This window comes from Ambystoma mexicanum, chromosome 3q (assembly GCF_040938575.1).
Source record: "Ambystoma mexicanum isolate Mex_15411 chromosome 3q, UKY_AmexF1_1, whole genome shotgun sequence".
NCBI lineage: Eukaryota > Metazoa > Chordata > Amphibia > Caudata > Ambystomatidae > Ambystoma > Ambystoma mexicanum.
In genome coordinates, this window is record NC_090926.1 from 84,416,953 (window position 1) to 84,489,041 (window position 72,089).

Consider the following 72,089-nt stretch of genomic DNA (forward strand, 5'->3'; position numbering starts at 1 on the left):
CAGCGGCCCTGACTTCCAGAGTGGCCTCCCTGGAAGTGCAAATGAAAGCGGTAAACGCAAAGAATGAAGACTTGGAGGGCCGCTCTCGACGCAACAACATCAGGATAGTTGGAGCTAGGGAACAACAACTCAACATAAAGATGGAGGACTACATTGAGAAGTTATGCGTGGACCTTTTCGGCACAGACATCCTGTCCAAACTGTTTGTTGTGGAGAGAGCCCACCGAATTCCCAACACCAGACCGATCCCGGGGGCTAATCCTCGCCCAATCATAGCGAGAGTACTCAACTACAAAGACCGGGACGCCATCCTACGGGCGGCCAGGGAGAAAGGCGATCTTCAGTACGACGGTGATAAAATCCAATTTTTCCCGGATTTCTCCCAGGCGGTCCAAGCACAAAGAAGATCGTACACGGCAGTAAAGCGCAGGCTTCAAGAGAACCAGATACAATACGCCATGCTCTACCCTGCCAAACTCCGAATCCAACATGAGGGGACGACCCGGTTTTTCAACTCTCCGGAAGAGACGAGCGATTATCTGGACCGCTCGGGCTGCAGATCCGCCTCCTCCAACGGAAGGCCTCAAAGGGGAGAGAGACCGAGAAGAAATCCACCATAAAATTTGCCTACAAGGTACCTAATGGGAGGGCGAGTGTCTGCATGGCTGACAAGGAGAGACCACCGCAGACCACTATTGTATCCGGGGAAGGGAGCTAGCCCTCTCTTGGAGGGCCACTTGCGCCCCGAGCACAGCAATGCAAGTTGTTTCGTTACTATGGGACTGTTTACCACGGGCCTGTTGGGGGTTGCCCGTGCATGGGAGGGAAGTTAATTCAGTAATACCGCCTCAACCCACATACCCCCGATCCACGACAGCCACGCGAGGAACTATGTACCTACCAATCGCCAAGTCTTCCTGGCTCCTTCTCCGAAAGCGACTCCAGCTAACTCCGCGGGCCCCGGCCCGACAGGATTACACTGATCCGTTCAGATGGCAGCGATAACGTTGAGAATCGCCACCTGGAATATACGCGGCGGCAACCAGCCTACGAAAATGAGGAGAATCCTTCAATATCTGCGGAGACACAAAATCAACATAGCGATACTCCAGGAGACTCACCTACTACCCTCGTCGGAACAGCGCTGGGCCAGATCATGGGGATGCCACCGGTACTTCTCGTCCTACTCATCGTTCGCCAGAGGCGTGGCGATCCTGATCGATAAGAGGACCAATTTCAGCCTCATCGAATCAAAGAAGGACACCGAAGGAAGGGCCCTACTGGTGAAAGGAATAATCGCTGGAAGGGAAGTGGTGGTGGTCAACTCTTACGCTCCAAACACAGATGGACACGATAACTTTAACTGGATAATGTCCCATCTAGCCACGACCGACGCGTCGACTGTGGTGTGGGGGGGCGACCTCAACACCGCACTCGACCCCAGGCTCGACAGGTCCCACAACACTTCAGGAAACCCGTCCAAAGCAAGTACTCAGGTTCGAGAGATTTGTCAGGCCTTCAATCTTTCCGACATGTGGAGAAGACACAACCGAGACAAGAGAGACTATACCTTCCGATCTGCTGTGCACAACACCAGTTCTAGAATCGATTATATCCTGGCGTCCTCCCACAGCCCTTTCAGGTGGGACGCGTGTCAGATCCTACCAAGGTCCTATTCCGACCATTCGATGGTGGTATTGGAGGCCACCCTAGCGGGCACAGCAGTGCCAGGCCTCAACTGGAGGTTTAAACCCGGTTCACTCACAGACGCAGTGTTTGCAGCAGAACTGCGGCAAGAAATACTCTCCTTCATAGACACCAACCAAAACTCGGTTGACTCCGCAGGCACCATTTGGGAAACATTCAAGTGCTTTGTCAGAGGAATCTGCCTGACCAAAGAAAACGGGACACTAAAAATGATCCGAAGGGAACTGTCCAACATAGAGGACCGTTTAAAGGAATTGGAACAGAATCTCCTCAACACCCCCGATCCATGCACGCAAGCCAAACTCAAGCAGGAACTCTTGAAATTTAAGGAGACAGCGGACCGCGAACTGAAGTTCATGGGTCGTAGACAGCAGATCAGGCAGTACGGTGAGGGGCAAAAACCTGGTGCACTACTGGCCCGACTACTATCGATAGACAGAGTCCCACCTCATATTGAATGTGTCACAGATGCGCAGGGACAGATAGTCTACACGGAGGAGGGGATCTCCAACACCTTCCGGGAATTCTATCAAGACCTGTACAGCTCAAAAGGAACATCAGACCCCGAAGCGATACAAGAATACCTGAATGACACAGAACTGTATTGGGTAAGCCAAGACTTGCGCGAACCCCTGAATGCGCCCATCTCACTGGAAGAAATCCGGATGGCAATCAAATCCCTACCTAATATCAAAGCACCCGGCCCCGATGGGCTCAACGGCGAGTTCTACAAGGCGCACATGGACATAGTGGCCCCCCTCCTTTTGCAGGTCTACGAAGAGGCAGTGGGTCGAGGAGCACTTCCCCCCACGATGCGTGAAGCCAACGTGATGATGCTGCATAAACCCGGAAAACCTACAGAGAGCTGCGCCTCGTATAGACCGATCTCTCTGATCAACCTGGACAACAAAATCCTGGCCAAAATCCTGGCGGCCAGACTGCTCCCTCTGATGCCAGCACTAGTGCTGGGTGACCAGGCCGGGTTCATCCCGGGGCGTAGCACAACGTTCGGCATAAGGAGGCTGTTTGGCGTCATCGAGGCACTAGACTCGACACAGCAGGCGATAGCAGTACTGCTGGACGCCGAGAAGGCGTTTGACTCTGTTGAGTGGCCTTTCATGTTCGCGACACTGAAGCAGATGGGTCTGGGCAACTTCTTCCTGAAACTAGTAGCTCTGCTTTACAATAAACCACGCTCGTACATCACACTCGGGAACACTAAATCATCGGGGATCACATTGGAACGCGGGACGAGACAGGGTTGCCCTCTTTCGGCCCTTATCTTCGCCCTGGTGATGGAACCCCTGGCCTCGAGGCTACGGGCCGAGCAGTTAGAGCGAGGGTTAAAACTGGGTCCTCACAGGCTAATCGTCTCCCTCTACGCGGACGATATCATGCTGTTCATTAGCGACCCCCAAGTCAACCTCAACCCCGTAATGCGAGAGGTGATAAAATTCGGGTTAATGTCAGGGCTCAAAACCAACCACTCCAAATCGATAGTATTCCCCCTGACTCCGTGTACCTCAGAGTTCGCCGACGACCATGGGTTTCAATGGGAAAGCTCGAAAGTGCGTTACTTGGGGATCAAGATGTCACGTAACCATCACGAGATATTTAGAGATAATTACGGAACCGCACTGCAGCTATTACTTGAACGTATTCAGAGATGGAAATCACTCCCATTGACGCTGTGGGGCAGGACCTCGCTGACGAAAATGGTTATTCTCCCCAAACTCTTATATCTCTTCACAAATATCCCGCTACTTCTCCCCAAGTCCTTTCTGTCAAAGATCAAGAGCACGATCCTAGAGTTAATATGGGCGGGGAAACCGGCTCGGGTGGCTTACGACACACTCACTTTACCCATAGCGAAGGGAGGTCTGGCGCTCCCAGATATAGAGAAATATTACTGGGCGGCTCAGGCCCAATTCCTGAGCCACTGGTACTCAATCCACTATGTAAGACCACATGTGCAAGTGGAGAGAGCCCTGGCCTCCCCCGATTTACTATCCGCAGTCATAATCAGCCACATCCCCGTGCCGCATAAGACACTGAACACGGTCCTGTCTACATATGCGATATGGAAGAAGATCGCCAGTGCATGTGGAGTGGCTGTACGATTCTCCCCCATACTACCTATAAAATTTATCCCCGGTATCCCTCTCACGAACGAAAAGGTATTCCTGCTATGGGTAGACAAAATAGGAGTAAAAACGCTAGGAGACCTCTTCCCAGAGGGCTCCTTTCTGACCACCCAAATGGCCAAGGACAAGGGAGGGAACACATCCTTGGACATCTTTCTCTATTTTAGACTCCGTCACGCCCTGCAGGAGCTATTCCCCTCATTCCCTAAACAACCCCCCACGTGGGAGCTGCTGCACAACACAATATTAGCACAGGGAGAGGGCAGACTGGTGTCAACTCTGTACAAAACCCTGGTGAGTGACACGAGGAAGCTCCTACCTAAAGTGCAACACAGGTGGGAATCGGTTTTGCAGGAACCAATCAGTGAGGAAGACTGGGCCTACATTCTGCGACAAACTCAAAAAGTGGCGCTAAATTCTCGCTACAAACTGATTCATTTCAATTTCGTACACCAAACATATTACACACCCGCCAAAAAACACAGGCACCACCCAGAGGCGTCGGCCCAGTGTGAGAGATGCGTTTGTCCCAACGCCGACTTTTTTCATCTGGCATGGGTCTGCCCCGGTATCCAGCAATTCTGGTCCACCGTTATACAAACAACATCCGAGATTATAGGAGAGCAGATGACCCCCCTGCCGCTGGGCCCGCTTCTCGGCCTCACAAGACATCTGCAGCCATCGTCACGCAAGCTGGCGGCACTCCTCATGGTGCTAGCACGAAGGAGAATAGCCATGTCGTGGGGCAGGGGCCCACTCCCTAGGGTAGCTGACTGGGAAAAGGATATAACTTATTGCCAAGATATGGACACTGAATTTATTCGTACACTACCTTTACACGCACGCCCTCCTGATATCTGGGGACCATATATCACCTACCTGATGAACAAATCTGTAGCTTCGGACCCTGATAATCCAAACACCCAGAACTCAGGTCCGTAAGAGGGAGGAGCGGGAAGACAAGGAGAGAAAAAGTCCATGTGACTAAGGCAATGAGTAGGAACTCTCAAAGATACTGTGGAAACGGGGGATGGGGGGCGGTGGGGTGGGGGAATTGTTGTGGGATATTGCATTCAGAAGCTCCCTGTTGGAGCCATGCCGACCGGTTATTGTAAAATATAAATAAAGTTTGGAAAAAAAAAAAAGTTGCCAAAGAAGTTAAAACATTAGGTTTCTACTTAGATTCCTCCCTCTCCTTCACCAAACAGGTCAACTCCATGGCCTCCGCCACTGCTTACACTTGTAAGCTAATTAGAGCTGCTAAGCCTTTCCTCTCCACGTACGGCTGCACTACTTTGGCTAGAGCCCTTATTTTATCAAAACTGGACTATTTCAACGCCCTATACTTGGGGGCCAACAAGTATATCACCAATAAAATCCAGATTCTCCAAAATAACATCCTCAGAGCAGCACTGGGCATAGCAAAAAAAGTTCATATTTCAGAAATAAGGAGATCGAATAACTGGCTCACCACTAAGGACAAAATCTTGCTAATAACGGCCTCTCTTACACACAACAGTGTCTGAACAACGCCGCCCCACGTTATCTCATTGAAAGATTTAAGAAACAATCCTCCATCCACCCAGCAAGAATAGCCAATTCCAATCTCTTGATGGTACCTACGTTTAAACTCTCCAAAACTGGAGGATGTAGCTTCCCAGTTAAAGCCGCTCAGTTGTGGAACTCTCTAACCCTCGCTCTAAGGGCAGACACAACATCATCAATTGGATTAAAGAAAATGAACACTAAACACTGGGCTCTTCACGCCATCTCCACTCTAGTAGCATTCACCTCTTCTGAGCTCTTGTACATATTGCCTAGATCTGCCGCAACACGCCGCTACTTGTATCAGCCCTATCTTTGTTTGTATACTTTATCTAAATACTCCTCTCTCCTACTTTTGACCACTGTATAACCACTGAATAAACCTGTACAGCACTGTAACCTAAGCTGAAAATATTCTTGTTTCTCTCTGCGCCCTGATACCCTCGGGTCTGGCATACATTATAAATAAAATAACAAACAAACAAACAAACAGGGTCCTCGGGGACCCCTTCTCGACCTTCATACACTAAATAGGCTTACAATGTGTTGCCTCTGTGGTGGATTATAGGGGAAGATCTGTCAACTTCGAGGGATAGTCTGCACTTACACCACAACAGCATTTCACTGCTTGCACAATCAGGGTTTGATGGTAAACAGTTCTCCTAATAGTTACAGGCAGTTTATGTAATGCTTGATGTAGTGCGGGATGGTCCTAACGCACTTGATGGGAGACAAGTGTAGGTGGGCACATCAATGCACTTTTTCTTACTTCTAAATACTTAATTATCCTGCCTCTTACCTATTGTTGTATATGTAGTCACATGTATCGTGCTTTCAACAGAAGTTATATACACTAGGCGAGGCTATCAATAGGAAGTTCCAGCATCTATGCAATGGGTGGTGGAGGTGTGCATAGTTATGTAGGAAATATATTTTTAACTGTTAATGTAATGGTTTTGGCTCTGTGCTTGGATTTGCATGTGTGTTCTATAATGGATCCCAGCCACATGCATCACTCGGTTCTGGGTGGAATGTTAGGTTTTGAAATGGGAGAGTGAGCTGAGTTGTTTGAGAGATTTGGGGCTGCTGTGGCTCTACCCTAATAAAGACAGTTGAGGCCTTACCTCCGTGTATGGATGATCTGTGGACATAATACCTATCTTCAACAACCCACATTTACCTGAGCTTTGGATCACCCCGTGCGCTACCCATGTACCTGTGGGAAATGGACATGGTTACGAAAGACAAAGGTTAGGATTCTCCAAGCCCCCTAGGAAGGAAACACAAGGTTATGATAAATATCAAGAACTGACAGGGAAAGGCAAGCAAAGAAATGCTTGTGTACAGTCCCTTTTTTGCATTTATGATATACATAGATATTTTACTTATACCCCAGTACACCAGCAGTTTTTTTTTACTTTTTTATATAAAAAGGGGTAACCACGATGGAAATTATGTACAAAGTCTAGAACTATAACTAAGACCCTGGGCAGCTACTGGTAGACTCCGCCCAGGTTGAGAGAGTAACTGGGGTCCCCCATTGCTGTAATCATCAGCTGGCTGCACCTGACATAAACAGCCCGACTAAAACCTAACAAAGATGACCCCCACACTGCTGCGATTGTGTTGGGCTGCCCCTGACATACGTATCCCAGCCTAATAGAACGTTGGGGCACCGTCTCCCCTTCCCATAACTGCTGCTGCCCTGCCTGGTTGCTTACTACCATGGGGCAACAAAACCAAGGCCTTCAGCAGAAAGGACCCCGAAACAGGGTTGGCCAGGCTAATTTATGTTTGGCACTGAGCAGAGCACTGGCTCGACCCTCCATTGTGGCGACAAGCAAACAGCTGTTTAATGGTGCTCCTCTCGCACCTTCCTCACCATGCGCAGGGGGAACTTTTTTCCTTGTTCTTCCCCTGGGAGGAGGTCACCCTGAGCTCCTCTGGGCCCATGTGCTGCTGGGAGTAGTGGCCCCGCACCAGGCTCCCCATCCTATTCTGCTGGTGTCTGATTCTATTATTGCATCTGGAGAGATCCCAAAGATCGCTCTCCCAATTATGGTCAACATGCCAACACATCTCTGTTCTGACCTCACTAGAGATTGGAACTAACTGGCTGTACTCCAGTGCCCAGCATAGGTGTTTACAACCTTTGGAGGGCTTGATAATGAAAAGGATCTAGGAATATCACTTGAATACAGGAGGTCAACAAGTCTACTATCCTGGCGAGGTCCCTGGGAGGATTATCTTCTGCTATCATCAATGCTAAATCCCTAAAAATCGGTCTGCATCTTGTGCAGTGGTAGACTGAGGAAAGCTAAGATTGTAATTACAGACTACCCCTAGGAATTCCATATTGCAGACAGATTCTAGCTATGACTTTTCCCAATTTATCAAAAAAGCGAGGCTCTGCAGCAGCGCCACCACTGCCTATATTTGCACAGCGGACAAGGCTTTCTCTTGGGACTTGAAAACATGATGTCCAGATAAACATTAATTCATATTCCCTGTTCATAGAGCTTGGCCAATACAGGCTTCAGTAGCAGGGAGTTGACAATAGCCAGAATGGCAGAGCTGTGAACTCAGCATGTCTGCCCCACCCAGTCAAACCTTAGAAGGCGTAGTGAAGGGCAAATGTAGGGACTGCTGGATAGACATCCTTAAGATCTAGCAGGGCAGGCCATTCTCCTGGGTCTAGCAGATGTTTTAGAAGGTGAATGCCTTCCATTTTGAAATGCTCGTACACAGTTCAGTTTTATTACTGGCTTCACTTTTCTATTTTAATCCTAATAATCACCTAGGAGGAGTGTTGTATCCAATCAGGTTGCTATAAATACAGGTAATCATTGCAGGTTTTGATCTGGGCTTGTGCTTTATGGGCTCACCGCACCTCCCATCTATTTGCTGATTATTTCTGAAGGCTCTCCCTTTAACTTTCAGCGGTGGCCATCTTACTGATTAACTAATTGCTTTTCAATGAGGGAGACCTTTTTGTTGTTCAGAAGCAAAAAACGGTTCTTAAAACAATAAGAAGCACATTGTAGCAGGCTACACTTGAAGCTGGAAGCTGTGGCCCACCCTTGCTTGCACAGGATTTTACTTTGGTTGTGTGGCCTTTAGTGTATAATATGGCATGCTTTGAGAGCCTTCAGGGCTATGCTATTGGTGTTTGTCGGTCTTACAGATTCACCCAAATAATTAATATTTGGGGGTAATGCAATATATTGATGTCACTCTTTAGCTATGTACCCACACACGAGCTAAATAAAGGCTGCTTTCCAGTACATTGCATATATTTATTATAAGAGTGTGACAAGTGCTTTCTATTGCTGAGGCAAATGTCCAGTGACAGACATAGGGACAATGCAATCATGCAAGTTCGCCTTGGGTACAACTATGTAACTCACTAATGGAAACTCAAAGAAAACAGCCCGAGGTTATATTAATCCAATACTAAATCCTTGCTGTGGCACAAACGCGACCTTCAACCAGTCAAGAGTGAATTGACTTACCACGACCGCAAACAACGTGCTGTTCCTGTGGCTTGGTTTAATCATCAGGCTCTTATCTTTATTATTTCTTAGATTGCTTAACTCTGGCGGGACTCCAACAGGGGCAAATAACAAAATGAGGGTCAGCACCACAAGCCAGTAGTAACTAGCTTTATTTATTTTTAGCAAGAACAACTAGCCTTAGGCAGAGCCGGCCCTGCGATTTGTGGGGTCCTGAGTGGCAAAAGGTGTGTGGTCCCGCCTAATTTGCATATGTTGTGGCAGCCATGATATCACAGAGAATAACATCACAGATTGAGATCAAGGGGATAATGGGAAGTCACAGTAAAAGGAGTAGCCAGAAGTAAGAATAAACTTTGTGATGTCTAGTGGGAGCGATCAAATGCAGTGAGGCAGCCCAAAGCAACCAAACGGGGTTCAGGCAGTACTCCCACCCTCCCCTAACCGGCACCCAGTGAAAATCTTTAAAACAGTTGCTTAAAAGGGCACATGTTACAGCACACTTTCTGTGAAAAATTGGGTAAACACTATACAGCTACAATTTAGTTTGGAGGGTAAAAACAGATCCAATAGATGCCTGGTCACCAACAGTGTCCTGGAGCATTGTCCAACACTTTCTCTTTATGTCTTTGACCACAACATATGGCAGCACTCTTCTATTTTAAAAACATGTTCATGCTGGTTGTGCCTATCTATGCCAATGCGGACTTGTTGATACAATATGTCTGAGTATTCCCGCATAAGAACATACTCAGGTTTCCTTTGCCCATAGTGCCAGTTATAAAAATATAAGAAAATATATCCATGCTAGCACTACTAATAGATGTCAGTATCCTCAATTAGGAACATACACATGTTGACCTTGACCAAAATGCCAGTAAAAAAAGCCATGCCACTAAGAGCATGTCCATTCAGGCTGCACCGTAGTAGGCTAATATATGCCAGAAATCCCCCATGAGAACACGTCTCATGCAGGCCAGTATTCCACAAAAGAACATTACTCAAGTTTGCTTTGGCCATATAATGCCAGTAAAACATGCCATGCCACTGTAAGGAAATGTCCACACTGGCTGCCCTAATGGAGGCCTCCATCTCCATTCCCAGAAACCATAAGAACCCTCCTCAAGATGGCTTTGCCTATATAATGCTAGTAAACAATGTCATTCTACTGTAAATGAAAGTCTATGCAGGCTGCCCCAATGTAGTCTCTCCTCCCCAGCCGCACCCTGACATAAGAACACACATCAATTTGGATTATTGGGTAATGTATAATGCACATAAACAGCAAATGGTGTTTCAAGGCACCACAAGTCAAAAAAAGGGGGACGTTAAGAATAAACAAAAAACGGTCCTACTAGGCCTTGTGTCAATCGGACTGTGCAAGTGTAGTAAGAAGAAGTGCAGGGGAGTGTGTGTGGGTGGGTGCTGGTCAGAGCAGAACACGTTAGTGCTAAGATGGGGAGGGAAGAGTGGAGATCACCTAAGTGCTGGAGGGGAAAGAGGAGGGCAAGAGGGCCCCTGAACTAGGCGAGTGCTATGGGGAGGTCAGGTGGGCGAGTGCTATGGGGAGGTCAGGTGGGAAAGTGACAGAGGAGAGCAGAGAGTGCAGGGAAAGAGGGTCCACATGCTAAGTGCAAGGACGGGGCAGGAAGGGCTCAGTAGGGGTGTAGGCCCCACAGGGCTAGTCTCGGGGGAGGGAGACCGGTAGGGCAATTGCAGGTTTGGGGGGTCAGGGGAGAATAAAGTGCTTCGGTAGACTGGGCGAAGAGGGCCTGAAGCCCAGTGTGGCTCAGAGGCAACCAGGTAGCCAGTCAAAATTCGGCAGAGGGGGAGTGGGAAGGAAGAAGAGAAAATAAGGGTCTTGAGAAGCTTCCGGAACTAAAGGAGATCTGGCTCAAGTCTGAGAGGGGCAGGGAGGCCATTCCAGAAGGAGGCTCCTGCAGAAGAGAAAGGTCTAGCCCCCACTCTCTGCTTGGAAAAGCATCCGATCTGCAGAGGGCTCTAGCATAGAGGTATTTAGGGAGAGGGAGTGGAAGTAGCGGTGTCCTAGGCCACATAAAGCCTTGTGGATGATGCAGAGGGCCTTGAACTTGATCCTCACATCAACCGGGAGCCAGTGGAGAGATTATAGGGCTGCAGAGATGCAGTCCATGGGCTTGAGGCCAAGGGTAAATCTTGCAGTCCTATTCTGGATTTGTTGAAGGGAGGCGAAGGGATGATTTAGGCAGATTGAGGAAGAGGCGGTTGCAGTAGTCCAGCCTAGAGAGGACCAGAGTTCTGGAGACATTGAGCCTCTGGGGGAAGGTGAGGAAAGGGAGAATGCTTCTGAGGAGGTGAAGCTGAAAGTGGGCCTTCTTGGCAAGGTTTGCGATATGAGGAGAGAAGGAGATAGAGGAGTTGAAGATGACACCAAGAATTTTTGCCTCACAAGAGGGTGAGGGGATGGGGTCCATGGAGAGCAATCAGAGAGTAGGTTGGAAGGAGTGAGCAGGTGTCACACACTCACCCTCACCCCTCAGTGTTCCTAGTTTTCCCCCTGCACGTTCTCGCACCTCCACCCCATCCTGTCCTCTTGCCCGGTTCCGGGACTCACTTGTGCTTTCCCCAAGTCCCCATGTGCCACTGCGCCTGGTTCGACATGCTGCCTACTCGCGGAGACGCCCGTTCCATTGGCGTGTCCCTTGGCGATTGCGAGACCGGCTTCTTCCACGTCACATGACCAGCATCTCCCGCTCACGTGTTTCTAAGTTATGCTCACGTGATGCGGTTGTGACTCATGTGACCGGAAGGTAATAGGCAGCGCCAGTATTTAAACAGCCGCATCGCAACACTTCGGTGCTTCACAGCTGTTTATTTGGACACCTGTTCGGTGCTACACTTATTCCTTCGGATTACTTGGACATTGACCTCGGATTACTTTACGGACTGCTATCGGATTTCCCCTGGCTTCTGGCTCTTGCTTCATTGGATTCCTTGTTACGATTCACGGACTGCCTTTTGGACATTCTATTTCCTTAATCCTTTGGTACTACGTTCTGCTCAGCTTCCTTCTCTGAATTCTGGCAGCAGGTGGGCCTGGCACATGCAGCTCAGTGACATCTACTGCCCTGCAAAAGGAAACAGACTTGCTGGGTCCCGGAACCTTCTCTATAGGTGCACCAGATACTCCACGGCCACTTATTGGTAAGACCATTCCACTTCCTCGTTGTCTGGTTTGTATTGCTGTCTTAGGCTTGTTACTTAACCGGTGCTTTCTTTACAGAGGTTCGGGGTTCCCAGAGGTCCACGGTTCCGGAAGATCATCTCCCACCTGTGGCCTCAAAGGTTGTACAGAGAGTGATTTAGATTCTCTCTGTGCGGCACTTGTGGACAGAGGACTCTTCTGACTACACGACAGTCAAGACACAACAGCAGGGGTCCCAATGAGAAGGAACTCAGTTTTACTGGCATTGTGGCAGAGATCGGTAGCAGCACACCATGCCTGAATAGCAGTGAGACAGGTATGAGGGAGGAAGAGGAGGAGGGGGGGAGGGAAGCTTGAAGGAGAGCTGCGTGTCACCTGCATAACAATGGATGTGAGGAGAGAAGGCGGAAATCATAGGTTGTTGAAGAGCCACAGCGAGAGGATACAGCCCTTAGGGACACCGCAGGTGGAGAGTGTGGTGGGGGAGAGAAACGGTCCCAGTTGAGCCTTGGAAGGTCTGTCAGCGAGGAAGGAGGTCAACCAGTCCAGTGCCAAGTCCGTGATGCCAAGTGTATCACAGAACTGATTTATAAGGGTAGCATGATTGACTGTATCAAAGGCAGAGGAAAGATCAAGAAGGATGAGAACGGAAGACGAGTTGAAATTGAGATTTGAGAGTAAGTCTTCCCGGGTGTACATGAGTGCAATCCCTCCCCCCAGCCTTGCTCCTGATGCCCGCGCACACACACACATACCTTCATACATATACAAACACAGAGTTACACGCACATTCAGCTTCACTCTCATTCACATTCACACCCAAACAGAGCGGTTACACTGCATTCTCACTGACACCATACACAACAATCACACAGCACTGTCATTCACACGGGCACTGACGAAGACAGAGAACCCCTCTCGTGGAGGCACATACATACAAACCCTCGCTAGCACACATACAGAAATATTTCTCACCAGCTTTGGACTCAATGCCACCTCCTCAGCTGTTTCAGGCTGTCTGGCTCTCGTGCTCCAGGAAGATAGGAACTAGGAAGCATGGCTACCCTCCACATTCCTGTACATGCACGAAAGAGATGAAGCCCCTGGAAGTAATTGCCCAGGCCCTGAAACTGTACGGGCAGGAGCGGCCTTACTCATATGTGACTGCTTGCCCTATGCCCATGCGAGGCAGAGAAAGAACAGTGTGGGCTGAGGAACTGCCAATTGAAAGGGAAAGCATGTTTGTTTCCCTGCTTTTGCTCTCTCGCTAATGTCTCCTTCTTGATGGGTGGCGGGATGGCATTCCATTGACCATTAAGTACGATCCACCACTGCAAATAAAATACACTGAGATACAATTACTTGCATACACTTTGTTTAAGTGACGGAGCCCGGATTTGAGACCACTTCACTACTCATATTTTTCACAGCTATAGTTTGTAACTTTGGTTTAAAAATTGCATCTGACTGTGGAATGCAGTGCAAACAAATGTATTTGTACATTGATAACTAAAGTAAAGTGTTGTTTTGGTGGTAGTTTAAACATTGCTTTATTTTTGTCGTTTTTTTACACTGTATTGAAATCATCATGAATACTTTTTCCTCTCCTACAGTCTTCTTACCAACCCCATGTTTGGCTTTTAACAATACTCTATTTTACTAAGAAGGCTTGAAAAATGCACAATCATAATAAAACACGTAGACAAATGTATATATCGTTATATAAATGTGTTAAGCATAAAGGGAACTATAGTAGCATTATTTCTTCCCATCTTAAATAGAAGACTATAAATACCAGAATGCAATTAAGTGAAAGGATAAAAAATATGAGCGATGGGCTTTGCAACTGTACATTCAAGACTTAAAATCTAAAAACAAATTATAATGTGTGAAAAGGTAATACGTCATATATGATGCAAGGAAAATATGACATTTAACAAAATAGTGCTTTTTCGCATGTCTAATAACGTGAAAATAAAAGAAATTGTTTAAAACTTGTTTTGTCTGATATTTAGTGAAGAAGGCATCATGTAGGCAGCTCGTTGGAGAGTTGTGTGCGTTCCGAATAAAATGTACCTTTTGTAGACTATCACAGAAAGTTTAACTATGTCTTATCCAAAACAATCGTTACTTAAATTGACCATCACGTGTAAATGGCCTCCACTCGAAAAGCTCCTCCAAAACAAACAGTTTTAAGTATTTGAAGCCCTGGCGGGACTTACTGTGCAGTGTCCCCTGAGCAGGTGGGTTCATTTATCTCGAGCGATGCAGGGAATTGCGAGGTGACGGTGTGGCCTTGCTAGGAGACAAAGAAAAATTAGCCTCAGCTGAATTCAGTTTAGCTCCTCTAGAATAAATGTGGCCCTGATTCACAATGCGATAATGAGCTTTTCAATGGAAAAAAGCCCAATGAAAAACCATTTGTGAACCAGGTCCCTTATTACTCAGTCTGCACGTGGCAGCTGGTGCCTGCGGCGTCCCCATGGGTTCAGAACCCTGGGCAACGTCACAGACCGCCCATACATAAGGAAAGTACTTGTTTTCACCGAGCGAATGTTGTGCCTCCTCTCTATCAAATCCTCATCTCCAGTGGCCGGGGCATGCTCTACATTTACATAAAAATGGATAAACACAGCAAGACAAAGCACCGCAACCGCAGCCTGTCTAAATCAAAAACCTTAAAAGAGCATGTTTAAAAACCGAAGCAGTGTTGAAAAATCCTTGCTTCATATGGGCGTGTAACCAAAAATGTAAGATGCTTAGTGCATTGGTCTTTTCCTACACTTAAAGTAATTGCTAAAACGCAGAAAAAGGCATGTATTTTAAATGTAAAGGCATACGTCCACATGCATACGTGTGTTTGTTGGTATTTGGTTCGTTTTTCGCATGCCATGTGCTAGCTGCCTGCTTAATCTACATCTGGGCATTCTTCCTTTGCACCCTCCCTGTCTCCAGAATCAGAAATCATTGAAAGGAAATCTAATGCTGTTTGTGTTTGAAGCCAGGGTTTAAACAATGGCAAATGATCAGATACATATATTTTACAAAAATACACAAGAATAAAAATGTAAACTCAAGTGAACGCCAAAAAGAAAGAGCATATAAATCACTCTATGCACCCCCTCAGCTTTTGTGTGGGTTAAGCAGGTGTCAGCTGATACTTTTGTTCCACATGTTGTGTTCATAATGTTGGTATTATTGTGGTGTTAGCACCCCCTTCCAAGGGCTGGAACGAAAGGTTACGGCCCAGCAGCCCTAGTTAACGGCCGAGTGAAGCGAGGGCAGTTAACGAGCCATTAGCACCAGGGTTACCAAAGCGGTAGCACAGAGTGCTAAAAAAAAGTATTTTCATTCATGGCATGGGATGCTGTGTGCGTCCCGTTCAATAAATGAAAATACTTATCCAAAATGGCCACCATGGTTGTAGAGGCAGGGTTCCATATGGAGCACCTATTCTATTGCCATAGCTCCCAGAAAAGCGAGGAGGGAAGCTGCTGCGGCGGCGCAAGGTGCCGCTGCCGTAACAATCCGGCAAGTGAGACTGGGGAGGGGTGTTGGGCAAAAGTAAAAAAGAAAAATGATAGGGTGCGGGAAGATGGCAGCCTGCGGTGCTGGATGCGAGCTGATATTAGTGTTTTTCAGTCCGTATTTCATGGAACCCGATTGGCTGCTCTCCCCACCCGGGTGCTAATGTCTTTAAATGCCCGTGGGGTGGACTAAAAGCCCTTTATTAGTGTATTTGGAGCTGTGTGTTGCAAGGCAGGGATGGGTCACTGCAGCCTCCTACTGGTGTTTGTGCACTAGGCTTCATTATCTTTGACTCTCAGTGCGAGGTTGACTGCACAGAATTCGGATTAGTCCCAAATGTGTCCTTGAAGAAGCCCCCCCCCTCCAAGTTATTATTTTAATCAATAAAGGGAAATTCGCATTTGGTTAGAATGCCTTCCCCTGGTCTCAAATGTGCTGGTCCACATTGGGTGGCACATTTGATAGAAAACAAGCAGAATATATCCCCTAGACAATTTCCCTTCCTCTATTTCTGAATAAGTTGCCTGACCCTGAGGAAAACATGAATGTCTGATTGGTACCTTAGGTGACTTTGTAATTACTATGTTGTAAGCCACGGTGCTGGGGTCTATCCATCGACATGGGTCATGCAGAGTCACCATTCCTGAAATTGTGTGGTAACTGGGTCCTGCGCTGGCCAGAGGTTTCTGAGAAATACTTTTTGTTCTTTCATCTGATGGCACAGGGCAATGCTGGCACCGTGTGAAAATACCAAGCATATGAGAAACCTGGCCAAGTGAACATTTCCAAAAGATTTCATCCTCATTGTTTTTGCTTGAAACCAGCAAATAACCTGCATTGCTGAATGAAAGCCTGCAAACTCATAGCACAGAGAATTTCCAACACCAAAATACACAGAGCCAATGTTTGGAACGACTGGTCGTGAGTAGTTAACTGAGCCCAAGGGTTACAACTTTTAAATTTACCAACACTTCAGATTGGACGGCTTCTTTTGGTGGTAGTGGGAGCAGCACATGACCATAGTAGGGGGATCAGAACCTGATACCACCTGCAAGCTGTGCAGTGGCAGCAGATGAAAGTCTGGTGTCCCAGATCTTGGCTGTTGACTAAAGCATGTTTGATGCCCAGCAGTGCCTGCATCACGCTCCTCTGCTGCTAAATAGGAATTGAGGAAACCACTATTACCTAGCAGCAGGAGGAGGCGGCATTGCCAGTCAGTTAGCACAGCGAGCTAAGTGCTTTCCCCTGATATCTGTGTGCATCCTGCTGTGGCAGGTTCAAATCCCAGCTGGGCCAACTCAGCCTTTTATCCTTCTGTGGTTGATAAATTGAGTATCACTCTGTGGGATAATAATGTCTTCCGTTATTCCGGCACTCTGAGACCTATGGTCCATTTTGCTTTCTTCGTTGAACAGTAATTACTAAAGTATTATTCTGGCATTGTGTCATTTAATTGAAACATTACATTCAATCAGATAATGCATTACAGGCCAATGAATAGCACATAGTGTAAGAGCGACTGAAGTGTTCGCCTATATTGCAAACATGGTGCAGTATGACATCAAGCATTAGGTCTTTCAGCACAGTGTCGCAACAAGATTAATCATATGCCCAAAAGATGGAATGTGGCTTATCCCAGCCTGTTCAGGGCTACCCAACATAGCTGCTATTGTCTGCTGTGATAGAGCCAATGTTAAGAGAGCCAATGTTAAGAGAGTGAGAAGCAATCCACTCTGAGATAACCCTTTCAAGTTCTATGTGAATATATGACACTTTGCTTAGTCAAAACTCTGCGTGCAGAGCACTGCATGCCAGCTTGGTGTGTGAGAAGATGAGGCAGCAGGGCATGGCAGCCTTCAGTACCGATTGTCACAGCTTGTTGTCTTTGAAGTATGTAGCTTGGTAAAGGACACCCATTGCAGAGTTCCAGTCATGTAGTCAGTGCTCTGTACATTCGTCCAGACAAGTGCATCTCTCAATAAGGAGAGAGAGGGAAAGAAATGGAAAGGAAGTGAAGACAGAACTGGTGAGATAGCATTCGCAAAAGACGAATGGATGGGTGGACAAATCTTATTGAAACTCGATGGGAAAGGAAGTGATGATGTGAGACCTAAAGAGAGGTTAGATGAGGCACAGAGAAAGGAGAAAGAGAAGGAGTTAACGAACAAAAGGATAAGAAGGAAAGATAGGCTGAAGCGAGAACAGCTATATTGCGAAGAGCATGAAAAGCAGCTTGATCGCAAACAGAGAGCAGCCTATGACCACGACAGACAGAAACAGCAAAAGTTAGAAGAAGAGCAAAGGGCACGTGAAAAAAGGATAAGGAGACGAAGGGATGAGGAAGTTCGAAGAGCAGGTGAACGTAGAAATGAAAAGAGAAGGGAAGAAGATAGAGTCAGAGAAGAGGCGAGGAAGCGCAAAGAATTCGAAGATGACATCGAACGTAAACGTAGACAGAGGGCACGTGATCTCGAATATTTGGAGTGGGAAGTTAAAAAACCTGATCCAGTGGCAGACTGGGAAGACATTGAAGAATTCTTTCCTGTGTACGACTCAGTACCAGGCACGTCTAGGGCAAATATTGAAGATGACTTTGACACCAGAAGCATCGGGGAAGCGATCGATAAAATATATGATGAAATGGGGCTAGAACAAATATCCCAAGGAGAGGGGGAAGACAAGCGCTTGGAAAGCACTCAGCTGTACGACACTGAGGATGTCACCCGAAGTAGTGGGAGTAGGAAACTGTCCCTGGACAGATTAGAAATCAGTAGAAACTATGATGACACAAGGAGTTGCGTGAATTGGGAACAACCAACGTCCGACTCAGGAGAGGAGACGGAGCGTGAGGCAAATGAAGAAGGGAGACAGCACGAAACTCGCCTCCCAAGTGACAAAGGGGCACGATGGTCAGAGGCTAGCGAATCCGCACCGAGGACATCAGAGTCAGCCGCACAGTCTGATCGGCATGAAGGAACACCCCATGGTCAGAGGGGGGTGTTGTCACCAGCCTATGTAGACAGATTGAGGACATTGCCAGGCAGACGGCGATGCAGGAATATTACCCCTGCGATAGAGAGGAGAGCTGTGAGAGAAGAGAAAGAAGGCTGCGCATTTCAATTTCCGCTACTAGAAAAGGGGGGAGCAAGACCAAAGTATATTCCATGGCCACACATGGATCGAGAAAACCTGAAGAACAAGCTTCCAATGTTGACATCGGGAGCCAAAAAGTGGATACATGAGTTAGAAAAAATGACAGGAGGAAACACACTAGCTATAGGGGACATTAAAGGTCTCCTGATCGCCATACTTGGTGAAAGAGCAGACGATGTGTGGACACGGTCAGGCTACCCTGGTGTAACCACAATTAAAACTGCACACGAGGGAGCGCCATTTAACAACTGCAGAGCTGCAGTATGGAAAGCTCTAAGAGTGCTTTACCCAGACACTTCCGATATGGGAGCTATAATGACTCGAAAAATGAAGGAATCAGAAGATCTGTAACTTTATATCCAGAATTTCCAAGACGCATGGGTACTCGAAACGCATGAATCTTGGACAAAATCTATACCTGTATTTTATCACATATTGTGCCCAGGGTTGCCAGAACCAGTGCAGAAACAGCTCAAGAAATTAGTAGGAGTTGAGGCCAAACCTTGGGCAGAAATACAGTCAACTATCACACACTACTGTAGACCGTTGCAAGAAAAGAATCAGAAAAAGGAGGCGACTCGAAAGGATGAGGAAGCAAAGCTGGTGCAAAAGAAAAAAATCAAAATATGCTCTCGAAGGAGCCATGCTTACTAACCCAGCTGAACAAAACATGTAACAGGTGGCTAATCCACAGCAGAACAACCAGGGTAACGTAGGGTTTTACCCAAGCGGAAGAGGGTTCAGAGGAAGAGGATGGCAGAGCAATCAAGTTGGTTTCCAAAGTAATCAAGGAGGCTTTCAAAGTGTGCAAATGGGCAATCCAGATATGTCAAATGGACAAATAATCCAACCACCGCCAGTATGTTGGCTGTGTGGAATGACAGGGCATTTGGCGCGCACGTGCAGAAGTCAAGGCGCGTGGCAGAATAGCCAAGGAATGGGAGCAGGTACGGCGAATACACCTGCAGCCCCACAACAGGGTATTGCACAGAATCACACGGTACTGCAGCAAGTGCAAGGGGTGCAACTACAGAATATTGGGAATTTGCCACAAGGGCAATCCCAACAGGCACAACCGCAACTATTTCAGGTCATGAACTCCAGAAGGGGAAGCAACACTGGGAATGGGGAAAATCTGCACGTGCACAGTGGGCCTAACTTATATATAAAGTAGGACATCTCACTGGGAACCCTGATGTGCTCTATCCTATCAGTGAGACCAGACCCTCACAGGGAACCTAGGGTGAATGTCGTTATAGGGGGTACAAAATATTCCTTCCTCGTTGACACGGGTGCAACACGCTTGTGCATACGAGAAGGCAAATTTTACTTGTCCGGCGAGGCCATAGATACTCATAGTTTTACAGGAGCTCACAGTCGAGTTCCCTTTACAGACACACTCCCACTCTCTGTAGGAGAGTGCAAAATGAATGTACCTTTGTTGTATTCCCGCCAGACCCCAGTAAACATCTTGGGTCGAGACTTAATAACAAAATTAAACATGACAATTTCGTTTACGGAGGAGGGCATAATATGCTCCACTCCTGGAATGCATTACTCAAATGTATGCGAAATGATTAGAGCATTCTCAGGACACATAGCCATGAGAGCTATACCATTAGAGCCAGAAACATTCCCATATGGCATGCCTGTGCTTATGGCAAGATTACCAGGCCTCGCAGACAGAATTATGAGAACCCCGGATGAGTTTTTATTCAGACCAAGAATACCTATGCATGAAGAAGAGGGACAAGTATTTCCCTTGATGGTACATGCTGCGGCAGTGCGAGGGAAAGTACCATCGGTCGAAGGCTACGATGATGAAGGCAGACAATGGTGCGCGATTATCGCCATTGAAGAAGGGTATCGAGTGACTGACGTCACCGATGACGATCTGTTTGAAGAGCAACAAGACTCAGAAGAGACAAGGGTGAAAGTGAGACTCTTATTTTGGGTAAAATTGATCAGGAGAGAAGTGCCTCAGAGAATGATGTTGGCGCTGAAGCGTCCGGAATATTTTGATGAGGATATAGCTAAAGTACCTGTCTCAGTATGGACTACAGGACACTATGACGTAGGCCTCCTGAAGGGTGTGGGAGAAGTGAAAATTAAACTGAAACCAGGAGCAATTTTACTGAGAGCCCAACAATATCGCATGTCCAGAGAGGCGGATGAAGGGATCACAAAGACAATTTCCGCCATGATGGACCAGGGAATCTTAGTGACGTCAGAGTAGCCATGTAACACGGCGGTTTATCCTGTCAAAAAATGAAAGGGGCGGTCTTGACATTTAATCCAGGATTTACGAGCAATAAATGACATTGCTAAAGCCGAGTTCCCTTTAGTCCCTAATCCATCTACAATTCTATGTAATATACCCGTTGAGGCAAAATATTTCACGGTGATTGTCTTGAAAATTGCTTTTTTCTCAATCCCGTTGCACCGTGACTCACAAGATCTGACGTCATTCACGTTCAGACCAATGCGTCTGAAAAGCACGAGGCTGCCACAGGTGTACTGTGAGTCCCCATCAATTTTCAATAGAGTCCTACAGATGGACCTAAGTAATATTGCATTAGAAAGTGTCATCTTGCAGTATGTGGATGACATTCTAATCTGCAGTACCAGAGAAGAGCAATGCAGACTCGATTCTGTTCAGCTACTGACTATACTGGCTGAGAAAGGCTATAAGGTTGACAAGGAAAATTTACAATATTGTCAACAGGAATTGCTGTACATAGGCCAGCTGATCTCTCATGAAGGAAAAAAGGTGACCCCAGAAAGGGCTGAAGCAATATTGAACACGGCTAAGCCACACACAAAGCAAGTGCAGAGCTTTCTAGGCCTGTGCAACTATGTCAGAGCATGGGTTTTTGATTACAGCTCATATACCAAGCCCTTGCTTCAGGCTCTAAAGAAGGCCCAGGTGACAAAGGAAAAGATTGAATGGTCTGAGGCGATTTAAAAAGGGTCTGCGGAACTCAAGAGAGCGATTTGTACGGCTCACGTTCTCAGGATTCCTAATTATGCAGATGAATTCTACCTGTTTTCACACACAGATGGCAACATTATGATGGCCGTGCTCGCTCAAAGAACTCGTTGGGGTACAAGCCCTTAGCATATTACAGTGGGAACCTGGACCCAGTAATGAAAGGCCAATTCCCATGCGAACAAAGTTTAGCTGCCGCAACGTTCGCCATAGAGAAGGCGACAACCATTGTAATGGGATGTTCCATGACGCTATACGTTGAGCATTCGTTATTTGCCATTTTAGAGAAACCAAATGGCACATTGACATCTCAGAGAGCTTCGGCTTATGAAGTGATCATATCAAATCCATTGATCAAAATAGTCCGATGTAAAACAGTGAACCCAGCCACGTTCATAGCAGAGCCAGTCACTGAAGGAGAGCGGATACATGATTGAGCAAACTATGAAGAATTCTATGATGAAATCCCAAGGGTAAAAGAAAATGTCTTGCAGGAGGAGAGATCGGTTTTATTGATGGGTCTTCGAGAATCGAACAAAGTGACGGACAAAGATATACAGGCGTTGCTGTAATGAAACACATAGCAAACAGAGAATTCGGAGTACTTGTCAGTGCACGAATACCATCTCATTATTCAGCACAAGCTGCAGAATTATTGGCATTGACACTCGCCATTGAGAATCACGCAGACCAGGAAGTAACGGTGTACAGTGACTCCGCCTGTGTGACGTAGACAGTGCATGCAGGTTTAGCGCGCTGGAAAAGGAGGGGCTACCTCTGAGCAGACGGCACACCAGTGCAGCACGCAGCCTTATAGGACAGGCTGATTAAGGCACTACAGCTCCCAGTGGGCATAGCGGTCATGAAATGCACCACCCACACGAAGGGGACAGATTAAATGTGCCACCCACACGAAGGGGACAGATTTTGTGTCGTGCGGAAATCACACAGCAGACACAGAAGCCAAGCGTATGGCATCCAAAAGTGAGACAGTTATGGAAGTGGAAGTGGTGTGCACCTATGAGAGAATGATGGTGGCACGAACCATACCTGAAGCCTATAGCAATTTGGGGCAGACACAACTAATGTAGCTTCAAGGGGAGGCACTGCAGGACGAGAAGAACCTATGGAAATGTCAGGGGTGTTCTTTAAACCCCTCTGATGGATTATGGCGGCAAGACAGCAATGGTAAACCAGTAATGCCTGTAGCCCTACTAAAAATAGCATTGGAGCAATTGCATTACCCGATGCACCTAACAAAAGAGAATCTAGCCGCAACACTCGCAGAAGCCTGGTTTGTACCGAATTTAGCTGAGCATGTTGCATTTTTCATGGTGAACTGCATAATCTGCCAGCAATTCACCGCTGGGCACACGTTAAAAGTAATGAGAGGAGTCATCCCCCGGCCAAATGGGCCTTTTCAGCATCTACATGTCGATTATGTCAACATGATTCAAGTATGCAAAGGGTACAGGTACTTAATTGTCGTGGTGTGTCCATTCTCTAGAAGAATATTAACAGGTCCATGTACACACCCAAACTCTAACTGTGCGGCCAAATTCCTTGTGAGGGAAGTGTTCCCTAGGTGGGGGGTGTGTGAAGTAATGAGATCAGATAATGGGGCTCATTTTGTAAATGCAGTCTTTGAGCAGATTAGGTTGTTGCTTGGTATAAAGCACAAGTTCTCATCGGCGTATCATCCAGAAGGTAATAGAATTTTTGTGAGAGGCTCAACGGCTTGTTAAAGGAAAGGATAGCCAAGTTGAAGCTTACTCCAAAGAGGGGATGGTTGCACTGCCTTCCATTGGCACTCTATGCTCTTCAGAACCAACCAGGCTCCGACCATCATCTTGCGCTGCACGAGATAGTCACAGGAAGAAGGATGAGGACCCCCCTAGCCCCTCAAGACAGAGCTAGATGTGATGCCCAGTCAACCCGAGAGGTGCTAGGATCTGAAATGCAAAAGTATTTGAACTGCATGACATCCAGCCTTACTGTTACGCTCACCTGGTATCCACAGGGACGCCACCCAGCCGGGTTACTCGCTGGTATGCTTCTCAGCTTTGCCCTGATGTGGTCTGCGGGGAAGGTTCTGCCTGAAAATACAGGACGACTGTGTTCAAGACTGACCGACTGGGGTAAGTATCCTCCCTCCACTCCCGTATGATTTCAGTCCCTCTGGAGCCCTCTCCTCACCTTGTGGTAGAATTAGGTGTGCTCTCCGTCCTGCCTTCTTTGCAGGGGCGCGTTGTCTTTCATGGGCGAGTGCGGTCCAGTTACTTCACTGACGCCGGCCCGTTTGATATTGTGCAGGTATGTCTTATTGCTGTTCTTTAGTTTTGTTGCTATCCTGCATGCCTCTCTTTGTTTAAAATGTTTCTTTTTCTCCCTTAGGTATCCGGAGCTTGAGTGCGTGAACTGGCTTGGTTGAGCCCGCTGGTAAATGATGGCACATTAAGAGCGCTATGATGCGGTAAGTTAGCACTATGCGCAGCGCTGCAAAGTCTTGCCTTTGCTAACCTGTGTTTTCCTTCCTTGTAGGTCGCAGTGTTCTTCAGCACGAGTGGAATGTCCGGAGTGGTGCCAGCCGAGAGGCGACCAGCCAGGTAAGCCTTTTGAGCAGTTCGTAATTTGTAAATGTCTCTACTTTCTTTAATGTTGCCTCTATCTTCCTCTTTCAGGTCGTTCTGTCCGGGAGGCGTGCAGATTCGAGGAAGCTGTTCTCAGTAGCTGCAAGTGTTTAAAGATGAAGAATGCAGGTAAGATGCTGCTGCTAATGATGTTCCTTTTGTCTCCTTGCAGGTTCTGCTTCTCCGAGGTTCGAGGGAATAGCTGGACACGGTGAGCGCCACGTTGCAAGCTGCAAAGTAAAGTGAAGCGTGTTGTCTTGCTCGGGTGTAGTTTAAATAGCCCCAAGTAGTCCCTAGGCTACCACACCCAAAACACTAGACCGCATACCTTGGTTCTTAGGAACCAAGCTATGTGGATGCCTCCATGTTGCTTGACAATACAATAAAGTAGTGCCCAAGCACATTGTTTTTCATGGTGTATGAGCCTGGCGCAATAGGTGTCAGGACTGGCCCCATGAGGGCTTTTGAAGAGGATGCCAGGCTCTAGAGGCCCAAGTCCTGACTCCACCTGGCCAATGGGTTTGCCAGAGGGGGTTTTGGGAGAGGGTTGTACTGTTTCCTTAATTTCTCTCTGCTAGCTTTCTCTTGTCTTTCCAGCCCTGAGTTACCATTATTGATTCCTCTGTACTGTTTCCCGATCGGCGTTCCCTGCATTTAGATACTAGTTTTCTGCCCTTCCTTTCTTCTGTTTCTCTGTCCTGAACCTTGCTCTCTTTGACTTCCTTTTCCCTCGATATTTCTGTTCTTATCTTCACTTGTGTTTTATGCAATTCCTATGTACAGAGTTTGGCTGCGGTATTTCCAGCAGGCAATCTCTACCCCTTCTCTTGTCGTGTTTCAGTGTTGTACTTCTTGTCATTGTTTACAGTGTGCTGGTTCCTGTTTCAGGAAGCAGTCATTGTTCGTTTCCTGCTGGACCTGTACAGGCTTCAGTCTTGTGAGTACTGAACCTTGTTCGTGCCTTAGAGTTCAGATACAGACACCCACTGCTGTTGCTCCGAGCCATGAGCATTCAGAGTGAGCCACTGTAATAGCAGTCTGTTCAGAAGGCTGGTGTTTTCCAAGCTCCGTGGGACGCTCTTTTCCCATTCACAGCACATGTTGCCTATCCTTTTTTGTCTGCAGGACTCCTTGAAATCCAGCTTCTTGTGTGCCTTTCTCCCTTTGGCTTAGTGGGCACGCCTCTACCCTCAGGCCCCTCCTGACACATGCTTCCTTTACTCAAGGTCATTGTAATTGTCATTGTATCTTGCATCGTGTGTTTCTGCACTGGTAGTCCACCAGAACTGATTCTCATATTGCCTCCCTGGTGTCATACACACTAGTGGCCCGGTGCACCCAGATGTGACCACCAATTTGCTCACAACTTCGACTGGGACATGGAACAAACCAGTGTTGCTCGTTGCTTTGTCAATAGTGAAGTAGCCCCACATTGCTGACTTTGTGTGGGATGGAATGTGGAAGTGATATGGGGTGCAAATGTAGCCTTTTTTATCCCAGTGAGATGTGTTTACCTTTCATCAGCCCTAAACCCTGACCCTTCCTTCTGAAATGTGCACATCCGGTGGTGTGTAAGGGTCGGGGCTTAGGGCTGATGAAAGGTAAACACATCTCACTGGGACTCTCTTACCAGCGGCTTTCATGAAAGGATGAGGAGTTAAGGATATAGGGCTTCGTACAAGTTTGGCTGTTGGGAACAAGTAGTGGTAATTCCTTTACCGCCACTTTTCCCACACCGTCAAATTATAATTTTGGCAAATGTGCCGCTGCACGGTAAATCTGCCAATTTTCGTGGGTAAGGTGGCATATTCACCTCCTGCTTGTTGCTGGAGTTAAATCCTCCACCTTACTGCTGAAAATCGGTAGATTTACTGCACAGTATTCTGCTGGTGGTAAATCTGCCAAAAATGCCCATGGAGTCCTATGGACTGCAAAAATGGGGAATTACCACCCCTCGTAATCTTGTGGTAACTTCACAGGACCAAGTGGCGGCAACAGTAAGGAGGTTTGGCAGTTTCTTGGCATATTTACCACCAGAATACCACCAAACTGGTAGTGAGGCCCATAGTTTTGTCCATTTGAGCATATTCACAAAATCGCAGATGGGGCACAATGGAATGTGGGGGGCCTTTCTTTAATTGCAAGTCTATGTTAAACCCTGTGGCCACTCGCTAACACATGAGTTACTCTCGGTGGTGACTAAAACAAAACAAAGCAAGTGGTGGCTGGAAGATGTTGCATTAATCTTAACCTCTGGAATTGCTCTTTTCAACCCTCCAAAACCATCGTTCTTCAGCCTGCCAAGCCATTACAGGAAGGACAAAGACTGTATCCATATCAGGCGTGGTGTCACCATGAATAGGGCAGCCCTGTCCGAACAACTAGGTCAAATTCCTTCCGCTCAAGACCACAAGCAACACCATACATGTTGTGGAGAGGGCCCTTGCTTGCTGCACTACTGGGACAAATCTGAACCTCACTGTGGATGCCCAACAAGACCACAACACGTCTGGGGGTGCTTGTTTTTGCAGGCAGAGGGGATGTGGCCTAGCAGTTGATTTGCATATGGCTTGTCCCGTCGGCAGTGGCACAGACAGGCTGAAAACAGATGATGTGGACAGTTGTCATGAGCAGACACTAGTGGTAAAGACTAATTCATAACCTTCCAGCCATCACATTATTTGATAAGAGTTTGTCTCCATAACTGCAGAAGAAGAACATTCTGAAGCCTACACATGCTGTAATGCTTAGAGACCAGTGGTCACCTTTTCTCTTCTAATATGAATCCTTCCCTCATACCATTGTTTCTCATAAATATGTAGGAAGGACTGTCCAGATGTTTACTGTCAGGTTGGAGTAGTAGTAATTTGGACTTTTTGGCTCATATCATTGGGCATTCTTATATGGTAGCTATAGTTTTATTTTCCACAATGCCCATTTTTTTAAATACAAAAAATAGTTTTTCCTCATACATCCAAACAACACTTTGATTTTGGTGCGTATCATACCATTTGATGATTTCTGCAATGCAACATACTTTGTTCATGTAATGTATGAACGTGTTGGCAGAGCAATGGAAGGGGATTGACTGTTCAATAATGGCGCACATCAGAGATGCACCATTTTCTCACACTAGCTTCTGTGAAAGTGAAGTTACAAAACATTGGCATGCTTGCTTGTGACGGCTCATGTCGACGGGTGCATGAATATCTGCTAGTGTGTGACAATCCAACCCTGAGCATCCACGATGTCCCCCGCAGGGGTGCAGTGAGTGGGATCATTTTTATTGGTCTAATTGGGGTTTGGTGAAAGTCTTCAAACAGGTCTTATCTTCAGGAGACTATCACCAGCAAAAACGCTGTTTTTGTAATGGCAATGTTTCTTTACACGAAGCTGTTTTCTGTCATCTCCCATATCTTCGACTTATATGTGGTGCTTAAGTGTCACCTAATAGCCAAAACTAATAATATTGGGGAGCGTGTAATAGGATAAGCTATGCATGTAATCAACTGACATGGAGAACATTTGGTAAACAGCACTTTATTATGGTCTGTTAACAGAAACAATGCCTTTTTTGCCTTACATTTGCAGGTTGTATGTCAGTCTTAATCACATCCTTTCATGTTCTCTAAACACAACAGATGCGCTCTCAAACCACCACCCCAACGAGCCTAAGTCAGCATTAATATGATTGAATTTGTACTTACTCACTCTATGAGAAGGGACCTGTGGCTCAATGTTGATGTAGTACAGCGTGCCATAGGAGACTCTTCAGTCTGTGGAATGCACTACTTAACTGGCCAATATTAACTTACATGTTGCGAAACTGCAGTCTGTTAAGCCAAGCAAGAGTGAGTGTCTGTGTAGTGCCTAATCTAAAAGAATAACTTCAAGGCAATACCGACATTTACAGATAAGGTAAATAAAGCACAGTGATTTGGCCAGGGTCACATACTTCAGTCATGTGGTGAAGCTTGGATTTTAGGCCAGGTTTTCTGTAGTTTGTAATTAAGGAAGTATACTATGAAGTTCATTACTTGTATGAGGGTGGGGGGGGAAGTGGCAAGAATGGGTTTACAGCCACCACACCACCATACTGCGAGTTTGGAGGTAAAGTGGAGGAAATACCTCAACACTTGCCTGGGGGTATTTTCTTCACTTTACCTCCAAAACCTGGAGGAATTAGCACACTTGCGGGAATTCCTTCAGGTTCGTAAAGGGGGCCTATGTGTTTCCATAAAGGTACACTAACACCTGTTTCCACCACTCATGATTAAGCAAAGTGCCCGCCATTGCGACTGCCAGTAACAGAAAACAGTTATGGTGGTATTTCTGTGAGAACCTGGCAACGAAAACATATGATTGCCTTTGGAAGTGCAGAGGGAACAACAAAGACTTCAAAATATGATTACTAGGCAAGCCGACAAAGTGCCTGTACTAAAAATGTATATGCTGGTATACACATTATAAAACAAGGAAGGGAAACAACTGTGTATGTTTTAAAATCAAAGACAAACACAGACTTACCATGATTAACTGTTTGAGAAGTCAACACACCAGGAGAGAAGCATATTTCTACATATCATTTAGTGATTCTTTAGTGTGGTGTGTTCAGATATATACATCAGCATATACCTTAACATGCAATATTATGATGGCATAATAGCTGAGTGTGTTGAAGGCCCGCTACAGAGATGTGTGGTGTGTGTGTGTGTGTGTGTGCGTGTGAGAGAGAGAAAGAGAGAGAGAGAGAGAGAGAGAGAGAGAGAGAGAGAGAGAGAGAGATGTTACACATTTAACTCTTGGTAGGAAGGACCTGATGAGTAATCTTTCTAAGGGTAATACAACAATTATCATATCAAGTAGTCATCGCACCTCTGAGGGACATAAAACTATATGAAAATCTCTGGTCCTGTGCATATTGTGTACAGATTCTGCTACTTTGCTACAGCAAACTGCTGAATTACCACAAAATTCCATCTACTAGATCCATTCACCTTTGCTAATGCAGACACAAAGAAGGGCCATCCCCAGTGTACCGAGTTATAAAATACATCTTAAGGGTGTAACTATGATGAGAGTTCCCACATGCAATGTGAAGTCATATCATTTTGAATTGTGTAGCCATAAAATGGTAGTCTACATAAAGAATTCTGAGCAAGAACATTTTGAGGCCCTGTAATGGCGACAAAATTATAGCCACTTTTGTCAATAATTACATACACTGAAAAACATGCAGAACCAGAGGTCCTGTATAGGCTGATGGACAATAAGAGATTTTGTGCCGGTCTTGATTCTTTAGCTTACGCCATTTTGCTCCCATAAGCAATAATGAAGTTTAATTGTCCTAATAGAAATGCTGATCTACAAGCAGCAGGTGTCCTGGGCGAAGAAGGCCTGGAGGCCAGGAGTGGTGAAGTATCTAAGGCTTGACATTGGGAGAGCCTTATATATATTAAACCTCTCCTCTCATCTCATCTCCGTTTTGCGGGTATAATCCACTTTGGACTCAGCTCACCCTCACGGCATATTTCACTTGCCTTAGAGTCCCACGAGGCATCGGATATATAGAAATATGTAGAGAGGGGGATAGATTCCTAAAAGAAATGGTAGGTATAGCTAAGTGGCCCAGTTCCATGTCTAATACCTCCATCCAGCTATGACTAGTTATTTGCAAGGATTAAGTTCAAAACCCTCTTCGTTGTCCACAAGGCCTTCTGGGGTCTGGGGCCTCAATACTTTCAACTCTCTCTTCCTAAATATCTTTCTTCTCAAGCTCTTCACTCTTCTGCCTCCAATTCCCTCCGGGTCATTCGCTTCTCCAAGTAACGAGTTGGCAGTAGATCTCTTTCTTCGGCGGGAGCCTCCCTCTGGAACAGCCTACCTGCCTCCCTGAAACTTGAGGAGAACCATGTCCAGTTCCGGAAGCACCTAAAAACCTTTCTCGTTGCTTCTGCTTTCGCTCCCCCTCTCCCCTGCTGATTTCCCGGCTGAAACTGACCTTGCACTGGCTACCTGGCCACCCTCTGATCTCGGGCCCAGGACCCCTCCACTGCCAGTTGCACACCTGCATTGCCTTCCTTGCAACCCTGCACTTGGGGACTGTTGTTTCTATATCCCTAAAGTCCCTTACCAACACTTGACATGTGATGCCTGCACTTACCCTTGCACTTGCACTTGCCAGCTGCTGGCCGTACTTTACTTATAGTTATTTATTCTCTTATCCTTTTACTGCACTGTCCCCTCCCTCTTCCCCTCGCACTCTCCCCTAGCCCCTTCCTGTGCACTTGCGCGATCTGAATGGCCTAGTAGGATCGTTGTCTGTCTTCCCTCTGTTCCCCCTCCCTTGCCTCGTCCCGCCTTGAAACACTTGTGTATAGGCGCGTTATAAATGGCATATCTTATCATGACTACGCAGTCAAAGCCAGTTTGCATTCTCAGACATTCCCACCACTACTTACTCCATAGGGTGGTTTTGGAGTGGATATATACATATTCGTCCACACCATGGCCCTGCCTTCATTGTTTGTTTGCATGTGTGGACCTGTGCAGTATGCTCTTTCTACTCTAAGTCCAGAACTGTAGGAATAAGAATCCAAAGAAAACACAATAGCTTAACTGTGTGTACTGCTCACATATGCCATCGGATAGCTTGAGTTGTCTGTAGCACTTGCACGACAATGTGTGACGAGCACAATTAAACTGATGGTGTGTGCACCAGCTTAATATATTTATTGATTTGATTTGTAAGGCACTGAAGAGAACTATTCTTCCTGAAACGCCTTGTGATCTAATGCAGGAATCAAACTATCCTTCATGTCGGGAGTAAGTGGTGCATCCTCTGATGTGTGTTTTTCTGCATTCTGTTACCCATAGTTTTGCTTTCTAATTACAAATGCAGAGCTTCAAGTAGCAGAATGTGAGAAAAGGAGGTGGGCTCCATGTCCTATTCAAAGTGACAGTATGGCAACTTGACAGTATAGTCTACTGTTGGTTGGCTATATCATAAAGCACCCGAGTGTTGTTTCCACAAACACGATTGACTAATCTGCCGGCTATACAAACTGGTATAGCCCGCAGAGATACGCTCCTGTAACAGCGCCTTGATGCCTGTGGTCTGAAGTGCGCTCTACAAATCCAAAAAATAATAAAATAAAAAGATATAGCCCGGAAACTTTAATGACCCCATTACACTGCCGCAAAGTTAATTGTTGCCGTCAGATGCTGCTGCTTCACTAATGAGCCCATATTCGTTTTTGGAATTGCAGTGGCACAACCAGTGCCCAAGGTGGGCCACGGCCACCCTTATAAAAAATGATGGCCCCCACAATGGCTGAATTTCAGTTTGTTTTGGTGTGCCACCCCAAGATTTCCAGGTACCTCATTAGGCCAACCCTATGAAAAATGTCTGGGGGCTTGACTGTGCACCTGCACTGGCAACAGTTAACTTTTCGCGTTGCTGTGCATGCGTGCCTAGCGTGGCCCCGTTAAAGCATAGAAAAAAGGACCTCCCTGCGAGTGAGTGTCTTGTTGAAAGACATATTGCAAGGACATTGCATTTTTGTTTCTTGCATACATAGTAATGCTTCACAATGTTTTTAATACAGTCCATTAAACACATCCGTTGGCATGCTTTGGGTCTCCAAGGGGCCGAGCTGTGAGCAGCAAAAACGCTAGTTTGGGGTTTTAAACTGCTACGCTCATTCCGATTTTATCATTTTTTTTTTAGCTAACAGAATGTGATGTGGGACTTATGCTATGGTGGCTAGTATAGACAATACGAACATGGTTACTAGTAAATACAAGTATAGTATAATATATGCTCAACAAGCACTGTCAAAGCCAACCATCCTGATTACAAACATCATACGGGGAAGCAACGAGCAGAAAACAAAGCTCCATTAACACAGGTAAATTTACTATATACAACCTTTAACCACAACGTGGAAAACCTACTAAATGTTGTTTAAAAGCTTGTTTATATACTTGTATAAATACTCGTTCTATTTGCTTTGAAGAATTCTTACTTTACCCCTGCATTCCCCTGCCTGATTAAAACCACAAATGGAGACACATACATTTACTTTTCCCATTTAAAATCTCCCCCAATACTAATTAGATGCCTTATTAAAACAAAAAACAGCTACTCACACAGACATTTACTTTCCCCATTTAAACACTCCACTCCCTTCCCCAATGCTAATTGCCTGCCTGATAAAAACAAGCAATAAGTACTCACACCTGCATTTACTTTCCAGTAACTTCTACAGCATTTATTAATAATTTGTCTCTTTTCTGATTTAATGAAATACTGAGGGTGTTCTAATAGCTTTATGAACCTGCAGCTCGGGGTTTCTCACCCGCTAGAACCCAGGAATCTCTCTCTCAGGTGCCCTGGGCGTGGCCATTGCCTTTGGATACAGACCCTGGTGGTGGACCAGTGCAGGAGGATCACCTGGGTGAGTGGTCTTCAGGAAGTGGGAGTGAGGTAACTGAAGGTGAGACACGATATTCCCCCCTCATTTGTTTATCTGGCTGATCTTATTTTTTAGGATTTTCCGAAGAACCAACTCCCCCACCCCCTTTTTACACAAACACTGGTCCGAGGAAGAAGGTGACTGACAGTAACCAGACTAACTCTCCCACATCGTACTGGACATGTCCCGTTAATCGGGTCAGCCAAAGTCATGCGCTTTACTCTAAGTGCATACGCCTAACACCAATTAGCTCTCCTCATACGAATAAAAGGCAACACATAAAGACACACTCTGAGCAAGGCTAAACACGAGTATAAGCAGAACTTCTGGAATGAAGGCACACCTACTGGAGCAGAGCAACAGGCTAGGGGACAAGAGCAGCGGGTCAAAAACCCCAAGAGTTCCCTACTGGAGGTCATTACCTCCAACAGGCCGTGAAAGACATGTGGAGAAGGCCAGATCCCACAAGTGAATACTGCATTGGGTTTCAAGGACGCTAGCGACCCTCCAAGTGAACGGCAGAGTTGGGGAGATGAGGCCAAGCCTGTGGTACTAACCTTAACTCATGAATTGGAAATAGCAAAACCAAGAAAGAGAGGCACACAGCCGGTGAGTTGGCAGGCAACCTGAGAGACCTGTGTGTGTTAAAGCAAATGAAGTAGCAACATTATATCACACAAGTGAAGGCTGCACGCGTGTGAACGAGATGCAAAGAAAGGCAGGCCTGTGAATGAACTTTTCATTAAGGACAGCTATGACATCAGGGATACTAAGTGATGGAGTGGTCTGGTGAAAGGAAGTAGCCCACTTGAAAGTCTATGTGAAAGGTACATTGTTTGAAGCAATAAAGCGAATGAGCAGTGAAAGTGAAGTAAACAACAGTAACTCCTAAAGAAGGGCAGAGCGAAAGTTAAAATGTGAACTTTGAGTTGAAGTGGTCCTGCGGTGGTCTGAAAAGGAAGCCACGCACATTCGAAAGTCATCGACATCCGATAGTGCTCTGAACCTGACTCAGGGAGAACCGAAGTATAATAAGCATGGGTAAGGGAGCCCCCTTGCAAGTTTGTGTTGAACCTTGTCATGAAAGGTTTGAGCCTGGCAGAGGAGAACCTACGTGAACTGCTTGGTGAAAGGTCTGAGCCCGACGGAGGGGGATCTTTGTTCTTTTGAACATTGATTTTTCCTTCGCATACATTTCTCCTTTTTACACTTTCTATACAAGAGATAGAGCAGGCACTAGGTTTTGTTAGAATAGGCCATTTTGATTGACTCCACTAAGACTGTTTTGTATAACGTTTGATGGTCGAGACAACTCCCATCTTAGTTATACGGAAAAGTAGGAGTTTCTCCAGCCCTAACATTTTCAATAAAGGTTTTACAAATTGTATACATTGTGTCAGTGTCGTGCTTGTGATACTACGCCTCCCCTAAAGGCTGTACCGGGCGTTATGGTCCCTCAGACCTCGCTAAAGGCCCTTGCTACTCTCAGGCCATTCACTCTGTCTTCAGGGTCCAAAACACCTGGTACGGACCTTGCTGCAGGTCTATAATGCTATATTAAGGGTGCTTGCTTCTTCATTATGTGGAACCGTAATTTACATTTTTAAAAGTATTCAATTTATATTTTCTTAACCAAATTAATCAACTACTGTGAGATGCAGTGGGGGCTCCGCTTTAAAATGTACGTGGCCCAGCTGAGCTTACAAACCCAAACTTTGCGCCGTTCCTGAAGAATTTGAATTTTGCACATCACCAATGTTGAACTTGACACCTGACACATTTAGCCTTGATTCTTCCCTGCTGGCCAGCACCTACCCGATAATAAGACTGTAAATCACAGTTCACAGGAGTTAAACTATACTTACTTGCCAGAGCCTGCGTGTGCAAGCGGAAAAGGAGACATGTCATGGCAAGCCCCGAATCTAGATGCTCAACCCCAAACTGAGGTGAATACAAAGAGGGACTGCACTTGCAGAAAGAGGGTGAACAAGGACTGTGTGCATTCCGCCACAAACATCCTGTGTTAGGCAAGATTATATGCAGTACCCTTTGGGTACACTACAACAACCCTGACCTCCTGGCAATAGGAACCCAACCTTTGGTATAAGTCTGTACTACGCAAGTTGGTAGTGTGGCTGAGCAGCCAGGCGTATCTCAAGAGGGGTCAATGTGAGCAGTAGGGGAGTTACACAGAGATTCACAGTGACAAGTATCCAAATAAACACCCTCAAGGTTTCTTGATTAAACAGTTATTAATTTACTTAACAGTCAGTTTGAATAAGCCTTCTTCAGAAGGGGCAATACAATAGTAACACACAAATACACTCCAAAATACACACTCTTAGTTTCTCCAAATCAGCAAATACCCATTTGGGATGGCACACAGACACTTACCACACCCTCAGGTGACTTAAATAACTAGGACAATGTGGACATTAATATATCACTGGTAGATTTGGAGCAATACTGAGATGAGTGTTATAGTAAAGAGATTGCAGAATAAAATAAGAGATCACACAAATATTCTGAAGCATGCAAGTACTTTTGACACCCCCCCATGCAAAGTAAACAAACCCTTTCTTGGAGGGACAGTAAGACACAAGTAGAGGAGCGAAGAGTCAATCAGGGAGCCAGGCCAGCCAATGTCAATTGGACAAAAGTCTAGGTGAGCTGAAGCACTTCTTGCAGGTAAGTGAAAGTCTTGCACAATGTTTTAGAAGTCTCTGTAGAAAAAGTAGAATCAAGTAGGGCCACAAGCTGGGAAGGTTGTGAGTTGTAGAAGATGCAGGCAACTCTACAGAGGTAACCAAGAAAAGTCTCAACTGAGATCAAGTAAGGCTACAAGACAAGAGATAAGTACTCTTAGACTGTACAGTACGTTTGGTTAGAAGAAATGGTTCCAGATGGCTTCTGTTCCTGTGTGGCTCTGTAGATCCTGTTGTTCCTGGGCCTCAGTCGTGGGGATAAGAGGGAGGACTTCTGGGGACTCCTACAACATAACGGGACGGTCAGCAGTGGAAAAAGACCAACTTCTATTCAGCGGCACTTCACGGTTTCAGCTCCTCACGTCTTAGCAAATGGCACCACATCGGTTTCACGGCTACCACTCTGGACTTTCCTCGCATCTGGGGTCCAGCACAGTGTTGAGGTGGCTCAGTGTTGGTAAATATTTCCATTTAATGTGTAATTTTCCCTTCAGTTGTGTACTCTCCAACTTTTTGCTTTTGTTTAAACACCATAGTCTGACTTTACCAGAGGAGCACAGCCTTCCCCTTTCGCTAACTTTTTATAGGAAAACTGACATGCCCTTAAAGACAGTCAGTACTGGGAGACTTTGTTTCCCTTCGTCCTTGTGCATGTTCTAACTTTTCTGCAACATGCAACAAGTGCACAATGTACCTTACAGTGCAGTGCACTTGGGTCTAATAGTCATTTCCAAAGGCCCTAGATACTCTCGAAGGATTTTTCAGGAGAAGTGCAGATGTACCTTGGACAGGTCTGGTGGCAGCTTATCATTTTGTGTATTTGTAACCCTTTCCTGCCAGGTAAACCGCGGTTACCGCGATTGGCATGAATAGGTGGCCTGGCTCCAAAATGGCCATGCCACAAGGTTCTTTGTCCTGTCCTTTGGCCATCTTGCCCCTTCACCCTCCTCAGGTCGAGCTGACCCTGGTCGGTCCTTATTTGGCGATGCATTCTCCCGTGAAACTCCAAGCTTTCGCGTGCTTCTGCATCCCTTGTGTGTGTGCCTCCTGGATGTGGGCTGGAACGTCTGATTCCAATACACATCCTGGGTGCCAGAGAGTCTGAGGTGCTGTAAATGCCTGGGACCACCGTGGTCCATGATTGGTCCACGTATGGTATGCCTGTATGTGAGCAGATCTCCCATTGGGTCCTCTTCATTTCGGCGTGAAGGAGATTTTGGATAAGAGAAGGCTCCAAACACCCATGCCATTTCGATCTCTGGAATTCTCACTGAACCAAGGATAGGATTCAAGTATCCTGAATCTAAGAAGACGAGTCGAGGAAACGCTGGTGACCCTCTGGAAGCTTGGGCACCCTGAGCTCACGGTCGTCCCGTAGGACCCCTCTGCATCTGGTCATCCTAGAAGGTCAGCAAAGACGCTTCCACCCATTGGAATAGTGGGACCAAATATTCTTGGCACCTTCATCAAACCCTGCAAGTAAGCCTTCTCTGAAGTGTCTCAGGGCCAACCAGTGGGCTGACCATCTTACGCAGGACCTTTGACCTGATACCGCTGCTGTTTTGAGGAGGGCCTTGAAACCTGGTGTGTCGATAGCTCTGTGTTCACGGCACTCTCACACAATTTCGTACACTTGGAGTTCCCAGGTCTGGAGTAAAGTGAGTGCACCCGAACCAGAGCATACACGGTTACTGTGTCTCCCAGCCCTGGTGACGATCTTTGCAGGTGCGCTGCTTTTGTGCCCCTCTTGCCCCTGAAACCTGCTGCATTGAAACTGGCCTGATCCATCCACCAGGAGCAGAGACATTGCCACTGTTCCATTTGGGAATCAACGCTGTATCTTTGTCGCTGAAAGCTTCAGAGCTACCAAATTGCCACATTTGAACCTGCAACGGAAGTGGGCTCTACTGCCAAAGTTTGGTCCGGAGTGCGCTGGGGGTCAGTGAGTAATTGCAACCCTAACTGGTGGCCCCTAGAGCCTCCATCCATTTTTACGCACAAGTGGCCCCTGTGGGCCCCTCTCCTGTCCACTGCTAGTGTGAACTAGCAAACTATTCCTGAACTCTGGAAGCTGCTCTGCCCTGTTGAGGAGACCCTCGACGAATAGTAGGAACTTATTTTTCATCACCTCACCCACCTTCCTGAGCTGCTCAGACCCTTGAAGAGTCCCCGCTTTGCCCATCTGCATTACTGCGTGTGCCAGCATTGCAAGTACATTTGAGCAATAGGTTCCACTCTTCTTAAGAATTGGACTGCCTCTCAGTTAAGATTGTGTTTGATACAGAAGGGACTAAAGACTATTTGCACTGCCTGTTTCTTTCCCCTTTTAGGTTGTGGACCCATTTCGTGTATTAACCCTTTAGAGCCCATTGGTCTTGTATATATGTATAGTAATAGGATTGTGTTGGCTTAAAAGTATTACTGTGATTGTATTTGTGTGTAGAAACTCAAAGGCCTTGAAATAAATGTATTTGTATTTTTAATATATATACACCTGACTGGGAGTGATTTGTAAGTGTCCTTTACTCTGTGTGCTCGTTGAGGTCTTTCAGTCACACTAACCCTTCCTGAGACCTAGTCTTGACCGCCGCCAATGCAACCTTGATTGGTCAGGCTTGTCAAAAAGGTTACCCTGTTCCAAGAAACTAGGCTGGCCTTCTGAACCTCTGCCCACCAGGTCAAAGTTCATAAATCCGTCTTAACACTCAGGCTTGGTCAGTCCTGCTTACTGGGAGTCCGGAGGATCTTCCAGCAGCTTGGGTCCATTTTAAAAGTGATACACTCTATTTAGTGTTCCTCTCCCTGGCACTTCGGTTCCAGCAGCAGCAGTGGAAGTACAGCCAGCTCCGAGAGGATGTCCAAACAAGTTCACTTTGGAGTTGATTGGTTCCAGCAACTCAAGGGGAGAAGTCGTCCTTGCAGGGCTTCTCTAGTCGAGGCAAATTCATAGCTTCAGCACAGCAGCAGGGCTTCACCTGGCAAACCAATGGTCCAGGAGTTGCAGCAGGCGTCTCTTCCAAGTTCTTCGTCAGATTCCTTAGTCCAGTGGTCGACTCTGGCTTCCAAGCCAAAAAGCCTTGCCTTTTATGCAGGTTTCTCCCATTCATTCCAGCCTAGCTGTCAATCACACAGCCGGATGGCTTTGGGCACCTCCCTCACTTCCTGCACCTGCCAGACATACTGGAGCCAGAGGAGGGATTCACTCAGGAATCCTGCCAAAGACAAAACGAACAAAGGGTCCAAACCTGGTTTGGCATGCACAATAGATCTGAAGAAGGACCTTTCCAACAAGTAATGGCGAAAAAAGAAGACCGAGCCATTTTGACAAAATGGGCAACCATTGGTGCTTTACTGTAGCTGCGAACGCAGCCCGCAGTAAAAACACACAATGGTAGTAAAAAGTAAACCACTGCCACTAGCCATTCATTGTAGAAAGGGTAACATAAAAATGTTACATGAGAAACTAGACAAAGAGGACACTAAGTAACCCCTCCAGCACCCTATGTTAAGGTAGTGTGTGCTGGGTTTAGAAAGGTACACATTGTAAGTAAAGTCAATATCACTTTACTGCTATTGGAAACAGTAGTTTATCCAAGAGAAGGTATTTAAAGCTCTGGGAATTCTAAGAGACTTCCCTGTGCTACTGTACTGAAGGTGCAGTGTGTCACAATGCAAAGATGATGCCTATTGAGTTTGTCAAACTCCAAAACCAAAAAAGAACCACAGTGTTAAATCACAGAAAAATACATGAGATAGTGGGAAAAATGTCTCACTCTCTCCAGGTTGAAAATTTAAAAAGTCCTAGAGTCCAGCAAAAGTGCTGGGTGTCTCTAAGGTAGAGAGGAATTAGCACATTTCTGAGAATTCTCCCTAACACCCTTAGAGGCATCAGTTACCTCTAAACAAGTTGCCATAAGACCAAAGAAGAATGTAGACCAGAACAATCTTTCTATATTCGAAATGGTAGCTCTTATTCTTAATCTTCCACCAGTGTTCCCAAGTGAAGTTGACCTTGCAGTACCCTAAAAATGTCATTGTACCACTGACAGTCAAAATGGGCTTAATATAATATCTAGGAATGTAAACGAATTGACTCATTTTATAAAGGTGACTAAAATATGCAGTACATGAAGTCACAAGTGCCTTATTTCTAAATAAGGTGCAATCGGAACAGTAGTGAGGGTATTGGACCAAAGATGATATAGTAGCAATGTGGAAGGGTGTCATCCTCTGCTACCAGACATATAAATATAAGATCTGGACCGATGGGGAGAGAAGATACAAACACAAAATCAAACTGGTCATTGGTTGATGTTATGCCCCTACCACTTCAAAGATAGGCTTCATTTCTTACTTGGATAGGCTTCTTATGGAATTTGATGCTTGTGTAACCATTCTGGGTGGAGATTAGAGCTTGGAAATTAGCCCAATTCTGGATATATCAGATACACTAGACCTATGGGTCAAAAGGGCTAGGGAGGCGTTAAAAGACATTCTGCATGATCATGATTTACGGGAGCCATAGCATTTTGTGCACCCTATAGATACAATTACAGGCATGTCTAGTGCACAGACAACACCACGTCATGTCATATCCGTTCAGTTGCTGAACAGTGTGATAGACTGACAGTTCCTGCAAGGCAGTCTCTCCGTCCACTCCCTGACAGTACTAGATATAGCATTGATATTAATAGAGCTTCTTTCAAATGTTGGAAAATGATCTATATAGGAACCCGGTAGATGGGGCACCATTGATAGAACCTTTAAAAATAATCAAACGTTTCCTCCTCATTGGGTTCTTGTGGGCGTTGACCAAAGCATATGTATGCGGTTTTATAATTAAAGATCCCTTCAAAGCAGAGAACTGTGCTACTGAAGAGGTTAAATGCCTATAGCAAAACATTAAACATTCATTGATACGATATGCCACTTTGCTAAAGCAATAGTTGGCCAATCTTACTCAAATTGACCAAAGCAAAATATGATTCAAATGCTTTATTTACCAAGCAGGCTGAGTTTTTTCTTGTTAAGAATGAAGAAAAAGCAATACAAGCAAAGTGTTGACAGGTAGATGAATATATAATTCATAGCTTCTGCCCCTCCCCCACTTCAATATCGCACAGGTGAGTAACGGTACTCATTAAGGCCACCGTGCAGCCCTCATCCCAGGCAGGTGCAGCAGGATATTGACTTAATTTAACTAAAGATGGCAAGAATGAACAAACTCACAGTGATAACATGCATGCATGCAAGTAATAGACACAAAGCAAATATGCACTCACCATGAGGAAACACAGTGAATAGGTCAAATATTCATGTATACACAATGAATATTGCTTGCAAACATAAAGACATGAAGAACGTAACATAAGCATTGTATAATCTGAATGCAACTTGAACGACACACGTATATAGCTCACTAACATAGAAACACGTAAAGCACTGAGCAGCCTTCTGTTTCACAATGGTAGCAGAAGCACTCATTAAAATGAATGAAAGGAGTTGAGACTTCATGGAAACTTAAACTGATGAATGTACTAAAATACAGGCCCATGCAGATCACAGATAGTAGCTGCACATACTCAGCCAAGGTTACTGAGAAATTAGGGAGGGTTTGGACAGCTCGGAGAGAACACGAGATGATAATTTCCATGGCCCAAGAAATATTTTTCTAAAATGAATTAAAGAACAACCAGCCTTTGAACGCCAGGTAGAGAATAATTATATGCTAAAAACATCATAAGGAACAGATCGACTCCTAGTGGTCAGGAAAGTTATAAAAATCACACTTATATTAGCTCAAATCTAAGTAAATGCAGGGAGAAATAATTAAAAAATGTGGTCCTCTGAGTCGTGATTCATAACGCAAGAAAACTTTCTATTCATTAGCCCCAGACACAGATAGGCGCCTGCCTCGACTCCCCACATATTCTCAGAAATGAGGCGTCTTGCAAGGATAACTACAAAGAAGTTGCAGTGGCTCATGTCCTGGGAATAGGGATAGTATCTTTTTTAATTGAAAGGAAAGCAGTTCCAAGGCCTCTGTCACCCTACTCCCGTCTGGCTCATGTGCTGACGACCTGTCAAGGTTTGTCAGTAAGGTGCCAACCAGTGAAAACCCTCAATGCTAGGCCGCCCAGTACATGTTGTGTTAATCAATCACATATTGTAGAGACGACATGTATTCACTATTATCATTTAGGGGATAGGTAACATCCAATTAGAAGACTAACCCCTTTGTAATACATACATAGTCTACATACATAGTCAGTTCCCTTAACCAATCCCTTTACCCCGTAGGTTTTTGTTTTTGTAATCAAGATTGTAGAATGACATCAGCAGTGATGTGCTTTTGATTCATAATCTTTTGTTTTGTATGAGAACCTCTGAAAGCTGGAACTCCATTGCTTTTATGCTGCCCCTGCTTTATGTTGGATTGCTAATAAGGCAGGTTTGGCCTTTCACTTTGACAATTTCCTTTACTGAGTGCAGGATTTCTCTGCCTATCATTTCTGCTTAAACTGGGGATTTCCAGACCATTTTAACATATGGTAGCAGATCGGATGGTTGTCGAAGTTTCCCTGCCATGGCCCAAAGACTGCGAGGTGACCTGCGGAGATGGGTATCACACGTGAACTGAGAGAGATCGGCAGGAGCCCCCTTGGAGAAATTCCTGTCCGATCCCTGTGGGGCACCCCATAGGGCAGAGGGCTGCTGCCTGATTGGGGAAAGCTCGACACCGAAGGCCCTCAGCTAATCTAAGGATGTAATTATATAGCATTGGCTTGGAAAAACATGGGAGTGGGAATTGTTTGCAAATTGGGAGAATTGTGTTAAAATAAAGGATTGATGAAGGTGGATGGCCTGTGGCAAGGTCACACAGGACTACGCAATAAACCTCATGATGAGGTATTAATGGTAACAAGATATCCCGAGACCAGGTCACAGAAGATCGCGCAGTAGACCTTGTTACCAGGTAATATTGATTAAGTTGGATTACCTCACCAGGAGTGGCGAAGACGGCCATATTATATTTGAAGTATATTAATTTATGTAGTGATTGCTGGCACCAGCTGTAGGTTGTTAGGTGGTTTAGTTTTGTGAAAAGTGAATTTTCATTGTATACTGTTGTATATTGTGGAGATCGTGAAGCTGTGGTTTAGACCAAAGGGTGTGATTGGCAGCGTGGGCGACATTGTGGTGTTGCCCGGGTAGTTTGTTGTGACGTAGAAGGTGTGGTGTTTGGGGTAGACATAGAAGCAGTGGGAGTAAAGGGAAACATTATGGGGGGAGAGTGTGAAGGAGGGGGTCAAATTCAAAAAAGAGATTTGGTAAGTATTGACAGACTAAATTGTGATGTGCCATCATGGGAGATACCCCCCTTATTAATTTATGTAAAGCATTACCCAGGTACAAGGAAAAAATTACCAAGTACCATGCCCAATAGGTTTGTGACACTATGGGCAAGATGTTTACGCCTTAGCCGCAGGAGGGCTCCCTTTCAAGATCAGTACTGTAACACATGACAACATATTTGCATGCCGCACACAAAGTGAAGAAGTTAGTAAAACGATTAGCCATTCTAGAACTGTGGTAGTTGTATGGGGATAACACAAAGGAGCCACCCGTAGAAGAGTGGATGCTTAATCAGCAAGAAGGGGAGGGAACAGCACCCTTGGCTCCTCCTCCTTGTTCTCAAAACACTGACCTGTCTCCTGGAACACAGTGACTAGACCCATTACAAGAATGAAAAGCAGCAGCAGGATACACTAACCCCACATATGCGCCCCTGCCTACAGCAGCGAAGATTTTATAAACAGAGTAAAAATAAACAAACACAACTCAGTGTCTGCACTCCATGAATATAGTGAATGTTGTGAGTTACAGGCAAATCTGACAGAGGCAGAGGAGGAGATCTGGAGGCAGAGAGACATGCAGGTCAATTGGGAGGAGACATCAATTGCCCTGAAAAAATGGGTGGGAGGACACATAATGCTTACATTAGATGGAAAGAGTTTGGATGACTTTAAAGAAAGAGAAAGGGAAGTAAGAAAAAGACAGGAGAAGGAAGAGGAAGAGAAAAAGAGAACAAGAGAAATGAGAAAATAAGAAGAGACAGAGAGAATGGGAAAGAATGTATGAAGAAGAGAAGGAAAAGGAACAAGAAACAAGAGGTAAACAGAGAAGGAGAGAAAATGAGAAGGGGAAAGGAAAGATAAAGGCAAAGAGATGTGTACAGGGAAAAGGAAAGGAATATAGAGGAAGACAGAGATAGAGAGGGACAATTGGAAATTGAAAGAAGCAAGAAAAGATGATGAAGAGAGATAGATGAGATTATCAGAGGACGTATGCTCCTGAATAAAGAGAGATACAAAATGAACAAATTTAGAGAAAGACAAAGGGGTTGCGAAAGAAGCTGTAAGGAAGTGGATGAGATACTCAAAAAGCATACTCTTCCAGATGAAGATGAGGGAGAAACCATGCGTAGAAGGATTGATAATTTATATAGAAGCAGAAGGGATGGGGGAAGTAATATAGCAAAAACGAGAAGAGAGTCTCCACAGGGCGATGGAAGGAGCATATTGGAAGATATAATGAGCGAAATACATGTAACAAGTGTCCTTAGGAGACTGGAATTCAAGGGCAGGGAGGGCGATGAAAGAGGCAAAAGTGATGATACAATGTTTATAGATGAGGAATAAGATGAAGAGGAAAGGGCTGCATGAGCCTCCTCTACAAGTGCGAGAACAGGGAAAGAGACAACATGGTCAGAGTTGGAAATTAAAGAAGGGAGGAAGCTGGAACCTGTAGAATATCCCAGGCATCCAAAAGCATGATCAAGCAGTTTGGAAAAGAGAACCCCATATGTAAATAGGTTGAGAAATTTACTAGGGCAAAAGAAAATTAGCATGACAGATGCAGTTATAAAAACAAAGGGTGCGGCTGCACTCGGACAAGGGGCAGAATTGTAACAGTTCCCATTGTTGGAGAAGGGGGAGGATGGCTGCAATACATTCCATGGCCACAGACAGACAAGAACTATTTGGTCTTCAAGCTACCGACATTGACAACAGGAGTGGATACATGGATTTATAAATTAGAAATAATGACAGCAGGAATGGCGTTAGTGGTGGGTGACATAAAAAAGCTTGCTTGCTGCCATAATAGGAGAGAGGGAAGATTATATTTGGAAATGAGTGGGCTATCCCAAAGTGACGGCTCAGAACACTACTCATGATGCAGCAGCTTTTAACAATTGTAGGGCTTATGTATGGAGAGCACTTAATGCACAGTGTCCCGATTCGTCAGACATAAGTGCAATCATGACACAAAACATGTGTGACGATGAAGAACCAGTTTCTTATATTCAGGAGATTCAGGAAAAATGGCGGCTTGAAACAAGAGAGCGATGAGCAAAACTATATCTATTTTATTATCATATATTGTGCTAGGGCTGCCTGAGGCAGTGCAGAGACAATTACAAAAGATAGTGGGAATGAAGCGAAACCATGGACGGAGATTCAGTTCACTATAGTTAACCACTGTTGGCTAAAAAAAGAGAAAGATAGAAAGAATATTAAGGAAAGAAAATTGGAGGAAGCAAAATTAGTTCAGATAAACTATCAACATTTTCACTGGGAGGAGCCGTGTTAACCAGTGGAGAGGGTGTGATAACACAGGAAGTGCAGCAGATGCAGTGAATAGCTAACAGAAATTTGGCAGGAAGGGGAAAGTACAATTATTTCCCATGAGGAAGAAGGGGTGTGCCCAGAGGCAGAGGGTTCACCAAGATTCCAGGCTCCACACGGAGGAGGATTTAATGGAGTACAACCCAGGATTAAAGGACAGATCCAGTAATGTAGACAAGTGGAAAAATGGGGCATATTTCCCAGGTGTGTAGAAGCAGGGGATGGATGCCACAGAATTGGCCAGATCGAAGAAGGGGACAGCACATCTCCCACCTTATAGCACATAACTGCCTGAATATTATGTTCAAGATCACATGCAATATCAGACACAAGTGTGACAAATGCAACCTACACAGCACAGAAGGCCAATGCAAATGCAGCAAGCCCCAATGTAAGTACAGCAAGCCCAATGCAGACACAGCAGATACTGATGCAAACACAAGCACCCGTACAGCAGAATTAAAGTGGCACCATGGAACGCAAACCTACTGCCACAGACACCCACACCCAGGATAGGGCGTGTGACATTAGTGGGAGGGAGCCCTTTCTTCAGCACAGGAATGAACTTATACCCACAATAGGACAGCCCACAGAGAGACTTGATGTGTTCCATCAGTTACACGAGACCCAAAAGAGTAACCGAGAGTCAGGGTAATCATAGGTGACAAAACATTTTCCTTCCTTGTAGATACAGGAGCGACTCAATCTTGTGCTAGAGAGGGAACACACCCAATGTCAGGCATTGCCATAAATGCACAAGGCTTTTTTGGGGCAAGAAGTACGGTTCCTTTTGCTGATGACTTACCTATTACTATTCAAAAAATTTTCATGCCATTATTGTATTCCGGCAAGGCGCCAGCCATTGTACTGGGGGGAGATTTGATGAGCAAACTGAACATGACAATATAATTTACTGACCAGGGGACAATATGTTCTACTCCAAGAATCCATTATGTAAATGCACAAGAATTTATATCAGCAGCTTTTTTATGGCCAAAAAGCACAAAGGGGCATACCATAAAATCCTGAAGTATTCCTTTATGGAGTACACAAACTGTTAGCATGGCTTCCAAGAATAAAGGGCAAACCATTGCGATTACCCAAAGAGTTTTTGTTCAGACCAGAAGTACCCATGGATGAGAAAGAAGGGCAAGTGATTACCATTCAGATCTCCAGCTCTGTCAAGACACTGGGTGTGGTCTTCGACAGCAAATGGAATTTCAAAAAGCAGGTTGCCCATGTAAGTTGCAGCTGCACTCATACTACACATCTGTTATGGCAGATCTGACCATACCTTTCAGAAGACAACAGAGCCCTGATATCGACAGCCACCATTAACTCAAAGATTGACTATTGTAACGGCCTACTGGTCGGCACTACCGCGGCTAATGTAAAAAACTACAAACAACTCAAAACGGAGCAGTCAGAGCAGTGTGTGGCCTAGGACGCAGAGATCATATTTGTCATGCTGGGAGGAAGCTGAATTGGCTTCCCATCCATGAAAGTGTCCAGTTTAAAGCAGCCTGCTTAGTTTACAAGTTCCTTGTAGGTACTGCTTCAAGGTATCTTCAGTCACGGATCAATACACTGCCACATAGACGCACCTTGCGCTCTAATGATACGGATATGCTATCACAACCTTTTTTTAAACTGAAGACATATGGGGATCTGAGCTCGATTCTTGGTGATCAAGAATTTGGAACAGTCTCCCTCTATCCATCAGACAATTGCCATAATCTGCTCAATTTAAGAAAGCACTCAAATCTCATTTGTTTGATGGAGGTGGCATGTAGGCTCCTACCACATTGATCCTTAACTGACCATGTCTGTTGCCCTCTGGAATTTCCTCTTTTCACCCCTGACGAGGTTGCTAGACAAGTCCGATCTATGAAAGCCTCTTCAAAACAGGTTCATCCCTGTTCCTCTAAAACCATCAAGGACCACATTGACACCCTTGCTCTGGCCCTTGCTGATTTTTGCAACCACTCCTTTGCCTCTGGATCCTTCCCCTCCCCGCTGAAGCACTCCTTTGTGTATTCTCTTCTCAAGAAACCTACAGCTGATCCTTCTTGTCCAGCTAACTATAGCCCAATTTCCATTACTCCCTATCTTGGCAAACTCCTGGAAAAGTTGGCCATCTCTCAGTTTAACCTTCATTCCAATTCTGTTGGCTGTCTCCATGACCACAAGTCTGGCTTCAGAGCTGCCAGAAGCACAGAAACTGCTCTCTTGAACATCTGTGAAGATCTGCTCTCCAACCTTGACTCAAAAATTCCCTCTTTCCTCATCCTCCTTGATCTCTCTTCTGCCTTCGACACAGTCAACCACACCATCCTTCTCAACCGTCTCCGTGAAAACCTGGGTATCACTGATCAGGCTCTGGCCTGGCTGACCTCTTTTCTCTCAGATCGACCCTCCCAGGTTGAAATTGGGTCCTTCCTTTCATCTATCTTCCTCTCTACCTGTGGTGATCCCCAGGGGTCTAACCTCTCGCCCTGGCTTTTCAGCCAATACCTGGCAACTCTCGCCCACTGCATTCCCATTTTCTGCTCAAATTTCCAGTGCTACGCTGTCAACACTCAACTCATTTTCAGGCTGCCCTCTGCCACCTCCTCTCCATCTCTCATCTCTGACTGCCTAACTGCCATTCAAGATTGGTGTGCCACCAATGATCTTTGTCTGAATGCCAACAAGTCGGAGATCCTCCGCATCGGCACAACTTCACCATCCTTTTCCCTCACTCTCTGGCTGGCCTACCATGGCCCTCCTCCTACCCCCACCTGCGAGGCTAAGAACCTCCGGGTCATCTTTGACTCCACCCTTTCCTTCTCCGCCCACATCTCTGAGGTCTCTAAAAAGTCAACTTTCCGACTGCATCTCCTCAGAGGTACTCTGCCTTTCCTCTCCTTCCCCCAGAAGCTCATGGTATCCCAAGCTCTGGTTCTCTCTAGCTTGGACTATTGTAACAGCCTCTTTCTAAATCTACCTGCCTCTACTCTCCGCCCTCAGCAACTAATCCAGAACAGGACTGCAAGACTTGGCATCAAGCCCTGGATCGTATCTCTCCAGCTCTGAAATCTCTCCACTGGCTGCCAGTGGATGCAAGGATTAAATTCAAAACCCTCTGCATTGTAAACAAGGCTTTCTGGGGCCTGGGTCCTAATTACCTTCAGCTATCCCTCTGTAAATACCTCCCCTCTCGAGCTCTTCGCTCCTCTACCTCCAACTCACTCAGGGTCAGTCATTTTTCTAAGAAACGAGCTGGGGGTAGATCTCTGTCTTCGGTTGGGGCCTCCCTCTGGAACAGCCTCCCTGCCACTCTAAAACTTGAGGAGAACCATCTCCGGTTCCGGAAGCACCGCAAGACCTTCCTCTATTCTTCTGCCTTCGCTCCCTCTCTCCCCTGCTGATCTGTTCTCTCTTGGCACCGTGCACCTGGACACCCTCTGTCCTTCGGGCCCAGGTACCTGCTCATCCTGCCACCCTCCCGCACTGCCTCCGGGTCACCCCTTGCACTGGGGTCTGTATCTGAACCCATACAGCCCCCCCTTTTCTTCCTGCACTTATCAGACCTACCCTGTCTGCTGCCTTAAACCTAGCACTTGCAAATTGCTGGCTGCATTAGCACTGTTTGTTGCCTTTATTATTTATTTATTGTTATTTATCTGTTTCTCCTCTGCTTCAACCTTTCCACTTCTCCCCCCTTCCATGCACTTTTCCCCTCCCCCCTCCCATGCACCTGCGTGTTCTCAATGTCACTGGGCCTAGTAAGATTGCTGTTTTGTTCTCCCCTGTTGCCCTCCCTTGCCTTGTCGCGCTCTGAAACAATTGTGTACGAGCACGATAGAAATAAAATATCAATCAATCAATCACTATCTGTTCTTTGTTTTGTATTGTCTGTCGGGCGCTCCTAGGCCTGTGGGCGAGTTTGTGCCTTACAAAAATATATTAGAATAGAACAGAATAGAGCTAGAAGCAGCAATAGTGAAGGAAGACAGGGTACTTTTGTATGGAGTTGATGAAGAGGGAAGAACCTCTGGGGCAGTTATAGCTCTTGATGAGAGATACAGGCTGACTGATTTGACAAATGAAGACTAGTTTACAGACGATGACTCAGATGATAAAGTAATGTTTCACATAAGTCTTACTTATCAAAAAAAATTGAAAACAGAGAAGTGCTGCAGAGAATGGCATTGGTAATAAAGATACTGTCTTTTCTCTAGAAAGATCTGGCATTAGTACCCAGCATATTGTGGACCAGTAGTCCATATGATGTTAGTCATATGGACTTTTCTGCAGGAAGTCTTTTCTCCAGGAAGATTTGGCACAAGTACCCAGCATATTGTGGACCATTAGTCCATATGATATTGGTCAAAAGTAGTAGACGCAGCCAACATTAAATTGAAGCCAGGAGCAATTTTAGCGCGGATGAGACCGTACCCAATGTCAAAAGAAGCAGGAAAATCTATTTAGGATACCATTGCTGCCCTAGTGCAACAAAGGATATTAGTGCCATCAGGATCTCCATGTAACAAAGTAGTGTACCCAGTAAAAAAGGCAACTGGGGAGGGTTGTGGAGATTTTTCCAGGGTCTATGCCCCTGAATAATATTGTTGAAGCTGAGTTCCCATTGGTTCCAAACCCAGCTCTATATTGTGCATTGTTCTGTCCAAAGCTAAATATTTCACAGTGATTGATTTAAAGAATGCCTTCTTTTCCAGCCTCCTCCATGAAGAGCCCTAAGACTTGACCTCATTTTCCTATCTCAGGATCAAGTTGAAACATACTTGTTTACCTCAGAGCTACTGTGCGTCCCCGTCAATCTTTTACCAGGTACTCCAGATGGACCTAGGAACATATACCTTGACAGCACAGTGATACAATATACAAATGGGATTCTGGTGTGCAGGGTGTGAGACAGACATGGTATCAAAAGTTAGAAACAGCACAAGAAATCCAGTTGGAAAACCTTTATTTAAAACTTCACGATGGCAGTAACAACTAACCTGCCCTAACTGCAAGAGGGGACTTTCCTCAACTGATGTATCTAAGGCTAGTCTGTGTCCAAAGTAAAATGCTGTGTGTCTCACAACCAATACTTGCCCTTACCTCTTATACTAACAATGTGCTGGAATGTTCCAAAGTGTTCCAAAATCATATGACAATGTCTTTCAGGAGCTACTCCCACAGATCCCTTCCTCAAGTCTGAGACACTCAGGGAGTTAAGTTCCTCAAGGTTTCAGGATTCACTGCAGGTAAATGTCACAGTACCTTAACAGTTCACAGTTCTTGTTATGCTCAGCTTCACAACCTTCCTGTTTGGTTTTCTCAGATGCAAAAACAACAAATGTCAAGCTGGTTTCTTAAGCTTCTCTTGCCTCAACTCAGAAAGCAGCACTATATCTTTTCCCTTAATGTCCATAGTACCTTTTAGACTCAGAGTTCACTTCCCCAAATCTTAGGTCTTAGGTGTAGCTGTTGTAGATATTCACAAACACTTCTGGGGTTCCCTTCCCCACCTCCGTGTTCCACTTTTAGGCTCTCCATGGTCTGGGTGCAGTTGTCGGACCGCACAGTCCACCCATTTCGGGTTGTGCAGCGCATCCCAGGGCCTAGGGCTCTAGCTCTGTCCTTCCTTGTTAGTTCACTTAGTTTACTAGGCTTGGCTGGGCATTACTTGCTCTGGCCCTTTAAAAGTGTTCCTTTCTCATGTACAGTCTTGTGCTGGCTATCACTGTGTTTCTCGATTGCCAGCACCACTTTGATCGCACTTCGTAACTTACACAGCTCCCCTCGGGATGCCAATTTCCTTCTTTTACTCCACCGAGACTTTCGACAACGTAATCTTCCTTATGCGACCACTCAGTAACTTTGTATCACACAAGGTTCTATTTGTTTGTCTTGCCACATACAGTACTTTCACTCGGAAGGCCTTGACAATGGGTTTTACCTTCCCGGGCCTTCATTCAGATACTCTGTGTTTCTTCTTTCCCTGTCCGCATTATCCAATTGTCTCTCAATAAGTGAGGACTGCAATCATGGATTTCCTTTCATTCTGCTTACACTTGATACATAGTATTTAGGCACACGTATCACATTGCGAGTCTCCCTGTACTTAAGACTCACTGGAAGTGATCTTGCTTGCACTTTCCGGCTATCTACTTCCAGAGCACTGCAGCTGAGGTCAGAGTCTCACCACACGCCCCTCATACACCCTTGGCCATGGCAGGAAAACGAGCATGCCCGTCTGACATAAGGGAAGGTCAGCCCTGTCCACAGCATTTCATTGTTAACCACACTGGCTTCCTCGCCTCTTGACCAATGTTGGGGGAGAAGTGGTCTTTTCTGCCCCTCTTGCAATTGACACATGGAAGGATCTCGCCTATGTTAGAGGGGGAGACGTCCCCCTCTCTACTACGTGCAATCTCTATTGATCACACTCTAAGTATTAACAAGGAAATCACATAACCAAACCTTATTAAACCTCAGAGACTTCATTTTCAGCATAACCTACTGGGCCTAAGCCCTCTGCTCTTTGATACAAATACACATCTGACCCCTCACAGTGACCAGATGAGAACACCCGCCATAGTTCTAATCCCAGACACCAATATATTTTTCCTAAAACGAACACGTCTATTTGTATCATGAGACATCAGGTAGATCAAAAACCCCCAAGACGGGCACCTGGGACGGGGCACTAGGTTTATGGGTATCAAGGTTCAAAGGGTATGATATATAGATATACAACCTGTTAGTGAACCCTGAAAGTACCCCCATTCAGGCCAAACTTTTATGATTGCCATTTGTCTCATGCCCTCAGATCCTGTTATTTAGCTTAGGCAGTCAGGGAATGTATAATTTTGCCAACATGACCTTCACCCCAGGGAGATGAGCCCAGGTGACCCAGGTGCTGCGGAAGGGACACCCAAGCAACTTCCAACCCAACGTGGTCATCACCTAAGGATACATACTGTGCTAATGTGTCTCACCAATTGCATTGTAGAATTGTGTACTTATAGCATTGCGTCAAAGGTGACGCATTTTTATCACATATAGTGCTGCCCGTGTAATGTTTGGCAGAGCGCTCTCTGGGCAGCAGAGTTTTCTGCGTGCACAATTTAACTTATATAAACTTTGTTCCACTTGCACTCTGTCTCCTGTTCTCATTCCCTAGCGGAGTGTGCCCATTATTTGGGTTTTTGGATATTGTTTTGGGGAATGGGCGCCTTCATTTGGTGACCGTCTAACATGATATTCCTTGATGTTCCCCGTACTGCAGCGAGATCCAGGGCTTCCCCGGAAGGGCAGACCCCCACCTACGGCTGATCAGTCTCAAACAAAAATGCTTATGCAGCGAAGAAGGTTATGTGGGTCCTGGCTTTGCAAATACCCAACTGCTCGCCAGAGCCAGGCAGGGCCACGGCGGGGATGCCACCACTTGTGGATAGACCGCAAACAGAGGCTCTTGGAGTACCACGAGCATGTGAGTTTTGATTGCAAGGGGAAATAAAGGAGGGAAAGGGGAGGTTATTGAGCAGATTAATTAAAGGGAACATGCAAGGGTTGGGTTGAAGATAACTGAATAGAGTGATTGTTGAAAACAAAGTTCTTTTCTTTTTCCACCGCCATTAGGTTTTTATAAAAGAGTATGGTGAGAAAATAAGAGGAGATATGGGAACCTAGCTCCGAAAGAAGGTGGAAAGTAGCACGGCAAAGCACTGTCCCGACCAGTGCTGGAAATAAGTGAGGAAAAGGAATAAAGTAGGAGCCTCATATATTTAGTAGGCTCAGGAAATACTAGTGTTTATTATCTTTAGGATTCTATAACTTTGTGGAGGTAGGCCCAGGAGGGGCAGAGGTGATGTGAGTGCTGAGTGTGGAAGAAGGAAAGCCCAGAATTGAGTAAAAAGTGGGTTAAGGGCATATAGGAATATTTTAGAGTGTTTTATGTTCTTTGTTTGGTGTTGTCAACATATTTGTTGGCTTGTCCTGTGAAAATGTTCAATGATTTATGTTTCATGTACCTGATGTGACAATGCATAAGTAGTGTCTTAAAGTAAACAATTGAAAACTGTGATTGATATGCTAGAGGTTGAAGTGCCACGGCAGAGAGGAAATATGACAGAAAGAAAAGGTCCTTTGACAAATATGGGTCTAGACACACCACTTTCACACATTTATAAGAACCTCCCCTTTTACAGTGACCGAATAAAGAAATACCATGGGCAATGGGTAACTGAGATAAAGGGCGAGGGGTCACCTCATATCTGGCCTGAAGAATGGTCTTTTGACAAAGGGATATTGGACCATGTAGCAACTTAATGGCAAAATACAAGGCGAAACAACTCCAAAATAGACAAGACGTGCTAGATTTGTGGAGGATGTTAGAGGAAACACCCCCTACAAATAAAGAGGATAAGGAAACAGAGCCCACAGCTTTGTCAAATGATGCAGGAGGAGGTAAGGGGAAAGAAAGGGAGGAACCAAAGAAAATATACCCATTGCTCACAAGACCCGCACAAGTGTACGTAGACCCAATGTATGTGCCAGGGGCAAGTGCACCAGTAACACCGGCTACTGCACCTCCTCCTCCATATGTTCCATCAAACACAACTCCTGCCCCTGCAGGGCCCACAACTCGAGATTTATAAATAGTGTTAACATCCACCCAGGCAGAACTGGCCCGATTACGAACACTGTGCGAAACAACGCTGCCCTTGTCTGGAGGTGGGCAGCCACCGTTACAACCCCCACTAACGAGTACCTCCACATATCCAGAAGACAAATGAAAATCAGGGGATTTTCTTCGCAGAATAGACAGCGCCCCAATTAAAGCAGTGTGGGTTGAACGAGATGTTGGAGCGACTTTGATGAGGGGCAGCAGGAGGGGTGCAGCAGATCAAGTGGGCCACTCCACAAGTAACAGCAGTAGTAGAAGGCTGGGAGGGAAGGCTTCGGAATAGGTTAGGAAGAAAAACACTGGCAAAGAAGAAAGGAGTAAAGGTAAGTAGGTGTAAAGTGAGATCAAAACTTCAGATGCACCTCATCCACAAGGGAGTGGGACGGCCCCATTATGCTGATTCACAAGAACACTCTCCTCAAAGCACTTCCACCACTTTCAGGGGGTGTAGGGAAATGCATATATGCATTTGAAAAGAATACAGTGGGAGTTCCATTAGCGATTGGAGACATTAAAAGCCTTTTAATATCTTCCGTGGGAGACCAAGCAGATGCGGTGTGGGTGAAGGTGTGGTTTCCTGGAGTGACCATGGGAAATGACATGCATGACGGGGCATCCTTCAATAATGTAAGGGTGCAAGTAGGGGATGCACTGCGGAGGACCTTCCCTGACACCCCAGATTTACACTCTGTAATGCAATTCACCATGGGGGACGAGGAAGATACTGCACAGTTCATTCTCCACGTGCAGGAGATGTGGCAGGCGGAGACGGGCACAACCTGGGACCAATCCACCTCCCTATTCTATTTTATCATTAAGCGAGACCTCCCAGACGAGCTACAGAAGGCCCTTGATAAAATAGCTGGGATAGAAGCCAAAGGGTGGCCAGAGATACAAAGCATCAAAGTACACCACTGCAGGAGGATCAAAGAAAGGGAATAAGAAATATCTCAGAGAAGATTAGCGGATGAGCAAAGCTTGTGCAGAGTAAGCTAGTGAAGGTCGCAGCAGTACTTGCAGTACCGTCCTTGGAACAGCAGGGAGAAGAAGGCGAGGGGCCACTAGCCCTACAGGCTAAAATGGCAGCTGCATGGGCAGACAATGACCAGGAGCAATGAGGTGGAGCCCAAAGTCAAGGAACACCGGCAAGAGGAAGAGGTGGGTATTTAGGGCAGCGAGGAGGAGGGGGTGGATATGGAGAACAAGGATCAAGGGCGGGGTGGACCCGGACCATGTTGGTCATGCGGGAGGTGGGCACACTTTGCAAGGGAATGTTGTATCTGACCTGTGGCCAATTACCAGAATACCCAGAGGTACAGCAGCAAACAGTAGTATGGGCAGCCACACTCGGGTAGCCCGTATGGGCTACTTATCTGTCCCTACGAACCAGATGGGCAGCCTGACAGTAGTCAAGCACTTTTTAACTTTATTCGGTTTCCATAGAGGCCAGATTTTCTTTTAAAAACCCACAGTTTCCTGGTTGTGTTGTAACATTTTTACCACTGTGACCGTGGATTTGAAGGGTGGGTGCAGTTAGTACATAATGGACCAGGAGTCCTCATATCAATTTCTTTTTTTCTTCTTATTTTATTTTTGTCTTATTGTTTTAGGTCCCTGTGTCATGGATACACAGCAGAAGTCCTTGATCAGTCCTGTTTCTTATTTTATGGAGAGATCAGACTGTAGTCTGGCATTTTCCATTCAATTTTACTGCACAGGTACGGTGCTATGATGAGCCGACCGGTTTCAGTGGTAAGGACCACTTTCATCAGGGCTAAGACAGCTGATGGTAAATAGTGCCGTTATGGATGTATAGTAGCTGGATCTAACTTGTTTATTCCAAAGGACCTGCCTGTATTGGGTACAGAGTGGGAAGGGGACGGGGGGGGGGGGGGAAGGGAGAGGAAGAGAGAAAAGGCACATACATGACTGAGCATAGAGATTTAGGAGAAATCCCTAATTGGCTTATGGATGAAATCTTAACCTAGACACTGGTGTCTTCTCACATTGTGGTAGTCCTAATGTGTGATTGTGGAGCTTCAGTCCCACTGCAGGTGCTGACAATGTTCAGCTGTATGCAAGGTAACCTAGATTAAGATCATATATGGTTTTAATTCGCCTAGGTACCTATTTTTATGACAAACTTTTAAAGATCACCATTTTCTTAGTGTTAAAAAATGTTCACAAAGAACATATATGTACATATACATGCGTAACTGTATTCATGCATATTGTACATGTACCAGCCAGGTGGTTCAGAAAACACAAGGGTGCTATACCCTCTATGCAAACACATGTCAAATTCACTGGCGTTAATACAACTCAGTGGATGTCTGGTGGACGGCAAGAGTCTTTATTCAAACGGTTAACACAGTATGCAAATAAGGTAAGGCATGGGTGAAAAATGGTGGGTAAAAAATCTGACCTGTTTCACTTCTTATCTTGTTGCGACTGGTCATGCAGAAAACGGAATCCTTCCGCAGTTCAATGACGCACTAGAATGAAGATGAAAGGGGTCTATATGGGCCTGCTCGCATCGTGAGAGAGCCAGATTGTAAAGGTATACAGTATTCAGAAAGATACTGTTCGTGTGGTCACAGTGCTTACCTGAGTTGATACGCTTGCAGGGGAATGTAAACTCTTCCTGCTGCACAGCCGTCTGGGGTGCGTTCCGATTAGTGAAACGCTGTACACTCTACCGGTTCTGAGTGAGTGGACAGCGGGAGGGGATGCAAACGCATGTCACGTGACACTAGTCACGTGAGCGTGATTGTTCATAAAGTAGTTTCCTAAGTTGTTTTTTCCCCATTTGAACTAATTAAAATGGATTACAGAATGTAGGAAAAAAAACGGATTACAGAATACAGGGAAAAGAAATGCAGGGAAAAGAAATCCTCGGCATTGTCAGCCATTGAAATTAATTAATTCTACCAACTCTCAACTACCATACAGCATGTTCGTGCGGGGTTTTGTGGAGTTCGATCCAAGAATCATGGGAGATGTAGTTTTTAAGAGTATGTTTGAAAAACCACAGAACCTTTTCCAAACTTCCATGTGTGTTGGGCGCTATGTCTGTGTACCGTGTATCAGTATGGGAGATGAAGTTTTTTCCAAAATGGGACAGAATCTCTTCCCAAAATTTTGTGTGTGTTGTGAAACACACAGCGCTATGTCTTTGCACCGTATATCAGTGATTTAACAGGATGTGCTAGAGCCCATTATTGGTGGTAGAAGTAGTCATTTGGGCTTACAGGGTAGAAGAATCTCAGACAGTCAAGTTTTACAAACCTTAACAGACAGTACTTATCTTAGTTCATGGGACATACAGTAAGTGAGACTGATAGTTATGCTGGTATTATGGACTACAATAAGGTAGACCTAGGTGATAAAAACTAGTCACATGGACTCCCAGGTAGGTCAATCTAGGTATAGTGCCGGAACATTAGCACCATACAGATCAACTTTAGCGAAATTTAACACACAGTCCACATCTTAGTTGGTAAAACATACAGTAAATAAACATAAAGGTTAAAGTACAGCTGATAGTTGTACAGCTGCAGTTCTTAAAAGGTCGCCAGGGTTTGCCAGGATGTTGGTTCGTTCAGACCACTGATGTCTGTTTTTAATCTGAATATCCATTGTTGTTCACACCTGTATAGTAAATCATGGATGTTCCCTCCTCTTGATGGAATGTTTACTCTTTCAGTGATGGACCAGGCAAAATCCTCCAGGGCATGATTCTTACTGATAAAATGTTCGACCATTGGTGCTGTTAGTTTTTTTGTCCGAATACATGATAGGTGTTCTGCCAACCTGGTTCTGATTGGGCGTGTTGTCATTCCTATGTAACATTGATCAAAGGGGCAGGTTATTGTATAAATTACATTCTTTGTGTTACAATTGGTTAGATCCCTTTGTGTCCAGGGATATTTCAGACCAATGTCAATTTCTTTAGTTCTCGTGGTGCTTGCACATGAGCTACATGTTCCGCACGGGCCATGACCTCTTGGTTTCACTTGATTCCATAGTGTTTCTTGCGTCTGATTCACAGGTTCCTTGTATGTATGAATTAAGGAGTCTTTCAGATTTTTTCCGCTCTTGATTGCAAACCTTGGTGTTTGTAGTTGAGATTCACCTAAATTCAAAATGGGCCAGAGTTTTAGTACTTCCTTTTTGATTTTATTTGTTAGGGGGGAATAAGTGAAGACGGCTCTGATGTTGTCATCATTGGGGCTCTTCAGTTTTGTATGTTCTTCTTAAGTCATGTCCCTTGGATGTTTCTCTCCCTCTTCTTTGCTTGTTTGATGACCCATCTGGGATGCCTCCTCTTTCTTAGCTTATGACTTAATTGGTCGCTTGTCTTTCATAGTCTGCTACATGTGTGCAGGTTCTATGAAATCTTAGAAACTGTCTAAAGGGTAGATGTTGTATGGTTATGTGTCCCAGAGAAGGTCAAGTATGGGTTCTGTTGTATCTTTTCCATAGGTCTATTCTCCCTAGCATGGGTTTGTTGATGGATAGATCATTTGTTCCTCAAATTTGCTACATACAGGTTTGCCAGGCTTGGGGCAAATGTAGCCCCCATTGCGGTGCTAGAAATGTGTTCATAGAATGTCTTTTCGAAAAGGAAGTAGTTCTTTGGGAGTGCTATCTCCGCCAGTTGCATCATTAAAGTGATAGGGCTTTCGATAGGTGGTTGGGCATTTCTCTGTACCTTTTCCACAACTTGCAGAATCGCCATCTGTGGAATTTTTGTATATAAAGCCTCAATATCCATTGTTACTAGTATGATTAGTTCTGGATCAAAGGGGCGATCTTTTAGCAGTTTTAAAACTGCAGTAGTGTCTTTCTGTCATGGGTCTTAAGAAGAAATCAACAAATTTGGATAAGGGCTCTAAAATGGATCCTATACCAGATACAATTGGTCTGCCAGGCACTGGTGTTATACCTTTGTGCACTTTAGGGAGTGCATAAAAGCCCGGTTTTCTGGGCGTTTTTGGGTTGAGGAACTCATATTCCTTGGGGCTAATATGGCCTTCCATCATGGCTTCCTCTAGGATGGGCAGGATAAGGTTACGTATATCCTCAGTGGGAAACCGAATAAAGTTAAAAAGTGCTTCACTTAGAGGACAGTCTTTTTATGACACAAAACAAAGATTTTCTGACCAAAAATCTTTTGTTTTTTAATCAAATCATTAAACAAAAATACCCGAATCCTATTGTGGGACTATCATAGCTAAGGGAAGATTTGGGTACTAGACCTCCTTTAGGTCCAGTACATGGATACCCTTCTTTCGAACAGCTGTCGAGCTGTGGATCTCAGCTGAAAGTCTTTCCAGCTTCCTGTACCAGCCAGTACACATACATATGCAAACACCGACAAAAGTATCTCCTGGGGTCAATACAGAGAGATAAAATCATCCACCGGTCCAAAACCCGGTCTACACAACTATAAAAAGGCAGAAAAAATGACGGAGGCCAGATATCTGGTTTTTGCTGAAGAACTGGTAGAAAACATCCTAGCCAATCCATCCATCCTTGGCACAAATCAATACCAGAGATTGAAACAAATAACGATGACTGGAATGAACTAGTTGTCCTAAAAAAAACAGCTAATATGGACAAAGCTCCACGGAGCAATCATGACTGAATACCTCCGAGCACATACAGCCCCAATGAGCCTAATTGTAAGGATTGAGCCTAGAATCTTCCTCGAACAGATCCAATTCCGACAAGATTGGTCATACATATCAAATAAATTTACAAGAGATTGGTTCATCCTCATCATCAGCACCACCAAAACTGTATCGGAGAAAATGATGAAGGAAATTGAAGAGAAACAAGAAGGACTGAAAACAGCAAATATCCTGGCCGTGTATAAAAAAAGCATCGAAGATCTCGATATAGCCATGAAGGAATTCAACTTAAACAAAAAGGTTACAAAACTAAGGAAGGGCCAAGCCAGTTTTGCACAGAAGAAGATCTACCCATACATCACCGACACGTACTACGAGGATCAGAGCCAAGCCCAAACACCAGTTGGCCAACTGTTTAACCAATACAACAAGAAACGCATACAAAATTTGACTTTTTCAAGTGTAAATTCTAGTGGAAGCAATCAAAGCATTGCAACTACTAGCAATGCTCCACCATTGATATCTAACATGAATGCTCAAGCTGCCCCTCAGTTTTTTCACAGGGGACAAGGAAAATCAAAAAACAAAAACAGAGGCCAATGGAATCAACAATGGTTGATCCATCCATCATCCAGAGTCTCGTGGAGCAGGGGACGGGGTGGAATACCAACACCGCCATAGTGACGAAGAAGAAGAAAAAAACAGCGACATAAGCTGTGACAAATAGGAGAATTCCGGAAACAACATCTATAATCGAACCCGTGACAGGTATTACTATCAACATCTGTACTCCTGTGCCTAATCAACCATCAGACTCTGAACAAAGAATGGTGGGTGAAGTGGAAACTTCCCTAGTAATGAACCTCTCACAATATGTACTGAGTCGGACCAACATGCACTGCTAGAAAAGGGTTTAACTTTCGTACCTACAACACTCCACAATCCCTTTAAAACACGCATAGAGGTGGCACAATTGGTCACAAAAATATGTCTGAAACAGTACTTTAGCATGAGAACACAGAGGGAGGAAGTAAAATCTGCAACTAACCTAAGAAATAAATCAACCTTCTATCCACCACCTAATGAGATCTCCCTTTTGCAGCCTCTATCTGATACGCCCCTCCCGCTGTCCACTCACTCTGAACCGGTAGAGTGTACAGCGTTTCACTAATTGGAACGCATCCCAGACAGCCGTGCAGCAGGAAGAGATTACATGCCCCTGCAAGCATATCAACTCAGGTAAGCACCGTGACCACACGAACGGTATCTTTCTGAATACTGTATACCTTTACAATCTGGCTCTCTCACGATGCGAGCAGGCCCACATAGACCCCTTTCACCTTCATTCTAGTGAGCCATTGAACTGCAGAAAAATTCAGTTTTCTGCATGACCAGTCACAACAAGATAAAAAGTGAAACAGGTCAGATTTTTTATCCACCATTTGTTACCCATGCCTTACCTTATTTGCATACTGTGTTAACCGTTTGAATTAAGACTCTTGCCGACCACCAGACATCCACTGAGTTGTATTAATAACAGTGAATTTGACGTGTGTTTGCATAGAGGGTATAGCACCCTTGTGTTTTCTGAACCACCTGGCTTGTACATGTACAATATGCATGAATACAGTTACACATGTATATGTACATATATGTTCCATGTGAACATTTTTTAACACTATGAAAATGGTGATATTTAAAAGTTTGACATAAAAATAGGTACCTAGGCTAACTAAAACCATGTATGGTCTTTAGCTAGGTTACCTTGCATACGGCTGAAAGTTGTCAGCACCTGCAGTGGAACTGAAGCTCCACAGTCACACATTAGGACTACCACAATGTGAGAAGACACCAGTGTCTAGGGTAAAATTTCACCTATAAGCCAATTAGGGATTTCTCCTACATCTCTACACTCACTCATGTATGTGCCTTTTCTCTCTTCCTCTCCCTTCTCCCCCGCCCCATCCCCTTCCCTCTCTGTACCCCATACAGGCAGGTACTTTTGAATAAACAAGCTACATCCAGCTACTTTACATCCATAACAGCGCTATTTACCATCAGCTGTTTTAGCCCTGAGGAAAGTAGTCCTTACCACTGAAACCGGTCGGCTCATCATACACTGTACCTGTGCAGTCAAATTGAATGAAAAATGTCAGACTACAATCTGATCTCTCCATAAAATAAGAAATAGGACTGATCAAGGACTTCTGTTGTGTATCCATGACACAGGGACCTAAAACATGAAGACAAAAATAAAATAACTGCACCCACCCTTCAACACCACGGTCATAGTGGTAAAAATGTTACAACAAAAACCAGGAAACTGTGTTAAAAGAAAATCTGGCCTCTTTGGAAACCGAATAAAGTTCAAAAGTGCTTCACTTAGAGGACAGTCTTTTTATGACACAAAACAAAGTTTTTTCTGACCAAAAACCTTTGTTTTTTATCAAATCATTAAATAAAAATACCGAATCCTATTGTGGGACTATCATAGCTAAGGGAAGATTTGGGTACTAGACCACCCTTTAGGTCCAGTATGTGGATACCCCAGCCTGACAGTAGGACAATGCCAGGACACAATACATGAACCCTCATGATGTACGGTTATTGAAGGAAGTAACCCCAATAAAAATAAAGCTTAAACCAGGGCGTATTGGCCAGGGTCAGACAATACCCCCTATGAAGAGAAGCTGAGGAGGGAATAAAAGACATAATATGCATACTTGTACAACAGGGCATCATTGTCCCCTCAAACTCCCCATGCAATACTGCAAAACCTTTGCCCACTAAATGACACTGTCCAGAAGGAGTTCCCTCTTGTTCAATAGCCAGCATCCATTTTGTGCAGCATTCCAAAGCAGGTCATGCATTTCACAGTAGTGGACCTGAAAAACACCTTTTTCTCATTACCCCTTGACCCAGGGTCCCAATACCCAACAGCTTTCACTCTAGAGGGGGAAAAGGTACGAGCACTGCCGACTGCCCCAAGGGTGCTGCTAAAGCCCAAACATTTTCAACAGACTATTGCATGAAGACCTCGGCAATATTGATGTTGAAAGCACTGTCATTAAATACATTGATTACCTCCTAATATGTAGTGAGGGGGAGGAAACTTGCAGGAGGGAGGGCTTCTTTCACTTTGCTTACATTACTAGCCGCCAAGGGCTACAAGGTAGATAAGAATAAACTGCAATACTGCCTAGCGGAAGTGTTGTACCTCGGCCAATTGATATAAGAAGATGGTAAGAGAATAATACCTAACAGAGCAGCAACGGTGCGAATAGCAGCCAGACCCAACCCAGTAAAATACATGCAAAAGACTATGCCGCCTACAGCAGACCCCAATTACAAGAATTAAAAGAAGCACAGAAAGAGAACACTGCGATAACATGGACTCCCGAAATGCACACTGCTTTCACAACACTAAAAGAACTTATATGCAGAGCCCTTGTCTTAGCGACACCTGATTATGAACGGGAATATGTCCTATTCTCACATTCAAATGGAACATTAATGACCGCAGTATTGACACAAAAAACTTCCTTGGGCCACAAGCCACTAGCTTACTACAGCGGCACACTTGACTCAGTAATGCAGGGCCATTTAGTTTGTGAACAAGCTTTCGCAGCAGAGGCCTTCACCATTGAAAAAAGCTCCACAATTAAGATGGGATGCTCCGTCACATTGTTTGTGGAACATCCCTAAGAATCTCACTGAATCGATTTTATCTTCATAGCGCAGAACTTTCCTTTCTAAATAGGCACGCTTTTTTGCATTAAACAGGAACTGCTCACGACTTAAAGAGATTTAGAGGAAACAAATTTTTGATTTGAAATAGCATGACTACCAGAAAAGACTAATCTAATCATTCAACTTACACATCATTAGACAACAAGAACGCCTTTGAACAGTAAGCATTAATTTTTGTTATCTTTTCAGTTTGAGGCTGTTTTTCTATACTATCTGCCTCACCATTGTTAGCCATATGAGGTATCAGATTAACTCTTAAACTAGTAACAAAGTCAACTCTCAATTTAGAAGGCATAATGTGTATCTGCATGCAAGAAGGATTCTGTGTTTGCTAAATCAACGGTTGAGGTATAATGTATTCAAATTGTTTGAACATTTTTAAAAATAACATTATTGTTTACCTGCAGTAAATGTTAGAATACTCAAACTTTCGATGAGTCTAATATTGATTTTCTTTTTCTTGTTCACAATTTTTATTTATTTAGTTAACTGTATTATTTAATCTACCTCCTGATGAACCACCTGATGTAAGGTGGGGAACCACGTGTTGAGGAAATTACATGCAACTTTCACGAACATTAAAATGTAATGGATCTGTGGATATTAACAGACACTACAATTGAAGTCATGAATAAATAACTATTTGGAGCGCCTGACAAAAAGTGTCTGCATCTTTTGATTGGAACACTCCCTATTTGCCATACTTGAACGATCCAAATTCACGCTTACAACGCAAAGAGCCACTGCCTATAAAATTATCATTTCAAGCCGAAACATCCATTTCAAATGCTGCAAAACGGTAAACCCAGCCACATTCCTCACAGAGCCATGGATGGTAGAGGATATGCAGAAACATGATTGTGGCACTTATGAGGAAGAAGGGGAAGACATTCCCAAAGCAAGTGAAAATGCTTTGAGCGAGGGGGAAGTGTACTTTGTAGACGGGTCAGCAACTATTTGCCCAGAAACAGGTGAAAAACACGTTGGTGCAGCAGTAGTAAGATTGGAGGAAGAAGAATATGAGACACTGGTACAGAAATGTTTACCCATAAATTATTCGGCCCAAGCAGCAGAATTGGTAGCACTAATAAAAGCCCTCCATGCAGCAAAAGGGTGTGCAGTAACGTTATACTCTAATTCAGCTTATGTAACCACTACGGTACATGCTGTATTATCTAGATGGAGAAGAAGGGGGTTTAGAAGGGCGGATGGGTCCCCAGTACAACATGCTGAATTATTGAATGAATTGATCAAAGCACTTGCATAGCCATCAGTAGTAGCACTCATAAAATGCCAAGCCCATATGAACAATAATGATGAAATATCACTAAGGAACGCGGCGGCAGCAGGCAGCATACTTCAAGAAACAACCAACCACAGAATGTGCATTAAAAGGTAGAGTAAAAGAGCCTAAAGGGGAGGGATACAATTCACTTCCAAAAGCACAAATAATAGAGCTCCAAAATGAGGCAGAACAAGAACTGTGGACATAAAGGGGATGCACGCTGTCACCCACAGATCTTCTATGGATGCAGGACACCATAGGACAAGTAGTAATGTCAGTATAGTTGCTGCAAATAGCATTCCAACAATTACACTTTCCCGCCCACACCTCAAAACAGCATATAGCTGCAGACATCCAGGCGGATTGGTTTATCCCAACCTCCAAGAATACCTTACTAAATTTATTATTGAATGCGTCATGTGCCAAACATTCAATTCAGGAATGACTCTCAGGACACTGCGAGGAACAATGCCCCACCCCATTGGACCTTTGCGTGAACTGTACATTGATTAAGCAGACATAGGAGAGATGTGCAATGGGGCCAGACACTTGATATCGGTGGTCTGTCCCTTTTTGCGCTGGATGGAGGCAGGGCCCGGGTCCACCCAGATGCAAAGTATGTAGCTACATTTCAAGAAAAGTGTTTCCACGGTGGGTCATATGAGATGTCATACGGTCTTACAATGGGACACATTTTGTGAATGACTCTTTTAAGGAGGTGACAACATTATTGGGAATAAAACATAAAATGTGTTCAATTTACCACCCGCAAGCGAATGGACTGGTTGAGAAAATCAATGGTCTCCTCAAGAGCAGGTTGTACAAACTATGCCACACCCTCAAAAGGACTGTGTCTATTGTCTACAACTGGCCTTATTCCAGCTGTGCACACAACCTAGCAAGGACCACCATTTGTCCCCCCATGAAATAGTAACTGGTAGACTTATGCAAACACCATTATCCCCAGTAAGAAGGATGTCCAATGCACACAGAACTGAAACAGTGTTATGTGAGGAATTTAAAGATTACCTCAAACAGCTCACTAGATCAGTACAAACAATTGCTAAACAGACAGCCCCACTATTCACCAGAAAAAGTGACACTGATGCTTCGACTGCCTCAGACCAACAAAGCCTCTAATGCCTGGGGAACTGGTTTACGTGTGCAGCTTTGTAAGAAGGTGGAATTCTCCAACATTGCATGGCCCTTATGAAGTAGTATATTGTACACCTTTAGTGAGGGTCTTGAAATATTGGATCCACCTGTCGGATGTCAGAAAGGCACAGGATAGTGTAACACCAGAAACAGCACAAGAAAATGAATGCGACGTAGCAGTACTTTAAGAGGTATTGGGAGAAAATGAGCAATACCAGGCAGATAGGAACACAAAGGTAATACGGCATTTGAGGAAAATATGTCTATAAATGAGTAATATATGAATATATATATATATACATATATATATATTACATGGCCACGGTAGTGGCCATGTAGTTATGGTTAAGTTGCTGTTTCCATAGGAAGAGCACTTTTTGGGTGGCTTATAACTTCGTTCTCCCTGGACGGATCACCAAACTTTGCAAAAAAAGTATTTGGGTCACTCTGAATTTTTTTGCAAAGTTTGGTGAGGATTCGTCAAGGGGGGGCAAAGTTATAGGGGGGTCCCAAATTTTTTTTTTCCCATAGACTGAATGGGAAAAAACTTTTGCTCGCGCCTACAGCCCAAACCGCTGGACGGATTTCCACCAAATTCAGACCAGGAGCAGCAGCTTGGTCCCGAAAGAGTGCTTTTGCAAATTTGGTGAAAATCCGTCCAGTAGTTTTTTTTAAAATGACCAAAAAGTAGGTAAAAAAAAATTAGTGATATCTGTGTTCGGTTCGCGGACACACTTCCCTGTTTGCTCCGCAGACAGTGTCCTGATTGGCCAATCGTCTTGCGTGATGTTCTCGGACATGCAATGTGTTCGCTGATTGGACGGCGTGGAGCGTGAAGCGTGTCAGATTTTTCGGTAGCGCCCGCCATCTTGGATTCGTGGACGTCCGCGGACAGCGCGGTGAAACTTTGTTCAAAATGTGTATTTAGTAGAGTGTGTTGGTGTGTCGGAGTGTTTGGGGAGGGTGGGAGTGTATGAGATAGGATGAAAGTTGTGTTTTTTATGTGTTAGACGTTCTTTTTGTGTTCGATTTGTTTGCGGACATCACGGGTGTTCTGAAATGTTCTAAATAAACTGACTGGGGGGTGTTCTAAGGACTCAATATGTGTCCGTTTTGTTCGCAAGCAAAGTGAAACTGTTCTAAGAACACTCGCGGTGTCCGGGGAGTGTTCGTAGGGGGTGTCCTGAGGACGCTGTCCGTATTGTTCTCTGTCAAGTTGAATGTGTTCTAAGAACACCCGCGGTGACATGAAATGTTCGCAAATAAACAAAATGGGGGTGTTCTGAAGACGTTTTTGAGAACACTCCCGGTGTCCTGAAATGTTCGTAGGGGGTGTCCTGAGGACGCTGTCCGTATTGTTCTCTGTCAAGTTGAATGTGTTCTAAGAACACCCGCGGTGTCCTGAAATGTTCGCAAATAAACAAAATGGGGGTGTTCTGAAGACGCTTCTAAGAACACTCGCGGTGTCTGGGGAGTGTTCGAAGGGGTGTCCTGAGGACGCTGTCCGTATTGTTCTCTGTCAAGTTGAATGTGTCCTAAGAACACTCGCGGTGTCCTGAAATGTTCGCAAATAAACAAAATGGGGGTGTTCTGAAGACGCTTCTAAGAACACTCGCAGTGTCCGGGGAGTGTTCGTAGGGGGTGTCCTGAGGACGCTGTCCGTATTGTTCTCTGTCAAGTTGAATGTGTCCTAAGAACACTCGCGGTGTCCTGAAATGTTCGCAAATAAACAAGATGGTGGTGTTCTGAAGACGCTTCTAAGAACACTCCCAGTGTCCTGGAATGTTCCTAGGGGGTGTCCTGAGGACGCTGTCCGTATTGTTCTCTGTCAAGTTGAATGTGTTCTAAGAACACCCGCGGTGTCCTGTAATGTTCGCAAATAAACAAAATGGGGGTGTTCTGAAGACGCTTCTAAGAACACTCGCGGTGTCCGGGGAGTGTTCGTAGGGGGTGTCCTGAGGACGCTGTCCGTATTGTTCTCTGTCAAGTTGAATGTGTCCTAAGAACACTCGTGGTGTCCTGAAATGTTGGCAAATAAACAAGATGGTGGTGTTCTGAAGACGCTTCTAAGAACACTCGCGGTGTTCGGGGAGTGTTCGTAGGGGGTGTCCTGAGGACGCTGTCCGTATTGTTCTCTGTCAAGTTGAATATGTCCTAAGAACACTCGCGGTGTCCTGAAATGTTCCCAAACAAACAAGATGGTGGTGTTCTGAAGAAGCTTCTAAGAACACTTCCGGTGTCCTGGAATGTTCGTAGGGGGTGTCCTGAGGACGCTGTCCGTATTCTTCTCTGTCAAGTTGAATGTGTCCTAAGAACACTCGCGGTGTCCTGAAATGTTCGCAAATAAACAAGATGGTGGTGTTCTGAAGGCGCTTCTAAGAACACTCGCGGTGTCCGGGGAGTGTTCGTAGGGGGTGTCCTGAAGACGCTGTCCGTATTGTTCTCTGTCAAGTTGAATGTGTCCTAAGAACACTCGCGGTGTCCTGAAATGTTCGCAAATAAACAAAATGGGGGTGTTCTGAAGACGCTTCTAAGAACACTCGCGGTGTCCGGGGAGTGTTCGTAGGGGGTGTCCTGAGGACGCTGTCCGTATTGTTCTCTGTCAAGTTGAATGTGTCCTAAGAACAATTGCGGTGTCCTGAAATGTTCGCAAATAAACAAGATGGTGGTGTTCTGAAGACGCTTCTAAGAACACTCCCGGTGTCCTGGAATGTTTCTAGGGGGTGTCCTGAGGACGCTGTCCGTATTGTTCTCTGTCAAGTTGAATGTGTTCTAAGAACACCCGCGGTGTCCTGAAATGTTCGCAAATAAACAAAATGGGGGTGTTCTGAAGACGCTTCTAAGAACACTCGCGGTGTCCGGGGAGTGTTCGTAGGGGGTGTCCTGAGGACGCTGTCCGTATTGTTCTCTGTCAAGTTGAATATGTCCTAAGAACACTCGCGGTGTCCTGAAATGTTCGCAAACAAACAAGATGGTGGTGTTCTGAAGAAGCTTCTAAGAACACTCCCGGTGTCCTGGAATGTTCGTAGGGGGTGTCCTGAGGACGCTGTCCGTATTCTTCTCTGTCAAGTTGAATGTGTCCTAAGAACACTCGCGGTGTCCTGAAATGTTCGCAAATAAACAAGATGGTGGTGTTCTGAAGACGCTTCTAAGAACACTCGCGGTGTCCGGGGAGTGTTCGTAGGGGGTGTCCTGAGGATGCTGTCCGTATTCTTCTCTGTCAAGTTGAATGTGTCCTAAGAACACTCGCGGTGTCCTGAAAAGTTCGCAAATAAACAAGATGGTGGTGTTCTGAAGAAGCTTCTAAGAACACTCCCGGTGTCCTGGAATGTTCGTAGGGGGTGTCCTGAGGATGCTGTCCATATTGTTCTCTGTCAAGTTGAATGTGTCCTAAGAACACTCGCGGTGTCCTGAAATGTTTGCAAATAAACAAGATGGTGGTGTTCTGAAGATGCTTCTAAGAACACTCGCGGTGTCCGGGGAGTGTTCTTAGGGGGTGTCCTGAGGACGCTGTCCGTATTGTTCTCTGTCAAGTTGAATGTGTTCTAAGTACACCAGCGGTGTCCTGAAATGTTCGCAAATAAACAAAATGGGGGTGTTCTAAAGACGTTTTTGAGAACACTCCCTGTGTCCTGGAATGTTCGTAGGGGGTGTCCTTAGGACGCTGTCCGTATTGTTCGTTGTTAAGTTGAAAGTGTTCTAAGAACTATCGCGTTGTTCTGAAATGTTCGTAGGAGGTGTCCTGAAAACAGTGTCCGTATTGTTCGCTGGCAAGTTCAAAGTGTTCTAAGAACACTCACATTGTTCGCGGACATTAAAAGTTTCCCATAGATCATAGTTGAAATGGTTGACTCTATGGATGTGATATGCTGCGGTATGCCCTGGCAACAACCACCGCAGCATATCACATTCATATTTGCTTATAACTTTGGGTGAAAAACAAATGTATAAGGAACAAAGGTATTAGATACTATGGATGTGATATGCTGCTATGGTTGTCCTTATTATTGTATACTTACTGTTTGGTCTAGTAATGGGAGTCCATGTTTTTCTTCTTCATTTCTGTGATAAAAGAAAATAGCATGTTAGTATTAGTATTTTGTAATGACTTATTACATTGTATAAGCAATATACTTTTATTTTTTTTCGACCCTCATATTTAGTAGAGTACAAATCAGAGTACTGTGCAATTTGCTCAGTTTCTGTATTTTTTGCTAAAATCATTGGGTCTGTGGGAGAAAAAAAAATCCATGTTGGATTAAAAAAAAATACCTTTTTCTGTTATGCTACAGTTTATTTGTTTGTTTGTTTTCAGTGTTCACTTGTTGTTTCTGGCTAATACTTTATACTTTGCTTTGTTGTATTTTTTTGGAGCAGTAACAGATTCTTCATTTGTTTTGATATTATAAAATTTTGGAGCAGTTAGATACCAATTGGCGTATTCTAACTGTCTATTTTTTTAATATATTTTAGTGGTTTTGATTTATCTATTTGGATATTGTTAAATGAAAAAAATTTGTTAAAGGGACGTTATGGTTAAGTTGCGCTACTAAAAACCTATGAAATTCAGTGAAAAAAACGTTGTTAAAGGGACGTTATGGTTAAGTTGCGCTACTAAAAACCTATGAAATTCAGTGAAAAAACTTTGTTAAAGGGACGTTATGGTTCCAAGTAAAACCGAAAAACCCTTGAAATTCGCCAGTTATGGTAAGCTAAGCAACCATAACTCGCGCCACCACCGTGCACTGCTAAGACTAACACCCAGGACATCAAAGATGACATCACTGTACTATGTGAGAAATAAGTACCTCTCTCTCTCCATCCCCCCTCTCTCCCTCTCTCTCTCCACTTTGTTTCCATGATGTTGTACCTGTTCTTACTGCTCCCATCTCTTCTTAAACTGAAAGTATGTTTCACCCATTATATCCCACACCGAAGGTGCTGCGATGGTGGAGACAAGGCCACTGACTACTCCTAGAACTCAGTTAGATAGCAGTAGGAATTATATAAGTGCCACTAGAGCATACTCATATGATTATGGCCTTTATTTCACGCCCATAGTATTTTCAATAATTTTGTTGTGTTTAGGAATGTACTAGAGTATTTCTTTTATTGTTGGTGACATAAAAGAAGGGGGAGGGGAAAACTAATATGGGATGGTGTAAAACTGATATGGGACAACAACACCTCCTCAAACCTTACTACCTTACACAAAAACTGCACGAAGATGCCACCACAGCATGGGCTACTTGTAATAAATGACAGTGAAAAAGTAATGTATGTACATGAGGATTATTTATCTACTACAGCAATGTTTACAGCTCCACATGTTGACTTTCAGACCGAATCCCGTATCTCAAATGTTGAAAGTGTATATACTCTGTGTCCCACAGTCACGCCAGATGCCCTCCCAGGCCCACAATACTTGCAGCTTAGTAGTGATATCAATATAAACTCAGATGCAGGTTTCCTATTTATCGCCTGCACACTTTGAGTGCACTCAGAACATCGAGTGTGGATAGTCAACGGTAGAGGAGGTCATTTGCTAATGGTAGAAATAAATTGATGCACAGACAAGAGCAGAAAATAAAGCAATACAAATATGATGCATGCCAGTGGTTGGGTTTGGATAAGGTAGAGGATCTTCGTCATCCAGTCCAGTCTAATGAGTGCTACTCTGACATGAGCGCCACAGGCAGACAGGCCACAAATGATAGCTGTTATGTGTGTTCACTGATACCTCATGCGTCAGGGATGCCTCAGGTTTTTGTGCCACAAGAATCCCCTGTAGTGGAAGCCCAATGTCTTATTCATCTCGCACTATGTAGAATCAGGAGCACCTTCCAGGCACACACAGTAAAACTACAACTGCTTCCTCCTGATGTGAAGATATGCAAGAAGAAACCTGAAGGTGCAACATGCTTTAAAGAGCCGTTCTTGGCAATAAAAGGAACAATGTTTGCTGAAAATAAATGGTAAGATGCAACGGTAATGTGCAGGGCAGAAGCGCTGCGTAGGCTATTAGACGAAAGACTGCATTGGATGGAAGATACAAGTGCCCAGATATGGTGCCAGCCCATCACAAAGGTCTCGAAAAACCTCTTGAAAAACCAATAAAGATCCAGCATGAAGAAAAATATGAACTTTGCTTTCACGGGGAAGGAGGAGTACCCATTGGTTCAACCACAAGCTGCAACAGAACCCTTGTCATCCCTGACATGTGAAAAGGAACTGCAGCTTTAATCGACCATTAATGGGTGTGTGGCAAACAGGCATACTTGCACCTCCCATCATCATGGAGGGGCTACTGTGCTCTG

The 72,089-nt window shown here is 45.0% G+C and overlaps 1 long non-coding RNA gene across 1 annotated transcript; it reads right to left on the minus strand.

Moving 5' to 3' along the window:
• Window positions 1-14,312: 14,312 nt before the first annotated feature.
• LOC138582162 (uncharacterized) lies at window positions 14,313-56,669 on the minus strand. Its single transcript, XR_011304962.1, has 3 exons — window positions 56,554-56,669; window positions 56,372-56,441; window positions 14,313-14,391 (listed from the first exon to the last, which is right to left on the minus strand). It is a non-coding gene; the product is annotated as an uncharacterized lncRNA (long non-coding RNA).
• Window positions 56,670-72,089: the final 15,420 nt, after the last annotated feature.